The 72,089-nt window shown below is 41.1% G+C and overlaps 1 protein-coding gene across 1 annotated transcript; it reads left to right on the forward strand.

Annotated features, from left to right (window-relative positions):
• Window positions 1-11,049: 11,049 nt before the first annotated feature.
• KCNK1 (potassium two pore domain channel subfamily K member 1) lies at window positions 11,050-54,273 on the forward strand. Its single transcript, XM_054996251.1, has 3 exons — window positions 11,050-11,492; window positions 47,233-47,628; window positions 49,116-54,273. The coding sequence occupies exons 1-3, from the start codon at window positions 11,138-11,140 to the stop codon at window positions 49,373-49,375; spliced, it is 1,011 nt and encodes a 336-aa protein (XP_054852226.1). The 5' UTR covers window positions 11,050-11,137; the 3' UTR covers window positions 49,376-54,273.
• The last annotated feature ends 17,816 nt before the right edge of the window (window positions 54,274-72,089 follow it).

A 72,089-nucleotide genomic window follows, 5' to 3' on the forward strand; every position in this document is an offset into this window, starting at 1 on the left:
CATGTGTGTGTGAATCATAGGAGTGGCCAGTGCGGCTTGGAGTTTATACTCCCCCAGGGAAAAGTCCTGAATTCAGTGTGTGTGTTTGTGTGTGTGTGTGTGCGCGCGCGCGTGTGTGCATGCATGCATGTGCACGTGTGCCATCGAGCCACAACTGATGTATGGTGACCCCAGCAAAGGGCTTTCAAGGCAAGTGAGAGCAGAGATGGTTTGCCAGTACATTCCTCTGCAGAGACTTTCTTGGTGGTTGCCCATCCAACTACAGGCCCTGCTTAGCTTCTGAAATCTGACGAGATCGGGCTATACCATACTGTCTTCCCTCTCCCTGCATTCATCGCCTGTATAAAATTACAACAAAATAGGTTTTGTATCTGAATATATCCTCACTGATGTATATGAAGAGCCTAAGATTATCCCTCACAAGTAGGTTTTAATTCAAGAGGTCAGTTCCCAGAAATCCAGAGACTAACATTTTAAAAAGTGTTATTAACTATTCTAGAAAGCACAGATATACTTACTCTAGGGATGGGTTCAAGTGTCTCTCTTCTTGGAAAGCATACTGAAGCTTCTCCAATGGAGTTGTTGGAGACTGGACATTCAACACAGAGCTGTACCCCAGGATGCCCCATTTATGGGCTTTCCCTCTAGTTTCGCAGTTCCCTTCCTGGGCCAATCAGAACTTTGGGGGACAGGTTCAAAGTTTCTTCCAAGATGACTTTTGACCAGTCACTTCAAAAGTATACATTAAAGAAGTTTTGTATTCTGCAGCAAACATATTAAGCCTGTACTAAAAAGAAAGGATGTTTTTCTCCAAGTCTCTTGGCAATCATATATCATGCGGCTAAGTTATACTGCCTTCCTGTCCATATAACTTCTTAAACTATAAAACCCTACATGGCTTGAGACTGGCATACCTGAAGGACCACCTACTCCCTTATGAACCTAAAAGTCATCTCTCCTTAAATGCAGCAGTCTGGAAAGTTCATTATGCTCTCTTTTATGAGCTTACTACTGAGGTATCCATTCTTTGTTGTGACATCATTCCTTTATGAAAAAATTATTTCCTGGATTTGGCTGGCTGCTAAGTTATGTATTCCTGCCTATTGGAAATCACAGAATGATCTGTTTTAGAATTGCTTTCCTCATATTGAAAAATAGCTTATTTATCTAAATTAACATTTATAAGTAGGAATGTGAGAGACCCAAGGAGTTTTCCCCATAAATGTATACTGATGATCAACTTTTAGAAAAATAGTTTCTTTTCATATCATTCTGGAATTATAAATATTGTGATGGAATAAGACTGTGTGTCTTTTTGCTTCTCTGTATGATCTTGATAATTTTGTAATTTGTATACTTATCGAATAAAGATATTTAGACTTTCCTTCCTTCACACAGATCCCAAATTATAATTGTGCTACATGGAACAGTCTGATGAGTGTTTGTGGGGGAAAGCACTTTTCTCACAGTAGGACTCAGACCCTTCTCCTTGGGAATGTGTTCTACTGACTGGGACATGGCTATTGAGACTGGAATGGCAGCTCTTCCTTGTCTGGCTAGCTCTGGCATGTTCCCTCATAAAAGACTGAGTACTTATCTGCATTTGGCCTATACATTTGGAGGCATTTGGGAGCATTAGTCTCTGACCCACTGAACTATTGCATTAGCAGTACTAGTGGAATGCAGCCTGCTCATAACAGAGGACCTGAATGATACTGTCATTATTGATAAATAAATAGTTATGTAGGCCCCAGAAACCTAATTAAAGGATTCCATGTTTGGGCCGTTAGCAGAGTCTATTGTTTGGCATAGGAAGTGTGATTATAGGTGGTTGTGAGCTCGTTCTGCTGGCTGGTGTGTGTGCAGGAGAGAAAATAATAAATCATACAATTGCTTTATATTTAGAAAATCAGTAAGAGTTCTTTATTGTAGGGACTCCATACTCACAACATCTATACTTATGCTCAATTTAGCTTTCTTCCAGGTTTTTTTTACATGATTTTAACTTCTACATCCTATTTCTATTACCTTGCTTATTGGAACAGCGATGCCTTTTGCTCAAACCCCACAATCTCAACAACTAGGAGATCTGGAGAAATGGTGGTCTGCTCTAACACCAATGGGAACTTATTCAAAAAACTCTTACCAAAGCAAAAGAGGATTATAAAAAATTTGCTGACAGAAAATGCTGTGCCCCCTGGAAGCTTCAACCAGGAGACTTTGTATACATCTCCACCAAAAACCTCAGGGTGGAGCAATCTAGCAAATGCCTTTCTTGAAAATTTCAGTAGTGATAACTTTCATACTGTAATATTCATTCATCAATTCCATGTTTATTATAGTTCCAGGGTACCAAAATCTGGAGCAGCTCCAGATCAGGTATTACTTATGGCTTTGGAAAGCTAGGTCTAGGCAACCTGCTATGATGGACTCTGGTAGGCCTTGTGCTCATTTCTTTGTTTTATATTGTTTATTCTGAACAAAGTTATACTTGTTTTACTTAAAAAGACCCTCAGCTTGTTCTTGATTGACTGTCTTACACATACACAATAACTTCCTGTTCATACAACCTGACTGCTTTCTTTCATGCTATGAAGTATACATTGAACAACAAGGCCTCTAGGTTTTCTTGCGTGAACCAACTGACCCTGTCAGAGGTGGGTCCTTATACTGGAATCTAATATGGATGTTTTACATATATTTTGGTCGATATCTCAGCCCCCACCAGACTCCAAAGTCAGTTCCAGTGATGACACAAAAACTATATTAACCAAGACAATCAACTGCAACCACGCTGTAGACTTTCTTTTCATTTTACTCCTCCTCCCAGATGCTACTATACTTCTGATGCAACTCTAGCCCCTTTTTGTTGTTATTGTAGCTTTTGGTTCCAAGCTGGTAAAGGAAAGACAGTTGTAGTTGCCTAATAGTTACAAAAAGCAAATCCATTCCAGGTTCACCCAGTTAGTTGCAAGACCTGATCTGTGGTTGCCAGGCAACTACAATTCCACTTTCTCTTTCACCAAAATACACAGGAAAATAGTGTGTGCTACATGCTCATTGGGATGTCAGACACAGGTGGTCAGCCCAGGGAAGTATGAAAAACAGGTATACTATAATCAATTTAGTGAGGCCCCAATCTTTCATTTATTCTTGACGCATACACTAACCTCAATTTCTTTATTTTGAAGAATTGGCTTTTTTAAAAAGAAGTCTAGAGATGCAGTTTTTATAATAGACTTTTTGAGGTTTGAAAGTGTATTTGTCAGTGCAATCCTAAACAGAGTTATGCCAGTCTAAGTCCATTGAAATCAATAGACTTAGATTGGAGTAAATCTATTTAGGATTGCACTATGTATCTGTTTATATGCCTCTGTGAGGGAGGGCTGTAGGAACAAACTAGATTTTACTAAACCCTGTGCAGTCTTAAACAGAGGTTGACATTAATGAACTTTGAAGGCTATGTTTAGGACTACCATTAAAGACTTCACCTTCATAGTAAGTTCTGTGTTTTAAACTTCTCTTTATCATGTTATTAAATACAAGCTTTTTCAACACAACCCAAAGCTTTATTTTCTGTTACCATGTCAGATCAATCTATCTTTAGTACAGTATCTCTGAAAATTAATTTTCTGCCTTAGAATGTACAATTAGCTGATTACGTAAAGAAAGTGTCACAATGAACTAGAAATCAAAATGTGAATAACAAATTTGCTACTTATCCTTAGAAACCTTTGCTGGGTTTTTAAAAAAAATTATGTAAGTTTAGAGATGTATTTCAGAAAGCAAATTGTACACTGCAAAAAAAAATCAGAATATAGTTATTCAAATGAACAGTTTGATCTCCCGAAAGGTATCAATACACCTATTGCCTATCATGAAAGTGTGGCCAACCCAAATCTGAGCTGCAATGATATCCATTTCCTGTGTATAAGGAATTTTTAAAAGCTATGAAAGGAGTGGGAAGCCACGGCATTTAAAAGTTGTATGATTGTTAACAAATAACATATTATTGGTTCTTTATTTAATAGATGAACCCTTAGAAACCATGTCTTTGTTCATTAAGGGAAAATTCCAAAGTGACAATTTTTATCAGTATTTCTTTCAAGCATATTGAGCCCAAGGTTAATGTAGTACTGTGAAACCCGATTTTAATTAATAAATCTATGAACCATAAGAGAAATCTTTTACAGGGAATGTCCAGGAGCCAAAGAGCACTAGGCTCATACAGAGGACTAACAAATGCAAACAAAATGAATTTAATTCTCCGTGTTCAAAAGAAGGAGAATAGTTGCAGCTCAAGCAAAACAAGTCTTGAAGCTCCCTCCTGGAACGAGTTCTGGCTAATAATGGGGCGGAGGGGGGGGATTGTATTTAAGATATACAGTGTTATTTTTTAAATTAATAGTTGTTTGCTCTTCAGGAAAAACTCATGGAAATGTAAATCATGGAAATGTAAAATTAAGGCAAAAAATTAGCCCCCTGCTCAAGTCAAGAACAACAAACCAGAGGAAGAAGGCAGGGCTAGAACTTATACCTCTTATATTTATTTATTTACTTGCTTCATTTATACCCTGCTTTTCTGCCTGATGAGGACCAAAAGTCCCCATTCTCTGCTCCTCCATTTTATGCACCCAACACTATTGTAAGGTAGGCTAGGCTGAGAGAGTGTGACTGACCCAAGGTCATCTAACAAGCTTTCATGGTAGAGTGGGGGTTTGAACTCCCTTGTATCACAGGCCAATCCTCTAAAAACACAGAAAATAGGTACATCTTGGCAACTGGAATCCCACATTGACCTTGCTGAAACAGCTAGCTGGTAATTTAGCCAACTGGCTGCTTATTAGTTTCCCATCCAGCCACACCTCCCCTATGTTCACTAGGTTGATTAGCCCTTCCTCCTGTTTACCCATCTCAATCCTATTCCATGTGATGTGAGCAGAAAGAGACTGGGATCGACCCCAACCTATATATTTATAGCAAGGCTTTCTTAGATACAGAGCCTTATTTATTTTGTGCATTTTAGCCTGTCCCTCCAAGGAGTTCTAGGGCAGTGTACTTGGATCTTCCTCATCCATTTTACCCTCACAACCGTGTGATAGATAAGGCCAGAGGTCCCAAATGTGTCAGTACTTCCCTGGTGCCCACAGAGCTTTTTAGAAGGGCTTGTTATTGGTTACTTTCATTCAAATGGACGAGTTTTCAGTGGCTGCAACTGGTGCACTGGTGGATAAGGAGGACTGAATAAGCCCCCCAGTTTTCCTTAACAACTATGTGGTTCCATTTCCCCTTGTTTCTCCTTGCCCAGGCTTTTCTTATTATTCCCCTTTCTCTTTCTCCCACCTCTCAGCCTTTCTTTTGTTTCTTTTTTATTCCCCTTATCTTCTTTGAGAAATAAGCAGCTTTATAAATTTTACAGGAAAAGTTTTTTAAAAAACAGCCCCTACATTTAAAAGGCTTATTTATATAGGAAGCCAGATAGAAAATGCCACCAGGAATGCTTGCCAATCAAAGCAGAGCGCTTCTGACATTGATAGACCAATGGTCTACTTTCTCACTCTTCATAAAATGGCTTCATGTGTTCATCATGGAATAAAATGACACAGAGAGGAGTAGAGTGATGGAGTAGAGTTTAACCTCACTGACCTTTGTCATGGGTTCGTTGCAAAGCAGTAAGGATGTTTTGTTTTTGTCTTAAAGTAGGGATCTGAGTTGTTACATGAGGGGAGATGAGTGTTCAGGAGTAGAAGCTCACTCACTCCTTCTCCAGGCTTGCTGACCTCCTAGTGGCTGGACCATGCTTCCAATCAAAGAACAGATAATTATGACATATGACTAGCTTGCCTCTGAATAAGGCAACTTTTATGTGTTCAGCATGGTTGCCAATGCCATGTGATTCTTTTGCAAAGTGACAGGAGGTGTTGTGTTTGGCTCCCACCTCCTGCAGCAGCCATTTTGGGGTGGCACTCACCACCCTCTCTCAAAATTCCAAATGTTTATTTAATTTGATTAAGAGACTTATGCATTTGTCCAGGCCATCCTTGCTTTATGGTTTGTAATTTTTAAAATACAAGCACAAAATCCTATGTGAATAGTTTGGGTGGGTAACCATGTTGGTCTGCTGCAGAACAGCAGGATTTGAGTCCAGCAGCACCTTAAAGACCAACAAGATTTTCCGAGTGTAAGCATTCGAGAGTCAGAGCTCCCTGGCTCTCAAAAGCTTACACTCTGAAAATCTTGTTGGTCTCTAAGGTGCAACCAGACTCAAATCCTGCTCAAATCCAACATGGCTTCCATTTGCCTGGGAAATCAAGTTTTGTATTTTGCATGGAATTATTCCTTTCATTTTAATGAAGGATACGTTGACTATCCATAAGCAACTAAATTTAGGAGGCCTTGGAACTGTCCTTTTAACTTTTCAGTAAGGTCAACGTCTACTTTCCCTCTTGAATCATACCTGCATCTATTTTGGAAGTAAATGCAGCTCATGTCAGTACAGTCAACCTGAGGAAAGCTCAAGAATAATACTGGTATTATAAGGCAAGGACGAGAAAGTGACTGGCTTTGTAAACGTCTGGTTAATAGCTTACTTACTTAAGTACATCTTTATTTCTGAAACAAATGTTACAGTTAATTAAGCTGGTTTGTTGCAGCTTCAATTTTGACTCATGCCTGCAGACTTTACAAAGCTACAATGCCTCTTTATTCTCCTAGCAACACTGTAAACTCAACAAGGAAAGGAAATTGCACTGTACTTTGACTCATGAATCATTGCTGTGACCAGTATATGAATATCAGATACAGCAGTGATTCTGCTGCTACTCATTAAGATCAATTTTTGCAATACATGTCAAGAAACCAGGATTTGTTCTTAAGAACCTTGTTTCTGATTAAAAAAAAACCTTGATTTCAAACATGGATCAATGTAATCTTTTCACCTACTATGTCCCTCTCTTGTTTTTACCATGTATATGGCTATCACTGAAAAATAATCAAGTATCAAGAGTCTGGTGGTGCCCTCATTAAATTAACTAAGATCCAAACCCAGATTTTTCATATCATATCACATCCAGTCTGTTCCATGGGATCTGTTAAGCACCACAGTGTGGAAGCACACTTATCCACACAGCAGCTATGTGTACAGGAACTTGTTTTTCAGAACACTCCTGGGTTAGATTGGAGTGCATTTAGGGTTGCCAGCTTCCAGGAATCTCCCAGAATTACAACTGATCTCCAGATGATAGAAATCAGTTCCCCTGGAGCAAATGGCTGCTTGGGAGGGTAGACTCTATGGCATTATACCCTCTGAGGTATAATCAAAGTGGACTGACTATATTTGATAATTACTTGTATGTAATAATAGCATTTGGATTTAATACAGCACAAGAGTGTGCTGCAAAGCAGGCTGGACTCATTCAATTTCCTGTCTTTTTCATGAAGTCTCAGGAACCCACTCCTGTGCATTTGAAGAAGAAAATGCTTGATGTGTGTATCTTAGAAAAACTGCACGTAAAGGTCAAACTTCTAATCCAGAGTCAGTCCTGGCACATTCTACTACGTCAAAATGTTCATCTTCTCTGGCCTAAATCCCATTGGATCTGGGGGCTCTTAGAATTGTGATGTTCTGTAGTTGAACCTCTTGAAAAGCCATATTGCCTGCAGGACTTTTGACCACTTCCTCCCTTTGCTGCTTATGCATGACATTTGAAGAGTTTGAGCTGCCTTGCCCTAGAAAAGTGTACTTATTTTACCACCTCCCCAACTAATGTTACCTAGACAGAGTAATATAGTCAGAACAGCCGTGGCAGCATGTCCCTAGAAACTCTTTGTGTCTTTTAGATAGCATTGATTATTGTCATGTAACACCAAAGAAGGCAAAGCTCTAGATCAGATATTTAACACCTTAATGTCTGTGAGTCATCTCAACTTCTTTTCCTTCAACACGGTGTTCTGTAATGCAGGTGAGTCTTGTCTGGCATACTGTGGTCTGATTTGCATAGGTTAATCTGATTTGCATAGGTTAATCTCTATTCCACTACTACCAATTGATTTTGAGCCTATACATTAAATTTTTGTCACTCATATTAAACAGCTAGCTAAATAAATAATCAAAAATAAAGAGGCTTTCCCCACAAGTAAATGCCAAACAATAAGAAACCCACACCAGGGAAAGATTCAGTGAATAATATTTCTTAAATGCTATACTTAATGCAAAAATAATAATCAACTCTCATACAATATTTCCAAAAGACTTATCGTCCAATACACCCTTCAAGGTGATATTCAATGTCCCGGTGTCCAAAGGAGTAAACTTTGTAAAAAAAGCCGGAGTTCTGCGAGAAGAAGGAATGTCCTTAAGCGATGATTGTGCTACACAGAGAACCATCGCTTAAGGACATTCCTTCTTCTCGCAGAACTCCGGATTTTTTTACAAAGTTTACCCCTCTGGACACTGGGACATTGAATATCACCTTGAAGGGTGTATTGGACGGTAAGTCTTTTGAAAATATTGTATGAGAGTTAATTATTATTTTTGCATTAAGTATAGCATTTAAGAAATATTATTCTGTATGAGTGTTGATCATTATTTTTGCATTAAGTATAGCACTTAAGAAATATTATTAGCTAAATAAATAATGGCTATCTACTATTTGAAATATTGTGAAAATGAAAGGTAATTCCCTGGCTCAAATGAAGTTAACTCGAATGGCATGGCAGACATAATCAACAAATGTGACCACTACAAAACCTTCTCTGATGACAATATGTGTTAGGTGGTCAAGGGGCAGAGTAGCATCCACTCAGGGCAAGTGTGAGGACTGTGTATCTCCCTGCTGACTGTCAATGACAAATGGGGGAGGGGGCATTTCAATTTAGTTGTTTACTTAGTTAGCTTATATGCTGCCTTTCTACCTTTAAAAGGTACCCAAAGCGGTACAAAGAATTAAAATAATAAAAATAATTAAAAGCAAATTCAAAGTAATTTAAAGGTTACATGTAGCTGTATAGGTAAAAACAAAATCCCAAAATAAAAGCCATGTAATAACTTTTATTAGGGCTAACCCAAATGACACAAACTGATGTAAAAGCTTTTGAGTTCTTCAGAACTCTTAATAAGGCCGATGTTTCAGCATGGGGTGGGGCAGGGGATGCCTCAGGCTTTGGCTTATCAGCATCCTGTGTGAAATACTCAAAATAATTTAATTAATTATTAATTTAAAATGGTGCTGGCATGAGGTTGTATCCTTGACCTTCTGAAAGAAGAAGCAACAAATGGACAGATACAAGAAAAAGTAGTCCTTTGGGTACCCGAAGCCATTCAGGACTCTCCAGTTCAAAAGCAGCAACTTGCATGAAGCTCAGAATCGAGCTAGGAGCCAGTACCATTGATTTTATAGGCTTGTTGCTTCAGTGCTGAAGATAGCTGAGACATCCAGCTGTTATGGCAACCACGATAGTTTCTGTACTATGATGCAATCCAGATTGAAAAGGATCTTCTTGTCTAGATCACTTCTCTTCTCAGAGGTTTCTTGGCATGCTCTGGGCTCCTGCCACTGCTCTCTTACCTTTCTTTTGTTATATTTGCTTACAAAATTGAAACAAAAAGAGATATGCCATCTCTGATACTAACTGGTGGACTGACCAGTTTTCTTCTCACTGCCGAAGCATAAGCAAAATCCTTCTCCTGCCCCCCACCACACTTTCCTTGCATAACATTGATTGTACAAATCATTAATTGGATAATGCCATGTTAAATTAGTATCTTCTGTGATGTGGCTTGTCATATCCGTGCACCATCATCTCTCTTTGTGTTTGTGTAGGTTTTGAAAGTGCATTGAATGCATTTCCAAACAGTAGATCACAGGATGCAGCAGATCACAGACTTTAAAGCAGTGACATGACCCATCTCCCTACTAAGTTAAATGTCAATGCAGCTGCATCCAAAATGTGACAAAGAAACAGGCTGAGGAGGGACACAGCTAGGTAGGGCTACAGCCTACTCACCTGCATGAACACCTGTCAGCCAAACTGAGCTAGTTACAATGCAACATATTGTAGCATGCTTTTCCTATGTGAGCCCACTTCATATTCAGCCTGGCAGGACAGGCATAGTCCACTTTGCTTGACTTTTCCATGGAGGTTAACAGGCCACAACACTGCAACAATATTGCTATATAAAAGCATTCCCCACTGACTGTGTGCAATGCTCCTAAGGGCAATATCCAGGTAGCTCTAATTTCAGGGATCAGGCAAAGGCTTGGAACGTGTGATTTCCCCTCCCCCTCCATAAATACTTATGCCATACTTGCTGACAAGGACAGGCAGAGGAATAATAACGCCCACCACAGGTACAGCTTGCAGTAAAAGGATGTCCTTTCAGTTTGATGATTCCCACACTCCTCTGCCTGCTATTGAAAGTATGGGATAGTACTGTCCAGAGATCAGCCCTTAAACAGAACGGCGCTGTGCAAAGCGCAATAGCCAAGTCCAAATTTAAAAGAAAAACAATGGGATGAACTGATCAAAAAAGAACACGTAAGGTGCTATGGCAGAATCTCCCGCGGATTTGAAAGGTCTCCTTTTTGCCCTTCTGGTAATTCCATTGGAACCCAGAGCTCTCCAACTCTTCAGGGGGTCTCTGCGCTCTCCTTTCCCTCTTTGACTTTCATTTTACTAAGCTCCCAGCTGGAACCAGTTCAGCAGCAGCTACTGCTGACGCCCGACTCATTGCCGGTTACCTGAGCTGGGGAACCACGTGAGCGCCACATCATCTGGGTTTTTGAGCTTGAAAGTCAGAGAAAGGAGGAAGCAGGAAAAGAAAGAGCCCCGAAGAGGGGAAAGGGCTCGTTTCGATTCGCCAAAGGCCTGGCCAGGCGAAGGGGCCGCGCATTGTAAGGAGGGGGTCTTCGGCGCAGCTTCGCCGCGGGCTGCTGGAGGCCGCCCGACTGAGCCGCGACTGCCTTCCCGCCTCCTGCTGCGGCTACCGCGCGAGCCCCTCGCCCGCGACCTCCGCAAGCCCGGGAGAGGAGCCCCTCGCCCGCGACCTCCGCAAGCCCGGGAGAGGAGCCGAGCAGCGGCTCCGCGGCGGCGTGGCGGGCTGGCGCTCGGGGCGACAGCGAGGCGCTGGCGGGGGAAGATGCTGCAGTCGCTGGCCGGCAGCTCGTGCGTGCGGCTGGTGGAGAGGCACCGCTCCGCTTGGTGCTTCGGCTTGCTGGTGCTCGGCTACTTGCTCTACCTGGTTTTCGGCGCTGTGGTCTTCTCGTCGGTGGAACTGCCTTACGAGGACCTGCTGCGCCAGGAGCTGCGCAAACTGAAGCGGAGCTTCGTGGAAGAGCACAAGTGCCTTTCGGAAGCACAGCTCGAGAGCTTCTTGGCGCGCGTCCTGGAGGCCAGCAACTACGGCGTGTCGGTGCTGAGCAACGCCTCCGCGAACTGGAACTGGGACTTCACCTCGGCCCTCTTCTTCGCCAGCACGGTCCTATCTACCACGGGTAAGCAGCCGGCGAGCCCAGGCCTCGCTAACCGACCTTTCTCTCGCAGCTTCAGCCTGGGGCCTTGCGGTGCGCGCCTGAGGGCCTTAGCCCTGGAAACTCCTGCCAGATATAGAACGCCAGCCCTTCACCTCGGCCGTAAGTCCCAGGTTACAGGTAGCTGCTTCCAGAACAAAAGTCGGCCGACCTGGGCCTGACTTCCTCTGGAGTTAAGCCTCACCTCTCAGTCGAGAAAATATTCGCCTTTTCTGTAAGCATGACGCCTTTCCCTCGCCCCGTGTAATTCCATTTCTTCTGCCCAAACCCTCGGCCATCTTTTTCGAGAGCAAGGCTGTATGCGTCAAGGGTCACTCGAATCTATTTTCAGTACCTGGGACAAGTTCCGGAATGTATGGAGGCATAGTGAAGAAGATGCCTCAGAGTACATGCAAAGTGTCTTACTCTCACTAAGTACTACTAGGGTTCTAGTAGCAAATAGCAAAAAGTTTATGGCTTTTTTCCTATGGTTACCAAATTTAAACACCGGAACTAGTTCAGGCTTTAAAAAAGAGTTTCATTCAGGACAAAAATGCAGTTGTCCTTCCTTCCTGGCCAACCATATTAACAACTTTTGAAAGAAATATTATCATTAAAATTGGTCTGTGTTTCTGCTTCAGTTGCATAAAGACAGCATATAACATTAAAATGATGTAAAGGTGGCACAAAGCAACAATTAACATTTGTCAAAGAAAAGAGAGAGGATGAAAACAGTCTTCACAATCGTGAACAAAAATTAAAAGACTCAGCAACAAAACCCCATAGCCATAAATTTCTAAAAGAGTAAAAGACAGCAAAGGACAGAGATATTAGGGTATAATTTAAAATCGATTTGACCTAAATTGGTCCATAAAGCATGGGTAAAGCCTGCTATAAATGCACTATACATATTTGGAAATGGCTCTGATCTGTATTTTATCCCACACACAGAGTTAACATAAGGAAAGAGGCGGTCCTTAAGTATTCCATTCATTCCCAGATAATTTAGGTTATAAAAGTAAATACCAACATTTTGAACTGGGTCCAGAAAGTAACTATAAGCTATTTCAGTTCTTTCAATTCTGGAATAGGATGCTTCACATAGACTGTTAACTACATGACAAAGTTCTTCAGATCTAGATGTTCTGAGCCAGAAAAAAGTCATCAGTGTTGCATTGATAGGCCAGCGTTCACCCAACCATGCCTGCAGGAAGTAAGGTAATGTTTGTGTACTGTGGTTCATTAGGAAATTATTTCCTCTGTGTGTTGAGATTCTGTGTAATAACTTATGGCAGCTGTACATTCTTATAGATATCTGAGGGTTAGTTCCTCAGATAAAGACAAGATTATCTTCAGGGATCATCTTGATAAAAAGTTTGGTGGCCAAAGTAGAATGGCTCCCTTACCTGCTTTCTGGATGTGTAAGGAAAGTGATGCCAAACTAGAAGTACAGTTTTAAATTTTGAGATCCTGTCAAAAGATGTACATTCTTCATATGGTGATTCAAGTGTAAATCAAATTTAAGTGGAACTTATTCCTGCCAAGGTTACTCGATTTCTGGATCACATAAGAATTAGTACGTTGTTTTGAGGATTTACAGATGCAATGCGAAAAAGAGCTGGGCCACAGTATCAAGATGATTTGAGGCACCTATCAAATGAAATGATACATTTTAGATTATCTGAAGTTAGGAAAAGCTGGGGAAGTATTCCAAAGTTACACTAAATTAGCTTTTTAAAGTAGGTTTTGATGGCGGTCTTGAATTTTGCAATCTGGTTTCCATGTCTGTCATCAGCTGTTTAGGTGAAGATAAAGAGAAAAAACTAGAAAAAATTTACTAAGCTGTTTCAGGTCAGGAATTGGGAATGAATGCCTCTGTAACTTCAGAATAACAGTTGTACATGCACTATAAAAAGATTTATTGTATTTCTTTCAACAACATTCATGGGCTCTCAGTCTATCTCCAGAGGTACTATTTGAATAACTTTAAAAGTATTGCCAAAAGTGTTGCCTTAAGTGTTACAGAGAGGAGACTTCAAAAGGATAGTGACAGAAAGAGCATAAACTTTGGCCCCATGTTTTTGGTTCTCAGATTTCCAGTTAACTAGTGAAAGTACTTTACATTTATATATATAAATCCAACATGAGTGTTTTTGAAAGAACAATTTAGTTAAATTTAGTAAAAAATTGTTTTCAGTCTTTGACAGAACATCAGAAGCCTCATTTCATTATCATAAAACCACATGTTCTGCATGTCTTCTCGAAAGCAGCAAGTACATCACAGTGCTGATATGATGGCTGAAGGAAGGAAAGTTTCCTTCTGTGTTTCTCTCACTTTCTGAATAAGGTGACCTGCTGAGGACAAGCAAGTATTACATTTCCTGTTGCAGTGGAAAAACCGATTGCTCATCATGTGTGGCTGAAGGGGACAAGCACACCCATAACTAATTCATCACATATTCACAATCTGGATAGCTTAGTTATATCTCAGCAGCTGTTTTGTTCTGTGCTGTGTTTTTTAGTGTAATAAATGTATGTTGCTCTGAATCCTAAGCCAGTTCAGTTCAGTGTGGAGCCCTTCATCCTATGTCAGGTGTCTCTTGATTTAGAATACAATCTTTTTTTTCAAAGTTAGGCTATGTTCCTTCAATCATCTAGCAGTCCTATAGAAGCTCTGGGGCTACAACTGGATATAGTGGTATCAGGACTACTCTTGGGGTAACAATCCTTGAATGATATGAGTCAGGCTGAAAGATCAGAGCCAAAGTACTGAAGTGATGGAGGAAGGGATCTAGGGGATTTTTTTCTCATACGTTTTCCTGTTTACATTTAAAGCTGGGTATGTAGTCATGCTAGTGAGGGGAACTAAACATTGCCGTTCCCTGGACTTAACTCACTGAGCTTGGTTACTTTCAACACTTTCTTCTAACCCAGCCCACTTTTGGTATTGGAGTAAAGCTGGAATAAAAGTGCTGAAAGCAGCAGCCAGACATAGCAGACAAAGTGGAGGAGGAGGCAGGGTTTATCTCCTGTTAGCCCTTTATGCACCTTTGTTTAAAAACAAGCCCTACTATTAGACATGAATGGTGAAAATGTGTTTAGAAATATGTGGATCTTCTGTCATATCTAGTTTGACTCTGATCTGCAGAAATAGTATGTAAGCTTCAGATAATAACAGGTTAGACTTCTGTTTTTTTTCCCCCCAAAGATAATTTATAGTTGTTGGAGCTTTCTAAAATATTACATGCTTCCCTCCCCTGAGGCTCTATTCAGATTGAATAGAGCTACTGATCTTCTACTACAATACCCATTGTTTGTCACTTGGGATGGCAGTGTTATTTTACCTCCCTTATGTGGTGAAGGCTTGTTGAAACATTACAATTTTGTCTACATAATAAGTTGAACTAATGATAGGATTTTTTTTCAAAAGTGCACAGTATTTAACGGGATCCAGGGGTAATTTTTCGCTAATGAAAGACACTTCCATCACTGGAACATCATTTTGATGCCTTCTCCCCTCCTGTTCTGACCTCTCTAAAATATTGCTCTAGGAAACAAGGGACTCTCACAAACACCATGAGTGGTGAATTGGGGTGTTTGCCACGGGAGAGGGAATCAGCAAAAGTCATTCCCTTCCATTGGTGGAAAATTATTCCTGGATACAACCATTTTTATGTGAGATAGGGCTGGACCAAGAACAAATGACACGCCAATCAATGGATGTCTTTGATGTCTCAGTTTCTTCTGGATATTTTTGTTGCATTTTTAGCTCATTTTATATCCTTGATGCATGATTTTGCATGCATGATTTATTTCTCTCATAAAATGCTGTAGGATATATTATTTATTCATGACATACATGAGAAAATAAAAAGGACTTTTGTTTCTCAAAGTTCGTAGAAATTATTACATTTTGAAAATAAAAGTTCAATTTCTTGATATTAACACAATGTACTGACACTGGGAGAACCACACAATAGTTTTACAGTAAGTACATTGCCATCTTTACTCTGAAGATGAATTGCTTGTTCAATTTGCTTCAGCTGCTTACTAGGTAAATGAGTAGCCCCTGCCAGCCCACAATAGGTAGCCTAGCATCCCAGATAGTCACCTACCCTCTAGTTATACCCCAACATGAGAGAATGCTATTAAGGGGTAAGTGGTATATGTTAATTATCCCAATTTGCTACTAGTTTTCACAATGCATTATGTTGACGTTCTATGGGATAGGATACTAAGATCTCAGATTCAGTCTATAGATTATGCATACTGCTTGTTTACCAGTCTCCTAGTTCCCCAGCAGACACTTTCTGTGAGTTGGTGAAGGTGCTCTTGGATATTAGGTGCTGGACCAATCCTTCTGGGTGACTTTAACATTCATGTTGAGTGCTTCTCACCAGGGCCAGCCCAGGATTTTATAGCTTCTTTGGCTGCTATGGCCTGTCTCAAATCATGATGGGCCCAACACATGAAAAAAGTAACATCTTAGATTTAATCTTCTACAGTGAGCCCTTAAGCAGAGGTCTTGTTTCAGGGCTGGAGATTTGGCCTGAACCATGGTCTGACCACTGTCTACTTATAGCAAGGGTGAATATGGCTGAGATGGCCCACAAAAGGGAGGGCAGTTAAAATGGTCCACCCATGGAGGTTCATAGATCCTTCTGGAGGATTTTAAGATTGCAAGTACATACTTTGCTGAGGGTATGGTGGGAGCTTGCAATGTGAATCTCCTCAGAGCTGTTAACCAGATTCACAGAATCACAGAGTTGGAAGGGGCCATACAGACCTTCTAGTCCAGCCCCGTGCGCAGTGCAGGATGAGCCTAAATCTGACAAATACTCATCCAGCCTCTTCTTGAAAACTGCCAGTTAAGGGGAGCTCACCACCTCCCTAGGCACCTGATTCCACCTTTGAACTACTCTGGCCGTGAAAAAGGTTTTCCTAATATCCAGCCAGTACCTTTCTGCATGTAATTTAAGCCTGTTGTTTCAAGTCCTATCCTCTGCTGCGAACTGGAACAGCTCCTTGCCCTCCTCCAAATGACATCCTTTCAAATATTTAAAGAGAGCAATCATGTCCCCCCTCAATCTCCTTTTCTCCAAACTAAACATTCCCAAGGCCCTCAGCCTTTCCTCTTAGGGCTCCGTCTTCAGCCCCTGATCATTCTCGTCACTCTCTTCTGCACCCTCTCAATTTTGTCCACATCATTTTTGAAGTGAGGCCTCCAGAACTGCACACAGTACTCCAGGTGTAGCCTGACCAAAGCAGTATTGAGAGGGACTATGACCTCCTCCGATTTCGATGCAGTGGCTCCTTGTTGACTTTACCTGCCCTTTGGAAGGAAACCTGCACCGAGATTTACTGTGGAACTGGGTGATCTAAAGAGGGCCAGAAAATTTGTAGAAAGAGCTAGCAGGAAAACCCTTACTGAATCCAAGAGAACAATCTATAGGGCCCATTGGAAGACTTATGAGGTGGCAGTGGTAGCAACAAGAAATATTATTTCTCTGCAACGATTGCATTAGCTGCTGAGCCTTTAATGTTTTTTGCTGATAAAATAACTTGCATATGCTCTGATCTGGGTGCCAATTGAGCTATAGGCCATGCAGAAGGATTGCCTAACACTATGTTTGGACTGCTTATGGATCATTTTGACCCAGTTACCATGATAGATCCAGGGATCTGTGAATGCTACCATATCCTGGCTGCTAAAATCATGTAAGGACCACATAAATGACCCTTTGATGTGCAATCAGTCACTAACTCATGGCACCTTCCCTCAGCCACTCAAAATAGGCAGTTATCCATCCACTACTTAAAAAAAATCCCAGAAAAATGAGATGGCCAGTTATTGTCCGGTCTCTAATCTGCCTGACCTGAGAAAAGAAACTGGGAGTGCAGTAATGGACCAGCTCTGGGTGATCTTGGATAATTTGTGCTCTTGACCCTTTCAGTCTGGTTTCAGGCCAGGCTATGGGACAGAGATGGCCCTGGTGGCCTTACTTGATGACTTCTGTCTGAAAGTAGACAAAGGCCATGCTTCTTTCTCGCTCCTACTGGATCTGTCAATAGCATATAGTACAGTAGTTCATGCTATCCTGTTGATACTTTTGGAGATAGAAGTAGGTTTCAGGGAATGTACCTTGGACTGGTTTACTTTACTTTAATGATACTGCTCATACAGCCTATTCGGCTCTGAGCAGTGCCACACTAGAATTAGAGTTAAAATAGGAAAAAGCCTTTTAATATATAGTTTGTATAGTATTAAAATTTTAATAAGTTTTTTCTTAACTGATTGGGAGAGGAACTTGGCTACTGCTAAAATGGTATTAAAATCCACCCCTGCTAAAAGGTGCCTCAAATTGTCCTCTATACTTCCTGGGTCCTGGATATAGGTTTTAATCCATCTGTCTCTTACCACGTTTAGAATATTACATTCAAATAGACAGTGTTGAAGAGTGTCTATTTGGCCAGAGCCACATTGGCAGAGTCGCTCAGAATAGAGGACCCTATTTAAATGTCCCAGCAACTCTCCTGATGGAATGGCATTCAATCTGGCTAACATAAATAATCGTCAATAACGTGGAACTGTCAAGAAATCAAAATAAGCTGGAAGAGATTGTGGCAATGTTAAACCCAAGTATATCGGTTAGCATACTCTATGTGCTCTTATCATAGTACTTCTGTAATCCATTTTACTCAGATAACCTAAGATCAAAGAAAGAGCTGCTGAAGGCCCTTGTTCTTTCAGATTATGAGGGTTAATACCCAAGGCCTGGACATGGTTTTTGATCAATTTACTCCAAGGGCTTTGATAAGAATCAGTTTGTAACAGATGCAAATAGCCATTTGATTCCATGGAGAACAGGGTTTTAATCCAAAACCTAAAAGTTGCCACCCATACCCGTGCTTCAAAGGACCTAAATCCTAATTCTGCCCTCAATGATACTCCAGCTACACAGTTAGGAGCACCAGTGATTTTCCGAAGAAAATGATGGAGGAGGGAGTCAATCGATTCTCCACAGACTTCAACCCACACAGGTGTTTGGACTGGTTTAAATTATTCCTCATGGATCAGACTCAGTGGCTTGCTGTTGGAGACCATCTGTCTTCAGTTTGAGAGCTGTCTTGTGGCACAATCTTATCCCCCATGTTATTCAATCTCTAAGTAAAACCTTTAGGAGATATCCTTTATAGCTTTGGAACCCAGTGTCATCAATTCACTTAGAGGGGAGGGTGGGCTAAAAATTGAACTAATAGATTAAAAAAATAAATTAGCTCTGTAGGACTCTGTCTAGATGTCCTGGTAATGCAGTTGAGGTCTTGAGCAACTGCGTGTCTACTGTGATCAAATAGCTGAAAGTGAACAAATTGAAACTGAACCCAGACGAGATGGAAATGATGCTGCTTGGGAAGATGAGCCCAGTTAAAAGCCTATGGGTTATACTGAATCTAGCACTTCTGATGGAGAACCAAATTAATGCAGATGCAAAAAACACTCTTGAAACTTAATCTAGCCTGGAAGATGGCCTCCTGGATCCACTCCACAATAATATCGAGACTAGACTAATGTAATGCACTCTACGTAAGTCTCCCTTCAAAGTCAGCTTGGAGACTCCAGCTTGTACAGAATGCTGCAGTTTGGTTATTACCTGTAGCTAGGCAGAGCATGGATATTACTTTGATTATGCTGTCATTCCACTTGCTGTCCATCAGCTACCGGGCTCAATTCAAGGTGGTAGTGAAGGTGGCAAAGAAGGAGTTCTTTGCTGCTTCCATTGCATCCACAAGCTAAACCCAGCACAATTATTTAGAGGGGTTTGGTCTATAGTCTCCCTTTTGCAGCAAGATCACCAAATCGCAAATTTGGCTATTAGTTGTGAGGCTTTTGGGAGCTATTTCGTGGATAAAATCCTGTCTCTCCATCGTGATCTGCCAGCCACAGTTGATACAGTACATGAACTGGAGGCCCCTTGGCCGTCTTCTGAGATGGTGTTGGGTCATTTCAGTCCACTCTCCCAGGATGAGGTTGACAGGACCCTGCATATGGTGAGGCCCACCACATGGCCTTTGGACCCCCTGCCCATCTTGGCTGATGATGACCAGCACTGATGGGCTGCAGACCCAGTTGGAGGCCATTGTCAATCTGTCCTTGAGCTCTGGAGCTTTTCATGAAGTGTTAAAGGAAGCTGTGGTAAGACCTCTCCAGAAGAAACCATCTTTAGATCCCACTGACCAGGCCAGTTACCTCCCAGTTTCAAACCTCTCGTTTCTGGGTAAGGTGATTGAACGGGTGGTGGCAGGCCACTTGCAGGTTTTCCTGAAGGATATCTATCCTGGATCCATTCCAGTACTGAATTTTCAAGTTAGGGAGCCTGGCGCCACAAGGCTTGAATGTTGCCAATGATTTCTCATGTTTTTTGGGTTAAGCTATGGACACAAATACAATATGCAGGGGTGCTTTAAGGACGTTGTTGTTAATATGTATGGTTCCCTTTAAGGAGATATTTCCCCAATGTGAAGGCGTGGCATGGATAATATATAATGGCTTTGCACTAAGCTAGTGATTAAAATGATGCTGTATGAAGTGGATGTATTACTGGGAACTCATGAGAAAAAAACTTTAAAGAAATAACTGTAAGTGTTTTTATAATATTGTATTGTAATTATGGACTGTAATTTTATAGTAGTATTGTTAATTGCTGTATTTCTCTCCAGTGTCAGTACTCTTTGAGAAAGATGTTTTGAAATGGGCCTTACCAGGATCTAGACAACACGTTAGAGGAATGATTAAAGAAGAAATAATATTAAGGAACTACCTGTGTAGTGGTTACAGTCAGCTGGAGTGAAAAATCTCTGGCAACGTTTCTTCCCTGCGAGTTGGACACATGGTGCTCAGGACCTCACAAACTGTTGGAAGGACTAGTGTTCGTATGTTGCTTTACTTGCATTTGCACTTTACATTGTTGTGCAATATTCATATTGTTAGCACTTAGAGAACTTAAGCACTTTAACAATTGTTGAGGCAAAGCCTAGTGGTTAGCACCGGTGTGAATGGTTTTCTAACTGTGAGCAGGGTTGCTGTCAAGTATTTATATGGTTCAATCATCAATTTCTATATACTGTTACGTGCCTATACATTATTGTTAATAAAATTTTGAATAGGTTAGTAAGTTTACACGGGTAACATTTTGTTTGTAGTCTTGTATTACCGCGTTTCTCTCTGTTGCTGGTATATGGGATGGAGATGACACTGGTGGTCCTCACAGACGATCTTCGTAGGCACTTGGATTGGGGTGGATCAGCTCTGCTGGTATTATTAGATCTTACAGCAGCATTCGACATGGTCAGTTACCAACTGTTGGCCCACTGCCTTGCTGATGTGGGGATACAAGAGAGTGCCTTGCAATGGCTTGTCTCCTTTCTCCATGGCTGGGGACAGAGGGTGGCACTGGGGAGAAGTTGTCCACCCACCACCTGTTGATGCGCAGTGTCCAACAGGGAGCGATACTCTCCTCAGTGTTATTTAACATCTACATGCGCCCCCTCATCCAGCTGGTGCAAAGTTTCAAACTGGATGTCACCAATATGCCGATGACATGCATTTGTATCTTTTGATGGACGGCCAACCTGATTCTGCCCCAGATGCCTTGGCTAGAGCTTTTGAGACTGACTGGATGGTTGAAACAGAGTTAACTGAAATTGAACCCCACGAAGACTGGCTCCCAGTGGAATTCCGGATCAGGTTCAAGGTTTTGGTGTTAACCTATAAAGCCCTTAGCAGAATGGGACTAGCATATCTGCGGGAGACTGCTTCTTACCATATGTTCCCCAGAGGGTGTTCCGTTCAGCTGAAAAACTGCTGGTGATCCCTGGCCCTAAGGATGCTCACCTGGCCTTGACCAGATCCTTTTTGGTCCTGGCACCAACCTGGTGGAACTCTCGGTATGTTGGGCCCAACAAGATTTGCTATCCTTCCGCCAAGCCTGTAAGACAGAGATATTCCACCAGGCATATGGTTGAAGTTGGGGCAGTGGCGGGCTCCCCTGTTGGTTTCCTGTTGAGGGGGGATTGAAACCCTCCTCACCCCTTCTTCTGACTGATATACTTAATATTGTCTACCAGTTCCCTTCTCATGGGATATTTTGGCCAGGTTAAGCAATATGGGCTGCCATCTATGTTTACTGAATTGTATGTTTTTCTTTTACTGTGATTTTACTGTGATTATATTATATGTGATGTTATCTGCTCTGACCTCCCTTGTGGGGAGAGCAGACTATAAATTTAATAATGAATAAATAAAATATAAAGTAAATAAATAAATATTGGCCATCAAATACATAGCCTTTCATGGCCAGGGTCCATTATGTCTGTGGGATAGCCTCTACCCCTGCTCCACCACAATAGCTTTGCTCATCTGAGCAGAGCCTTTTGCAGGTGCCACCCTTCAAATGGACAAAATCAGTAACTGCGCATGCGCATTCCCTGTTGTGGTCCCCACCTTGATGAAGTCAGGAAGGTTTGCTACCCTCCTGGCTTTCTGTAAACTATGCAAAACAGAATTATTCAGGAGGCTTTTTTACATGGGTAATAGGACTATACTGTAATAATATTTTTTTCAGAACAATTCTTTAGTAAAGGGACAGGAAGTGTGGTCAGTTGCTATAAGTATGATCCTATGTAATTCCTGCACCATTTAACATATTTATACTTATGCTTGTTTCAGCTGCATTTTCAGATTTCTGCAATCAAAACCTCTGTTGTATTGGTTATTGGATGTCCCATCCCTATTGATTTAAATTGTCTTGAACTGTGTAATCCACCTTCAGTCTCAGTGAGAAAGGTAGATTATAAATGACATAAATAAAATACATTATATTCCAAACAATCTTAGGAAAAAAGAACACAAGTAACAGGAAGAGGTTTCATTTCAGGGCTGTCTGTTATAATGATGAAGCAACTCCTTGCTCTGACATTGGGAGACAACCCTGTACAAGAGTAGCATCCCACAGCAGCTTGAATGCTGGGAGAAGGTTCCTAAGCATTCCTAAGGAATGCTTACACAAGAGATCTGGAATCTTGTATCCATTGCAAGGGCTGTTTAAGAAAAAGATTCAGGGTACAGAAGTCCAGTGCAGAGTCAGCTGCAGTGTATAGGAACAGGCACTATGCTATCATTGACTAGAAACAGGACTCCTCATCCCTTTGTAGCAAGGCCTTATGCATTACATTACCATCACTCGAGAGTTTTTGGTTAATGGTATGGAAAGTGATGAGGGATCACAGCCTTAGAGTTATGGGAGTAAAACTGTTTCTTTAAGTACCAGTGCCAGTTTTCATCAGCAACTAGATATAGGAATATGAATTCAGAGTTTTCTAAATGGTTAAAGTTTGATAGCTTTGCCCATTGACATAACTTGAGATTCTGCATTAGCTGCAGCAGTTTAGCTATTTTGGGTTGGTAGTTTCAAAGCTTTATATCAGTTTCAGTCTGACTAGCATGCAACCAAAGTTTAAAATATTAGAGGAAAATTGTGAATTGAAGAAAATAACTTTCACAAGAAATAGTATGTGGAATTATTTCTTTCACCATTTTTTAAAACAAATTTTATTTGTAAAGAATAGAGATGCTGTCAGTATTGCTTCAAATGAAGGAAAAACTAGCAGGACTTGAGTAGAAACAAGAGTGCTCCCTGAACATGTAGGAAATCAGTCACTGAAAATTTTTAACAAGGTTTCTTTTCATCATGAGCCTGAGATGCTTTTAAGGACTGGTTCACTTATCCAAAGTGAGGATTTTGACTCTGAAGTGATATTTGGCAGGACTTAGGGGTGGTTAGGAGGATCAAGCTTCTCAGAAAGCACTTATTTCCATTATATCCAAACTGGTACAAAAGAGTCAGTTTAAAACATTAGTCATAATCTAGATGCATTTAAATCAGTATTTTCTGCTTTTGATTGACTTCAGAAAGAAAGAGCTCAAATGGGCAGATTGTTTTTGGTTGAGTTCTTATTGGAATGAATATTTGTTTTTAATGTTTTATTGATTAAACGTTTTAAATTCTTTGCTGTAATCTGCCTTAGAGTCCATGTTGGTTGAAAAACAGAATATTATATACATTAAAATAAAACAAAACTAAGATTTCAATCCTATGTAACCTAGGAATAAATCATACTAAACACATGAGAGTGACTGTGTAAATATGCATAGAATTCAACTGTATATTTGTATTTTTTATAAGCAGGAGGCCTGCAAGGGCTTGTGGGAAATGTCTCACTTTCCCTTCCCTGGCAGCCCCCATAGCTGGCCCCCTTGTTTTCAGCTTCCTTCTCCCCTTTCCATTCACCAGTCAACTTACCTTTATTTACCCATCTGTCTTCAGCTTTCCTTCTTTCCCCTCCTTGCAGCATCTACTGGGAAGGGTTTTTTTTTTAACCTGGGCCTTTTCCAGTTTTTTAGAAAGCTTTGTCTTGTTTGTTCATGGCTCCAATCTCAGAATTTAAGTATCCACAGATTTGGCCATGGTGAGAGTTAGATATATTGATTTATTTACTTCATTATGCATATAATCCATATGCACAGTACCCAGCTGTAAACTTGGTCAAGTTTCCCTTGCTTTTCATAGAGGCAATTTCTTACAAATGTTTATTGCAATATGATTTGGATTGTGCAGTATGATTGTGGGAACACTATAATGACTGTTAGGAAAACTGATGGTGTAGACACTTCTTAAGTCATAATGGTGTATTTATGTCACAAAATGGATCTATACAAAACAGAGCACCCAGTCAATTTTGCAGCTGCTATTCCAATTTATATATAACAGAATAACTTACTATCTATCCCTTCTTTTCAGTCAGTTGATTATGAATTCTTTCTGGTGATCCAGATCAGTACATGTTAGACCAGTGGTCTTCAGCCCATGGGTCATATGGATTGCAGAGCTCCATCTGTTAGATCGTGAACTCCTGTAGCGTTGCCATCTTTTGGTACATGCATACTGTACATGCATAACAAACTAGGATGCTGTGTCTGCTGCATCTCTACAAATTCTTGTTGATAAGAGCACCAGGACTGAGAAAGTCAGTTAATGTATGCTTGGTCCCACTCACAATGAGTCCCAGGTCTGGAAATGTTCAGTGCCACTAACCATGATGTGGTTTTTCTGGAAAAATCAGAAGTAGATTTTTTTAAACAACAGAATGCGGCAATTGGTTACTGTGAGAGGGTTCAAGTACTCAAACCATAGAGTCCTTGGAACAGGGGAAGCCAGAGCAGGGCTTAACCTGTCCTTGAACCAGTAGGCTGCTACCAGTCTCTCCAGCTAAGTCCTCACATTCAGACTGGGAAACAGATTCTCAAGCTAAATCAGACTGTACCTGGCTACAGAAAAAGCTGAATCCCAGCCAAATAGTTAAATAGTAGCAGAAGGCAAATTGTCCAAGGTGCTGTCCTCAGATTGAAGCCATGAACATAGACAAAGTATAATAGCTTTTATTAAGCAGTGACCAGGATGACAAGCTAGAATGTGTGCACAAAGAATAAAGTAAACAAGAAAGCTTAAAAACTCCTGACACAAAGAATCTGTAGCAAGGTAAAATGCCCATATAATCCAAGGCCCCAGGACCCAGCATCATGTGTCTAGATTAGCAATGGGCACAAAGTGGGAAAATTCTGAACCGTGCGGTTTGTGGTTCATTGAACCAGTTTGTTCTGTTTGTGAAAACATCACTTCCAGGTCAGCAGAAGGTCCGCAGAGAGCCTGTTCTCCCCCCCCCTCCCTTGCCTAGGAAACTGATCGGTGCCAGACTGTCTGCAGTGACAAACCAAAAGAACTGGGCTAAAATTCGTCATGGTTCATGAAAAATGAACTCTCACGAACCGGCTCCGTTCGTGACAAACTTCGGTTTGTATTTTGGTTCATGCCAACCTCTAGTCTAGATCCTTGCCTCCCAATTGTAGAACACAGTAGCCAGGCCAGCTCACTGCAAGACACAGATGGATTATGCAGGCCCCATGTCCAGGTGAACCACAGGAGCAAAGACCATTAGCTTGGGGTCAGTCCTTATTCCCATTTGTCCAGCAACCAGACCAAATCAATTAGCCAGTCATATTCAAGCAATAACATAAAGATGTAGGATTCTGCAGCTACCCAGGCCTCCACCTCGTGGTTCTCCCTTCCTATGAATTCAGGCTGAACTCCAATAAGGTGAAGGAAAGGAATGTGACTTTGCCCTTGAATGTCCAACCCCCCTTCAGTTAAGTGCTTGGCTCACTGCTAAGTGTCAGAGGAGCCTGTACCTAGGTCAAGATAACAGCACCAGAATGTCTCTGTAGAATTGTAGGCAATATTCTTACAATGCACAACTACTCAGAAAGAATTGGGAAAACTTTGGTAAAGCAGGCTCTAACTTTGTAATACAAAATTAGGCCCAAAGCAGGCCAAACCCTTCACAGTTACAATCAAGAAAATTGTGTGAGAGGGAACATCTGTATCATAACTCCTGTCCAAACTGAAGCCTTGTATGGACAGTATTCCCTTTAAAAACAGGAAAGATCCAAACATGAGTCTCTTACAGTGCAAACCTAAGAGGAGTTACACCCTTCTAAATCCATTTAAGTCAATGGGCTTAGAAAGCTATAACCCTGTTTAGGATTGCACCAACATACTCATTTTAAAAAAGGGCCACGAGTCTCCTGAATTTAATCACAGAGGTGGCATGTAGGGAGAGGGGATTAACTCTACTGTTTTTGTGGTAGAAGTTGGCTCCCCCTGAACTACTGTTACTCCTGTAAGGAGGGGAAAAGAGTTTCAATTTACTTTCATCTAATTCATTTGATGCTTGCCTTCTGCTTCTGTACTTCTCCCCACAAAGCACGAACGACTCTAACATACATTTGTAGCATGGGTATGGGGAGGGGGTGAGGGTAGATTTCTGAATGCTAAAGGAAGAATAGATGTTCTCTAGTAGCTACACTAAGTCCTGATTCATTGTCGCATATCTAGCACAGTTGGAATCTATACACAGCAGTGGCTCAGTGAAAGTGAGTTGTGAACTTTCCTTCCAGCATTTTAAAGTTTTTTGTCATTGTTAACTAGCAGGAGCTTTGGGTTGATTTCAATGCCATGAAGAGGAAATAAGCAAAATATTCTTGGCAGTTAGAGACGGAAGCACACAAGACTATTTGCATGTCTTTCCTACTCCACCCCTGCACAATTTATGCAGGTTTTCATCTGCTTATCAAACAAAAAGAAATAACTTGCCCCGACTACAATATATTCCTAACTAGTTAGGCACTTGATTAATTAACTGCAGCAGCAGAGGGCAATGTATTACTGTCAAGCTGTTGACCAAATCATGCTGTTGGTTGGTTGGTGACAGATGCCATATACCCAGGTTAGAAGCCTTTTCTGGTTTAATTGAGTCTGACATTTGTTCATCTCAAGATGAGTCACCATCTTGCACAGGTGCTTCACTCAGCAGTAGCAGTCTTCACAGCTGGCAATCTCCACAGTGAGCTAGGAATAAACAGTATTTTTCAAGTGCTTGGATTAATTAAGATAAGCTTTTAAAATTGATGCCCTTTTGAAAGTTATGCTAAAGAAGGTAGGAAAAAATCCCTATATTCCTGCTTCAGAGAAATGCTCAGTTCTATATTCTTTTGTGAACAAAGTAAACATTGCTAATTAATAGTTTTATATTAACATATCCATGTTTTGTAGCTAGTAGGAATGCAAATTAAAAGCAAGGCCTTCTTGTTACAGATTATGAGTCATTACCATCTTCTAGAACAATTTCATACTTTTTTGTTACAGCTGATTTTTAATTGAAAAAAACAGTACATTAAATTATTTTTGTATGTATTTGCTTCTTAATGTTACACATTTGAAACCTCAGGCCAGAGCAGACTGCAAGCTGAAGAAAGCTGTTTGTCATATAATTTTAAAGTTGTTTGGAAGAAATAAAAATATTGTACAATACGAATGATTGGCATTTATTTAGTACTTTCAAGTTCTTGTACAGGGGTCTGCAACATGACTCAGTGTAGAACTGATTATGTCTGTTTTAAAAAGAAAATGAAAAATTAAATTATATTGGAAGGGTACGTGGATTCTTCCTACCAGTATGTAAAGATAATGTCAAGAAAAGGTTTTTTAAGGGACTTACTAATGCAGTATGTGTTGGTCAGAAGTTGGCTGCAACTTGAATAAATTGTATGGTTTTAGTTAAGTAAATAGACTGTCTCACACTGGTTCTTTGTTGATCTCTTGCTCTGAACTTTGACATGGAGTGGATCTTTAGTTTGAAAAAGGTTGCAGACCCCTGACTCAGAGCTTTTCACATTTATTTTGTTCTAAACCTTGCGATATACCCTTGAGGCAGTTCAGTGTTGTTATATTTGAACAATGGCCTCTGTACATGAACCTTTGTGACAACTGCATTTCTCGGACCTGTTCTTCCTTTCCATCCCTTTGTACAAAGAGCCACACACTGGCTATGGGCCATGTGTATTCTTTTTACAATGGTAGAGTGTCTTCCCAAGAATGTCAGGAAGGCCCCTTTGCTCCTTGTCATTAAATAGCATTTCAAAGTCGACCTCTTCAAATAGGATTGGTAACTATTTAATATTTGGTATTTAAGGCACTCAACATTCTTCTTTATTTTATTTGTTGTTACTTGTCTTGGGTCTGGATATTAAAGCGAAAGGCAGCAAGTTGCTTTGATTAATATATAATATCTCCATGCTGCTAATGTGTAAGTGAGTCTGAGAGAGGGGCTGGCTCCACAGTATGGTTTGAAGGCATTGGTGATACAGTAAGCTTGCTGAAGCTAAGCAGGTTTGTTTCTGGTCAGTGCCTGGACAAGATCATGCTAGTTATCTTTACTTTCAGGATGAAGGAAAAGGGGGTTATAAATAAATGTGCTTGGTTTCACACTAGCATTTCCATGGGTACAAGCTGTTACATCCTCAGAACAAGATTTTCCAGCCTCCCTCTCCCACTACAGCCCAAAATGCCCCCCAAATTCTGTTCCTGGAGATTCCTTTTCCCCCAGGAACAGGATTTGGGGGGCATTAGTGGCTGCCAGGGGAGGGGGAAATCTCATTCTGTGGGCACAAAAAATTGCGTGTGGAAATACTAATGTGAATCCAAGTCCATAACTCTGTGCTGCACCAGCTCTGCTTCTCTCCAAATCCACATAAAAGCACTTTTGTATTTCTTGTAAGTGTGGCTGAAGTTAACTATTATTTATTGATTTAACTGGGCCAGGTCGCTGCTGCCATCTTAGTAGCTTGTTAGTAGGAGGCTGGTTTAGGTTTTTTTTAAAAAAAATTGTTGCCTAGCAGGCAGATAAATCAATAAATGAGTAAATTGAGTGTTTTCCTGCCTGAATCCTTCAAGGATCTTCTCGAAGTTTTAACTTTGTTTCTGCCTTCCTGGCTGATTAGTTTTTAGGGAGCAGAAATCATGTCCCTTGCCTAGATTTGAAATATTGCATAGTCAAATTGGAAAATTACTATATTTGAAAGGCTACATTAATAATTTATCTTGCAGTGTTTTTGCTATTTGCAGTTCTGTTACCCAGAAAGAGCTGTAATAAAGGTTAATAGTTTTTGACTGTATACTTACATTATTGAGTGCTTATGTATTGATGCTTTTAAGGAGTAAACCAAAGAAATAATTTGATTTTCCTTGCAGTAAAATGCTATACTGCAGGAATTAAATCTAGTTTGTATGTGAAGTCTTTCATACGAAACTTGCTTCACTGTGTTTCAGGAGTCCAGTTTGAGGGGGAAATCTGGAGTTTGTTTTGTTAGGCACCATATACTATAGTCCCCAAAAATGCAGAAAGTAAGCAATTGATGTTTCTCCTGGCCTAGAGATAAAGTAATGGGAAAATCTTTTGCTAAGTTTAATTTTTGCTGTTAGGCTAACAACAGCTCAGGGATAGAGCCATTAAAAACCCTACATATGTTTAGGATTAGTAAAGGCTGTATGGCATCTTCAAAACAATGCTCCAGAAGGACTGCATGAACTCTGAAGTAGGCGTTTTGCCTCTTCAAACTGCCAACCTAATGTGTACAAGTGTTGCATTCTCTCTCACATTCTTAAGAAGTCATGATGGATGCAAGAATCAATCAGCAGGAGGTCTTTGCACATTTACGAACAATAGTAAATGTGAATGCAAATGTGAATGATAGACATTTTTCTTGCAAATAGTATAATATACTAGACATAGGCTTGTCTGAGTAAGCGGAAAACACCGAACGCTGTTCGTCAATTTAGAATTCATGATCTGATCTTTTATCAAACATTCTTAAAGGAATAGCTGGAGTCACAATAACTCTATAACCTCCTTCTTCCCAGTTTCTTATCCGTGACTAGAGTGCTTTCTTCCATACTGAGTCACTAATTAGACACCCACATTGCATTAGTGTAATGGTTCATCCTGAGTTGACACTGCATGCTGAGCTCATATATAATGCAAGCTGATCAGGAAAAGCAAGAGCTAGTATCATTTTCTCCCTTTAGACATTTCTGTTTGGGGCAAAAGAGAACATACGGTACTGCAGCTGATATTACTTACACATGCATATTACAAGTGTACCCAACACTGCATTTTTGTCAAGATAACCTTTTTTTTTAAAATGCAGTTTTTCTTCATCTATGCTTTTGCAACTATAATTTCTCCTTTTGTTGAGTATCTAAACTGAGGCAGATGATTAACTCCTAAACAATTTGGTCTTTGTCTTTTTTTTTTTTTTGAAAAGTTTTTTATTGGGTTAGAACATTATTATTTTTACATTACAATCAATTTTCCCCTAATTTTTCGTTTCTAACCCCCTCCCTTTCCCCCCCTTTTGTTGACTTCCAACAGCTTTCCCACCCTCTGTCCCTTTTCCCTTACTTCTAATAAATTCCTCTATCTAAAACAGATATACATTCTCCATTATATTAAGCAGTACATCTTTAACTCCTTTACTTATTATACACCCAAACTATACGTCTTTAGATAAACAATTTATCCCATTTTCCAGTTTTGAATATTTCTATATAAACCTATATATCATAAACCATCTATGTATTACTCATTTCATCTTTTTATGGTAATTCTATATAACTCCTCAGATACTCAATCAATTTAACTCTTCTGTACATTCAGTTTGGTGCATATAAATCTTGTCAAAGAAAGAAAATATTGTTAATTACTCAATCCTCATGTTTAAACCTTATCTTTAATTATTCTCTATCAGTTAACCTATACATATCTATATATATCTCAATCAATTAATCTAACTGCTTATAAATTCACATTTCTCTTCCTCCCCCGGTAAAGTCACCCCTCTCTTTTATACTTTTATTATACTTCAGTAGTTCTCAAACTGCCACAGTTTTCCTCCCACCTCCCATTTCTTCTCCAGATATTGTTTCAGCTTCTCCCAGTCTGTGTTAAACTGCCCTGAGAATTTGGTCTTTGTCTATTGTCATTCTTGGACTTTTCTTGCAAATGCTAAATGATCCAGGGCTCCCTTATATAGTCAATATTTAAATCACATCTGCTAGGAGAACACTGGGAAATAGTCTGGGTTGTTGTTGCAAAACAACAAATTCTTTTCGTAGAGACTCACCAAAGTATTGTCGTGTGTATTCAATAGGTATTGTAAAACTCAATAGCTCAATATGCAGATACGATTGTAGCCCTTAATACTGTGACTATCCTGTTCCTGTTTTGTTGCTGCCAATATAGCAGTTTTCCAAAGATGAGTTTGACTTTATCCCTACCCCTTCTAGAACTTAATCCCCCCCCCTCAACAGTGCTTCTATCCACTGAACTATTGGGGAAGGTGACAGGGATTCTTTCTGTGAATTCTAGCGCTTCTGTTGCTTGTTGCTTGTCCTAGCACCTCTTTTCCCCTGCCTTTCAAAGGGTGGATTTTCATCTCCTCCTAGTGGCATCATTCCCAAAGTGGGGCTGGAACCCTAGTTGGGGAGGGCTTGTATTAAGCATTGTGATTTCTGTTCATAGTGGTTTCAGCTAGTAAGGATTTCAGCTCATAATAACATCTTTATTGAAGACCAAAGCAGACAGACAGCACAGGCTCAACAAGAGCAAATATATATACACATAAACCCCACGCCCCTTTCAAACAGTAACTAATAAGAACATGCACAACTAGAATCCTTAATTTGCATCAATTATATACAATGTAGCTGATTTGCAGCCCTTTGGTTGGTCTTTATTTCTGTGGACCGATTGGCTGCTGCCTATGAAAAGTTACCAATGAACAATAACGCATTAGGAGCCTAACTTAGCCTGAAGCTCAACCCAGTACACAGCACCCCTCCGGCCTAAGCTTGGGACGCCCATGCCAAATGAGGTCACCCAAATAGGCTGGGAGGTTGGCAAACCCTCTGCAACCTGCGCGGTCCCTCTACACCAACGGGCTCTGTAGTTGAAGACCTAATGTCCGTTACTGGCCCTGCTTCAGTGGTGGAGGAGTCTCTTACGGGAGCTTCCATGCCACTCAAAGCTGTTGATAGGCCGCTGTTGTTCTCAGTTGGTGGGCCTCCGCAGTCCTCAGCCACCATGGCTGGTTCAGTCCCTGAGTTGTTGGAGTGAGGGGGAAAGTTCCTGTTCTGCTCCTGCGGCAGCCAGCGCTGCTGAAGCTGGTCCATGTGCCAGAGGAAGACTGTGCTGGCAGAGTCAGCCACCTCATACAAGACCAGTCCAGCGGCCCTAATCACAGGTTCCGGAAACCATACAGGCCTGTCCCCATAGTTTTTTGCATAAACAAGGTCGCCCACCTGGAACCCCCTGGGTGGCCCTGCCACTCCGAGTTCCCGCCAGCTGTCCAGAGCAAAGTCTGGGTGGAGCCAATCAAGCAAGGTGGTTAGCTGCCACCTCATTAATAGTTCTGCTGGGCTCTAGCCCATCGTGGTGTGCAGAGCAATGTGCTGCCAAAGTAGGAGCTCTGTCAGCCACAGGCTCAGGTCCCCATGACCCAGCCTGTGCAGTGAGTCCTTCGCTGTCCTCACCATGCACTCCACTTGCCAGTTTGTTGATGGATGGAAGGGCACCAATGTCACATGCTGGATGACGTTGTTGTCCAGGAACCGCTGGAACTCTTGTGATGTGAACTGGATGCCGTTGTCTAACACGATGGTGCCTGGTATTCCATGAGTTACAAACAGGCTCAGTAGTGAGTGGATGATGACTGTAAATGTCATGGCTGACACGGGAATGACTTTTAGCCATTTGGAGAATGAGTCCACAACAATTAAGAAAATGCTCCCTTGAAAAGGCCCAGAAAAGTCTATATGAAGCCGCGACCACGGTGTCCACGTTGTCTCCCAGGATTGTACAGGGGCCTATGGCATGTCAGGGTGGGATTCCTGGCAAGGCTAGCAGGTCCGAACCCATCTCTCCACTGCTAAGTCCATTCCTGGCCACCATCCATAGCTGCGGGCCAGGGCCTTCATTTTCACTATCTCTGGATGCTCTACATGAAGCACCTTGAGCACTTGCTGACTCAGCTTAGGTGGAACCACGACTGCTTCCCCTGAGGAGACATCCCTTGTGCACCAACAGTTCATACTGGTGGGAGCTATAAGGCTGGAATTGAGATTCCATCCTGCCGGCAGGCCACCCCCTCCACACCCAGTTGAGGACCCTGGAAATAGTGGAGTCCTTGGCGGAGTGCACTGTGATGTCCGATGTGAGGAGGGGAGACTGAGGCAAGTCCTCTAGTTGCATGACCCTGTATGCAGGGGAGGGGTCGGCGGCAGGTCCTGGCAGCAGCAGACGGCTGAGGGCGTTGGCATGCCCTATGGCTTTACCCAGCCTGTAGAAAAGCTGGTAGTCATAGGCCAACATAAACATGAACCAGTGCAACATCTGGGGAGACATGACTTGCGGGGTCTGCCAGTCTGAAGCAAAGAGGCCAAGAAGAGGCTTGTGGTCAGTCACAATTTCAAAGTGACGCCCATAAACGAAGTCATGGAATTTTTTAACTCTCATGATCAGGGCAAGGGCCTCTTTATCTATTTGCGTGTAGTTACTGTTTGCCTGTGACAATGTCCTTGAAAAGTACGCAATAGGGGCCTCCTGCCTGTCTGGCATCCGGTGGCTCAAGACCGCACCAATTCCATAAGGTGAGGCATCGCAGGCAAGGATTAGCAGCATGCATTCATCAAAGTGCGTCAATACTGTGTTCGATGACAGGAGTTCCTTAACAGCGGTGAACGCAAGGGTATGCTTCTGGCCCCAGGTTCAAGGAGCGTTCTTTTCCAGAAATTGATGTAAGGGCTCCACTAACAATGCCTTGTGTGGCAGGAAGGCATGATAAAAGTTCAGGAGCCCTAAGAACGCTTGTGGCTCCTCCTTTGAGCAGGGTGGCGGTGCACTGGTAATAGCTCACATCTTGCTGTCCGTTGGGTGGATGCTGTCAGTATCAATTAGGAACCCGAGGAACTCCACTTGAGGAACACCAAACTAGCACTTCTCTTTATTTATTTTCAGCCCGGCATCCTGAAGATGGCAGAGAACTTCTCAAAGTCAGCTGGTGAGTTTGGTGGAGGGTGCCCCCGTGATTAAGATGTCATTAAAGTAGGGAATGACTCCTGGGATTCCTCTTAGCAGACCCGCCATAAGTCTCTGGAAAATGTCGGGGGCCACGCTGTCCCCGAACTGTAGTTGCTTAACCTTGAACATGCTGCGGTGAGTCACGATGGTCTTCACCTCCATGAGAGATGCCAGGAGGTAGCTGACTACTGGCACCAGACATGTGTGCTGTTGGAGTGCCTTGTTTATTATGCACTTGTAGTCTGCACAAATACGAACTGTCCCATTGGCCTTGATGGGCGTGACGATCATCATCTCCCAATGGGTGTGTGATACAGGCTCAAGGACTCCCTGAGCAGTCAGGCACTCTAACTCCTCGTCAGTGCGCAGTTTGAGTGTGCAGGAAATTTGATGCACCTTCAGATGGATTGGCAGCACTGCTGGATCGAGATCGAAGGAGACAGGTGGCCCTGTGTAGCACCCTAACGAGCCATCGAACACGGCGGGAAACTCTGCACAAACAGCTTTGATGTTGGTTTGGTTGATTTGTTGGACTCCGATGACGTGGATGCCCAATGCCTCAAACCAATTGAGTCCCAGTAAACTAGTGAGGTGCCCCTTGACTACGATCAGATGGAGGCCATGAAAGTCTTTATAGTTGACCGTGACTTGGCCTACTCCTGCCACTGGAACCCAATGACCCTGGAAGTCAGGATTAGATCACAAGGCTCGAGTTGTTGTCGGTTCTTCCCCCTGGAACACACTCGGTTGAAGGTGTCCATGGAGACGATGGAGAGCACTGACCCAGAGTCAACTTCAATCTCAAAGGGTGTCCCCTCAATGCGCACTGCGATGCAGATTTTTTGTTTAGTGTTAGAGATGGAACACTCGGTCATGGAGTGGCATTCTTCAGGCCAGGGGGAACTCTTCTCTGCTGGCCGCCATTGGCGCAGTCGGGTGTGGAATCTGCAGTGGGAATTCTACCTTCTTGGTTGCTCTGCAGGCCCAAGTGATGTGCCTCCTCTTCCTGCAAGCCCAGCATTCAGCGTCGTGGAATTGGCAGGACCTATGTTTGTGGTTTCCCCCACAACTCGCACAGGGGGACCCCTGATAGGTTTGCTGTTTGGAATGCTTGTGCACGTCACTTGAGTTCAGTGAACCTCATCATCATCTTTTGAGTCACTATCGAGGATCTCATGATGGACTTGTTCTGCCTTCTTGGATACGGTTGTACACCGCGATTGTCACACCTCTTCGGTGGATTGGTCTGCTGCTTCCACTGCTAGTGCCTCCTCGAGAGCTTCCTTGAACGTGATTTCCTTCTTGGCGAACAGTCGACGTTGCAGCTTCTTGTCCCACAGACTGCACACTAGTCAATTACGGATTGCCACCTCAAGGTTGTTGTGCCACTTGTCAGAGAGCTGTGACGAAATTGGTCACCGACTCGCCTTGGACTTGGTCTCGCTTGTAGAAAGCATGCCGGCTGGCTATCTCAGACAGCTGTGGGGGGAAGTGGTCTCGGAGCCTGTCTTTGATAACATTGAACACCGTAGTTTGAAACTGAGCTGGTGCCACGAGTGCTCGGGCAATATCAAAAGTGGACCACCCACAGACACTGACGAATATTGCTCTCTTGAGTTTCGTATCCTCGGCCTTGTTCGCTTGGAGGTGGAACTCGAACCTCACAATGTAGGACTCCAGTCCTCGGAGGTTGAGTCAAATGGCTTGAACTGGCCTTTGGCGGCCATGTCGTATAGTGCTCTGGAGCGAGGAGGGAACGAGTGCCGGCCCGGCTGAGACTACAATTCCTTGCTGGCAAGTGATTCAGCTTAATGTTACGGGGCTGCCTACCCATCTGAAGTGATTCCACTCCAGCACTAATTACTGTGCGGCTGCCTACCCGCCTTGGATCCCACCTTTGTCACCAGAATTAAGTATTGTGATTTCTGCTCATAGTGATTTCAGCTAGCAAGGATTTCAGCTCATAATAACATCTTTATTGAAGACCAGAAGCAGACAGACAGCACAGGCTCAACAGGAGCAAATATATACACATAAACCCCACGCCTCTTTCAAACAGTAACCAACAAGAACACACACAACTAGATTCCTTAATTTGCATCAACTATATATAATGTAACTGATTTGCAGCCCTTTAGTTAGTCTTTATTTCTGTGGACCGATTAGCTGCTGCCTATGAAAAGTAACGAATGGACATTAGGAGCCTAACTTAGCTTGAAGCTCAACCCAGTACACAACAGCTTGTAACATGTTTGTGGGTTTTCTCTGGTGGCTAAATCTCTCAAATAATACATGGAGGGGGTGTTAGCAGTCAGCCTGGCTTTTGCCAGTTGTACAGTAGTTTTCATTTAGCTGTGTGTGATATTAAAAGTGTACAAGACTCTGGAGTTTAAAATGGCTACTGCAGGGCCACCAGAGGACCTCTAACAGTTGCTACATCCCGCCCAGGAGAACCAGGCATGCACGGAATGCTGCCCTGGAATGCGGAGTGACCATGGCTTGATTGGATTTACTGCCATCTCCGGCCCCACTGGTGCCCAGAGCAACAAAGGACTCGCAGCATCAACCCCACTTAGCACATTCCTCTCCCCCCTTCCGTGATGAGATCTCCTGTCCGTGATTGAGGAGCTAATCAAATGACATTCATAAGATGTACAGTTGTTCCTGGCACAATGTATCCCCTCCCTAAAAACCCTTAACTTAGCTCCGGTGGACTTCATCAGAGAAACTGTCCTTTTTGTGCAGTGCTAGAACTAGTTTTGCATCTGCATCACACCCAGGCAGCGATCAATCAAAGTACTCAAGCCTTTTGTCTAACCGAGGAACTGACCATTGGAATCTTTGTCCTAACTGCTAGGAGGACTCTCCTCCACCTCAGGGCACATTTGACCTATAAAGGTAGGGTCTTGGCCCCATTCAAATCATGCTAGCTCCCAGGATGTTGCTCCCTTAGGGTTGCTTCCCTAAGCCTCTCTCCCTTCGAACGCGTTTCCGGATCCACAAGTGCTGTTCCCTTGAGGTTTGCTCTAAGCCTCTTGCCTTGCCGAGGACACTGGGTGTTTGAAGCTTCTCTTTCTCTCTCCCTCCTCACAGCGGACTGGACCCCCCTTCTCCAGGATAGGTAGATATATTTACTCCCTCTCGCTATCCCCAATTTCTGGATACATTTCCTAGGACTCTCTCTCTCTCTCTCTGTGTAATTATTTCCCCCAATAATTGGTGTATCTGTGCATGAAGTTCTTGTGTTCAATAAAAGTTATTGTTTTATATTAAGCGCCAGACTCACTTGTTCTATCGTAGGAAGGGACCTGGTATACAAAGGTGATAGATTCCAGTTACCGCCTCTCATATAGCCGTCTTCCTTGCTAGCTAATTCCCCCATAAATCATATTTATGCAAGGAGACCATTTCCATTAACGGGGTAGCAAAACTATGCTAGGACTTTGTGTTCACTTGTTACTTGCAGAAACGGATTTGAACACCGATCTGCTAGAGTTCCCAGAGTATTGTAGTTACTGGTCATACTGGTAACTTTACATATTCCTTTATATAGTTGAGAACATTGTTGCTTTCGTTTTTTCTCTTGTATTGTTCTGTGGTGTGGGTGGGTGAGGTGGGGCAAGATTATGTCACAGAAGCAAGCCAGAAATGTCCTGCATTCATTGGCATCTTCCATATATGGCAGAAGTCTAGGCATCATCCGCATACTGATGGATGATTGGTGTTGATGTCACTATTGACTCCAGTACTATTGCCTTGCTCTCAGTTCTTTAAAAGAAATCTTTTCTGTATTGGGGGAGCTATCTACACTAGTACCGTGCTAGCATCAACAGCCTACCAACTTGGCCAGTGTTAGGATTGTGCTCATATCTATGCCAAATAGCACAACTTTTTGTGTTAAAGTTATGAATGGTATATTTCATTTTCTTGAAGCAGTAAAATAAGGATTGACAAAAAAAGTAAGTATTGCATGTATTTGAGGGTTTCTCCTCAATGTTATTTTTTCTCTTAGAAAAAATGGGGGGGGTCCCCCCCATGGCTTCAACATTTCCAGAAATTTTTTGTCTCTAATTCAAGTCATGGGAGTAGCTCACTAAAAATTTAACTCAGCACCACATTGTTTGTTATACTAGTGTTCCATGATTGGATCTCCCTCCAATTTTTGTTTTAGTTTAATGTAGCTGTGTGGTAGAATTTAGAGGATGTACATCTCTAAGTACCAGTTACTGTACTTATATAATGGAAGAGGGCTGTTGTCTTCATGCCCTGTTTGTCGGCTTCCTGAAAGCATCTGGCTGGCTCCTGTTGGGAATGCATGTTTAACTGTTTGGACTCTTGGGTCCAATCCAGCAGGGCCATTCTCAGATTACTGATGTTCTTCTCATATTCTGTGACTTAGGAATGACCACTTTATATCAGTGTTTTCTGTTACAATAACTGAGGTCTTGCTTTATAAGAAAGTCTTGTGCTCTATAAGAGTAGGCAAAAACAGCTGTCATGTTCAACCCCTGAACAGCATTATGTGAGGGGGGTGGAGGTGCAGTTTCTTGATAGTTGAATTCTCCTATGGAAAATTCTGTCTGCTGGGATCCAGACATGGAGAAGGTACTAGAGACAACGCCAGAATTACAATTCCTGTCCAGTCTGCTTGTCTTACTAGTGTGTTACATTTTTGTTTAAAAATAAGTACCGATGAAAAAGAAATTGCTATTATCTCTTGCCAAAATTCAAGAAGGCTGGAAAGGAAATGTGTTGGTCCTGTAGGGCAGAATAAATGATTAAAACTCAAGAAGATTTAGACAATTTAGCATATTTTATTTTGCCCCACAAAAACCAGAACTAAACCAACTTATTATGGGGTTCCCTATGAAGTCATGCCATAAATTCGGCAGACACTTGGCTGACTGGCAAAATAAGAAACATTTCAAAGGACAGTTGAAATTAGTGAGTGGAAGAGTTGATTTTAATGCCTTTTCAGATTAGCCCAACAAAACAAAAAAACCACAAGTAAGGGCTGAGAAGAACTTGTGTATAGATCAGAGCCGAGTGGGATCTGAATTTTTAAAACCATATAAAAAGGTAAGTCTTAAATGATCAGACCAGACTCATTTAGTCCAACATCCTGCTTCTCACAGTGTGCAACCAGATGCCTCCAGAAAGCTACAAACAACAGCTGTAGACAGGACTCTCCCTCTGCTGTTTCTTGCCAGCACCTAGTCAGAAGCTCACTGTCTCGGAATATGGTCTTTCATTTAGCTATCGTAACTAATAGACAGTGTCATGCCTATCATCTATAATGGTGGTTGTCCTGTTCTAAAGATAGCTAAACTAGTTATCATTATTACACCTTGCAAACTCCATTAAGTATGCATTACATGAAAAAGTACTTTCAAGCCATGTTTCAGTTTCAGAAGTGGCTTGTGCCTCCCTGCCCCACCCCCCACCGGTGACTCCAAGGAAGTAGAGTGCATGGTTCTTCCTAATCTTGCCTAGCAAAATAAGTGTTCGAAGGCAAGAGAGGGAGACAGATCTTATCTGGTGGGCTGTTTTTGTTAAAAAATATATTTTTAATTTTTTTTAGATAGAAAATAGGGAATAAGAAGTAGAGGGGGGGGGGGTAGAAGGAAAAGAGAGTATGTAAGAAAAAGAGAGAAAAAAAGTTACATATCTATTACATTGCACCATTCACTCTAATACATGTCTGCTAATCAGCTCTCTATTTGCAAATTTTTCCATTTGCCTTCTATAGTGTCCATAAAGGACCACATCTTAGTTGAAAATTAAATTTCTCCAAACTTATCTTGTATCCATTTGTAAAAAGGCTCCCAAATGTTGTTATAGGTTGTAATTTCCGATTCTTTCAATAAACTCGACAATTAGTCTATTTCAGCCGTCTCAAGTATTTTTTCGACCAGGTTTTCTTGTGTTGGGATAGTTGTCATCTTCCAAAGTCTCGCATATGCAATCCTAGCTGTTGTAATTATATTCAACATCAAATGCTTTTGCTCTTTATTGACCGGGACTGATATGTGGTTTAATTTTAAAAGTTCTGGTTTCAAGGGTAGTGGAGTCATGAGTATCTATTGTAACATTGTATGCACCATCTTACAGAACTCCACTGCTTTTTTCCATGTCCACCACATATGGTAATAAGATCCCGGTATCTTCACACACTTCCAGCAATTATTTGACATATTTAGGCGAGATTTAGCTAGCCTAACTGGGGTTAGGTGCCACCTATAAAACATTTTATATACATTCTCCTTCAATGAGGCCGATTTTGTCATCTTTAAATTACTTTTCCACATTTGTGACCATAGCTCTAAATCTATTGTGTGTCCCACATTCTTGGCCCATTTTATCATAGTATCTTTGACCTCCTCCCCCTGTAATTTTGCCTTTATAAGTAGAGCATATATTTTCTTTATCATTTTAACATTGGTATCACATAGTATCACATCAAAGTTTTCTTCCTTTTCATAAAAGCCCACTATTTTATCTTTTTTGTATCTAGAGTCCAATTGTGCCTGGCCCCACCATCCCAACTCAATATCTAACTCTGCCATTTCTTTTGGATTTTTTAATAGCCCAGCTGGTTTCAGTAAGATCTTATAGGTGGGAGTTTTTCCCTCTTTTTTCAACGAAGGATGTGTAAAGGCTTCAACTGGGGAAACCCACAAAGGGATTTTCTCATAAAAAGTAGATCTCATTCTTTCCCAGACCAGTACTAGTGCTTTCCTTATCCAGTGATTTTTGAAATATTTATGGTTTTCCCATTTTTTATACCAGAGAAACGTGTGCCAGCCCATCAGTAGGTCATGTCCTTCCAAGTTTAAAAGCCTTTCATTTTCTAAAGTAATCCACTCTTTCAACCAGATCAGCACATAAGCCTTTTAGTATAGGGTCCAATCTGGTAGGGCAAAGCCTGCTTTCCCCTTAATATCTTGTAGGGTTTTCAGTTTAATTCGTGGTTTTTTGTTCTGCCAAATAAAAGATTGTACAGCCTGGCTAAGGTCTTTAAAGAATACTTGAGGTAATCCTAATGGAATATTTTGAAACACAAACAGAACTCTTGGGAGAACATTCATTTTTATCGCGGCTGTTCTTCCTGTCAATGATATCTGAAGATCTTTCCATCTTTCCAGGTCTTTTTTGATTGTTTTTATCAGTATCCCATAATTGTCTTCAGATAAGGAACTACATCTGTTGGTCATCCAAATTCCTCAATTATTAGTTGCGATTTCTGAGTTAATTCTTCCATCTGTCGTTTTTGGATGTTTTTAGTAATCAACTTTGTCTTTTGAGTATTTATTTTTAATCCTGCCATAGCTTCATATTCTTTGATTTCCTGTAAGAGCTTCTGTATTGACGTTAAAGGATCTTCTAAAATAAAAACGAAGTCATCTGCGAACGCTTGTACTTTGTATTTTCGCTTCCTAATTTTGGCTCCTCTGATCTCATCTGAGTTCCGGATCTTGTCCATAAGTGGTGCCAGCGTCAGTATAAATAAGAGAGGAGATAATGGACAGCCTTGTCTTGTTCCTTTTTCAATTTCTATTGGTTCTGTTAGTTGACCATTAATTGAAATTCTAGTCCTTTGTTTGTCATAAATTCCTTGAATTATTCTAAGAAAATTTTTCCCACACTGCATCTCATCTAGTTGTTTAACCATAAATTGCCAATTGAGATTGTCAAACGCCTTCTCTGTATCAAGAAACATCATTTCTGGATGGGCTTCATAGTACTCCAAAATATTTAATATTTTTCTTATATTGTGGCTAGTCTGTTGTCCTGTTAGAAAGCCAGCCTGGTCCTGGTGGATCATCTGGTCCATTAGTTTCCTCATTCTCCTTGATAATATAGTTGCAAAGATTTTATAATCTACATTCAGCAGGGAGATTGGTCTACAGTTTTTGATTTCCTTCAAATCTGATCCATCCTTTGGTATTAAGGATATTGTAGCTTCTTTCCATGTTTCTGGTATGGATTCTGTAACCCATATTTCTTCCATCAGCTTCTTAAAGGGAGGAATTAAGGTTTCTTCAAAGCATTGATAGTATTCAGCTGGTATGCCATCTGGGCCTAGAGATTTCCCCTTGTTTTGCTTTTTAAAGGCCTGTGTTATTTCATTCATAGTGATTGGGTCATTTAAAATTTTCCTCTGTTCCTCGCTGAATTTCTTTAATCTCATTTTTTTCAAATAGTCATCTTGTTCTGGTTGGACAGTCATTTTCCTATAGAGCTTCTTGTAGTAGGATTCAACCACCTTCTTTATTTCTTCCTGGAGAACTTTCTCCTCTCCTTTTTCATCATTCAGTGACATTATTTGTCTTTTAGTATTTTCTTTCCTTAGCTTGTAAGCTAGCCATCTTGTAGGCTTGTTTGCATTTTCAAAATAATTTAATTTGGCATATTTAATTTTCTTCTCCATCTCCTCCGTTATCATTAAATTAAGTTTATGTTGAAGTATCTTTATCTTCATTTTTGGTGTACTATTTTCAGGAGCATTTTTAAAGTTATCTTCCTGATTTTTAGGTTTATTTCCAAATGTTGATATTCTTTGTTTCTCTCTTTTACTTGCTGCGTATCTGATTGCCAGTCCTCTGAAGAAAGCCTTACTTGCATCCCACACTATATCTATAGTAGTTTCATTATTTAAGTTTTGTTTGAAATACCATTCCATTTCTTTGGCAATTATTTCTCTGGATTTTTTGTCTTTTAATAAACTTGTATTTAGTCTCCACCTAAGTTGTCTTTTTACCCCTTTTATCTTTATTAACAGAGGGTTATGGTCTCCAGTCACTTGTGGCAAAATGTCTATTTCTTCCATATCCGGCACTAATGATGTTGAGGCCCAACACATATCTATTCGTGACCAAGATTTATGTCTGTCAGAGTAGAAAGTATAATTAGTTGAGTTCAGATTTTGTGTTCTCCATAAGTCTACAAGGGCCATTTCTTCAGCCATTTCAAAGAATTTTTTAGGAAGCACTTCCCCCCCCCCTTTTCCCCATTCTTCACATGTTTCCTAGCCAGCTTTTTATCCACTACTGCATTGTAGTCTCCCACAATCCATATATCATTGTATTTCAATTTGGATATTTGCTTTGAAAGTCTTTGTAAGAATTTTTCTTGTTGCTCACTTGGGGCATAAATATTCACTACCAAGATTTTCCTTTGACCTTTCTGGAGTTCGGTCATTAGAATTCTTCCCTGGTCACAGGCATAGATCAATTTTGGGTTCAGTCTTCCCTGTATGTAAGTTACTAGACCTCTCTTTTTAACTTTGTCTGCTGCAATAAATGTGTGTCCCCAGGTTCTTACAGTTCAGGAGCCTTTCCTCTTTATCTCTAATATTGGGTTTCTTGGAGGCATATAATCTCCGCTTTAAATTTTTTCAGATATGTAAAAGTTCTTCTTTTTTGAGGGGAGTTCAATCCATTGATATTCAATGGAGTATTTCTAGAGAGTTACTGGCCATTACTTCTTGCTACCTTGTTTATTTTCTTCTCTGGTTTGCTTCCTGGTCTGTACTCCTCCTCTTGTTCCATCTTCTGTTCCATCTTCTGTTTCTGGTTCTGACTCAGATTGTGGGCTTACGTTTTCTTCCTCTCTCTTGCCTTCCTTGGATTTCTGGTCCACCATCAAATTCTTTTGAACAAACGCTTGTGCTTTAGGAATCGAGTTAATATTGAACCTTTGTCCATTGAAATTAAAAAGTAGTCCCTCTGGTATCAGCCATCTATATTGTATGCCATTTGTGCGTAGTAAATCCATCAGAAATCCATATTCCCGTTGCTTCATCTGCACTTCCCATGGAATATTTCATAGGACTATCACTTCATCTTGGGACTTCAAGGTAGTCTCTCATGTTGCTTTAAGAATGTCATCTCTGATTCTACGTCTGATAAATCTTACATGTATTTCCAGCGGTTTTTTGTTCTTTTTTGCATAGGATGAGTTTATTCTATAGACTGAATCTATCTGTGTTTCCATTTCTTCTGGTTGAATATTTAATGCTATTGCCAGTAGCCCTGATGCCACCTTCAAGGTATTTTCTCCTTCTTCCTCCTTCACATTCTGCAAATGCAGCATTAATGCTGCTTTCTCCATCTGTAAATTTATCAATTTAGTTTCCATCATCAACTGGCTTTTGGATAGTTTTTGAATCTTATCTTCATTCTCTTGAGTCTTCTCCTCTACTTTTTGCACCTTAGATGTTAATTCGGCTGCATCCTTTTTGGTTTCTCTCATCTCACTCTGGAACTCTTCAAACCTATCATTCATAGTTTTCATTTGGTCAAGCAGCTGGGCCATGCTAGCCTGTATTGTCTGAATTGATGTCTGTATGGATATAGGTGCCTGTGCCATAGCTGATGTCACATATTTGAGGCTTCCAGGGGATGGTTTTTTGGCCTTTTTCTTTTTCTTTACCTGGCAACATCTTATTTATTTTATCATATTTATATTCCACCCTCCCCACAAGCAGGCGCAGAGCGGATAACAGCATTAAAAACATTTAAAACATTTCATTAAACATTATCATAAAACATTAAAAGCATTGTATAAAGATATTAAAAATAGCAGCACTCTTTTTTTTTTAGTGGTGATTACAGAAAGTGCAGCAGTGCAATTGAACATGGCAGCAGCTTCAGAACAGTGGTGGGCAGCTCTCATAGGGAGGGGAGTAGATGTTATATCCTCCAGCCATGGAGGCCCAGCCTCAGCCATAAGCCTGACGGAACAACTCTGTCTTACAGGCCCGGCGGAAAGATAGTAGATCCTGCCGGGCCCTGGTCTTCGTAGACAGAGTGTTCCACCAGGTAGGAGCCAAGACTGAGAAAGCTCTTGCTCTAGTCGAGGCCAGGTGAGCCTCCTTGGAGCCAGGGACTGATAGTAATTTCTTTTCTCCTGATCAGAGGGTCCTCTGGGGAATATACGGGGAGAGACGGTCCCTCAGATATGCTGGCCCCAGTCTGCACAGGGCCTTATAGGTCAATACCAAAACCTTGAACCTGATTCGATACTCCACTGGCAGCCAATGCAGCTCGCGCAATATTGGTGTAATATGCACCTATTTGGTGCTTTCATAATGATGCGCGCCACTGCATTTTGCACCAGCTGTAATCTTCGGGTCAGGCACAAGGGTAGGCCCGCATAGAGCGTGTTACAGTAATCCAACCTAGAGATGACCGTTGCCTGGATCACTGTAGTTAAATCACAGGTAGAAAGGTAAGGGACAAGTTGTCTGGTCTGCCGCAGGTGGGAAAAAGAAGACCTGACAACCACTGTGACCTGTGCCTCCATTTTCAGGGAGGCATCTAGGATCACCCCCAGGCTCTTAACCCTTGGAACAGGCACAAGCTGTGCCCCATCGAGGGTCGGGAGCCAGAGTCCCGAATCCAGTCCCCCATGGCTCAAGTATAGGACCTCCGTCTTTGTTGGGTTCCGTTTCAGTCGACTTTAAAGAGATATCTCTTTATAGAGATATCTCCACTCTATTATTTATTATCTATCCTCAGCTCAGTAACTTAAGATAGTCAGGCCCCGTCCCTCTCCCTCGTTCTACCCACTTAAGACAGAAAAGAAATATTTTGTTTCATAAACCACAATGTTCTAAAACAAAGAGTATTTTTTTTAATAAACCACAATGTTCCAAAACAGTTGCTTTCTCAGCCAGACAATATTTGAGTATCTTTCTAGGAGAAAAAACACAACATTCTCTCTTGCTGAACCAGCTTATGCCCCGGAAGTTAGTCTTGGGAGATCTTCTTCTTCCTGAAGCTACAGAATATGGGAGAGGAACTACGCAGATTCAATTACTTTGTACTCCATTTTTGAAAGCCTCCCTCCCAAATACAAAAAATAAAATAAAGAATGCAGATCCATCCAAATAGAAATCCAGCCAAGCTTCAGCAATAAGAGATCATCAAGAATCCACCATTGAGAAAAGGAAAAAATAAAAAGGAACAAAAACTAGAAAAACATATATTTATATCCTGAAATGGGGAAAAGATAAAATACAGGAACAAAAATCACAGAAGGCAAAAAGGGAACACACACACACACAAAACAGGCAGGCTAAAAACCAGCCTGTAATCCAGAGAGTCTTGATCAGTAACTCAGAGGTCTTTTCTCTTTTTCTGTCAATCCCACAGCCTTTCTAAAAGTTGTCAATGTAGATCATATGTTGATGTTACTAAATATCAGTTGATGGCCATATAGAAGTCTATTGAGCCTCTTCTCTTATTTTAAGGATAGTCTTAATTTGTCAGTTAATATAAAATAAGTCAAAGTTTGTCCTTATGGTACCTTGGATCTTAAGCAGTTAGTTTCTTCTCCTCTCCCCGCCCCCCCCCCCCCGTACTTCAAACAAGATAAAAAGAGAAGCACAAAAAGAGAAAGGGGCGGGGGGGATACTTGAAACTTCTCTAGGTTGGTAGCCGCTCTAGTTAGGTTGAAAAGAAAAAAGATTAGATCTCACCCATACGTTTGGAAGATATTCAAATGTTTTCTGTTGCAGATTCATGGTGCTTGTCACTTTCAGTCATGCTAAGTTATGCAAAGTTCGGGATTCCCAGCATGTGAGCCAGAAGACTTCCTCTTCACCCTCCGCCAAACGAGCAGATGGGGGGTTGCAAGCTGAGCTGCCGCTCCGCCTGATACCCCTTATCGCGCTCCAGCTTAGCCCCCCTCTCCAGTAGGGGACTTTTGAAGCTTGAGAGCCAAGCTTCAAAGAGGATGAGAGGATCGGGTTTCTGAGCTGAGCTCAGGAAGCCTGACAGCGCTGCGCCATTTCCCGGACGTCTCTGGTGGGCTGCTTTTATTCCATTGAACGTATGCATGATCTAGAAGTTGATTTAAAATGTGGGCGATGTATGGTAAATCCAGACCTTATGTGGAATCATATAATCAGTCATTATTGACTTAACTCTGTCCTGTGGCAGAAAATGAAGAGTTGAGAGGCTATTGTTTGCTTTAAAACGAAATAGAAGTCCAGTGGCAGCTTAAAGACTAACAACATTTACTCCAGCATGAACCTTTGTGAGACAGAGCTAGTGTGTCTAGTTTTAATTTTAATTTTATTTCCCTGGTGTGTCTATTTTTCTAAACCCCATATCTTCTTTTCTTGTTATAGGTTATGGTCACACTGTGCCTTTGTCAGATGGAGGAAAGGCTTTCTGCATCGTTTACTCAGTCATTGGAATCCCCTTTACGCTTCTTTTCCTGACAGCGGTGGTGCAGCGCATTATAGTGTATGTCACCCGGCGGCCTGTGCTATACTTCCATATTCGCTGGGGTTTCTCAAAGCAGATGGTTGCCATAATCCATGCAGTACTTCTGGGCTTTATTACTGTTTCGTGCTTTTTCTTTATCCCAGCAGCAATATTTTCTGTCCTTGAGGATGATTGGAACTTCCTTGAATCTTTTTATTTTTGCTTCATTTCTCTGAGCACCATTGGCCTTGGTGACTATGTTCCTGGAGAAGGTTACAACCAGAAATTCAGAGAGCTATACAAAATAGGAATTACTTGTGAGTACAGTCTTTCAGTACGAATAACAGATACTGGTGCTGAGAATTTTTTCAGAACTTTGTTGTCTGTTCCTATGTGTCCATAACACTCGACTCATATAGCAACAAATAAATATCAAAAATAATCTTTAACAGTTATCAAACTGCTTTTAAATGCATATAAACATTTAAAACCTAGTACATGTTTCAATATAATGGCTAGGATTTTGTCATAAATTTCTGCTAATGGTAATGGGGTGGGGATGCCAATATCTCCCTCTTGCTGCTGGTCTCCCAGTTTATGCTTCATGTTGTTCCTGAGGGTCCCATATAACCCAGGAGCAGCATTTCAGGGGTCATTTTGAGCTGCAGAAGGAAGTGGGAGGAAAGAAATTCCTGTTCTGCTGATGGAAATGCCTTCCATTAGCAGAGATTTATTACTTAAGGTCAATACCAGTGTTCCAAAATCATATTTACTTTGGTAATCGTGTCTAAATTTTGATAGATCAGGATGGGTAGCTATGTTTATCTGCAGCAGTGGAAAAGAGCAAGAGTCCAATAGCACCTATAAGACTAACAAAATTAGTGGTAGGGTATCAGCTTTCATGAGTCACAACTCATTCAGATTGATCTGAATCCCAAGTAAAGACTACTGTAAAGACTAAAGACTCATAATTTCTGAATCACATCCTTAGTGGACATTTCAAGGACCACGTGCCCTCCTCTACATCTGATCTAATCAGTGTATAAATCTATTACAGCTTAGTTTAGGATTACTGGTGGTGGCTTAGTTTACGTGCAAATTTAACAGGATCAGGCAAATTCTTAGAAAATAAACTTGTTAACAGCTATTAGCCATGATTATTAAATACTAATTGCATTGTGTCTCAGAATGTATGATACTGGGGGGCAACCACAGGAGAGAGCTGTTGCTTTCATGATCTCCTTGTTAGTTTCCCAGCCGCATGAGAATGGCCATTGTGAGAAGCAGGACCCTGGACTACCTGGCTTTCCTTAAGGTTTAATCATTAGCCAGAGGCACCACATATATACAGTTGCACACAAGCATTCTGTGGCTGAAATTTACGTACACAGTAGATCTTCCACTAACAAGGGGTATCTCTAAAACATATTTGAAGGCCCACCACTCTTTGTGCGTGAGTATGCCTAGAAATAGCTTTTAGCACCAACCATTTAGCTTCTTGTACATTGGTATCCTGACCTGGATAGCGCAGGTGAGCCCAATCTGATCAGATCTCAGAAGCTAAGCAAGGTCAGCCTTGGTTAGTAATTGGATGGGAAACCTCCAATGAAGACCAGGGCTGCAGAGGCAGGCAATAGCAAACACCTCTGTCAGTCTTTTGCCATGAAAACTCCGCTAGGAGTTGCCATAAGTCAGCTATGACTTGAGAGCACTCTCTACCACCACATTGGTATAAATTTAAGGTGTTCTTGTAGCTTACATTTTATCAAATAAAGTTTCAAATACTGTTGTCATTCCTTTTTAGGTTACCTGCTTCTGGGGCTCATTGCAATGCTGGTTGTTCTAGAGACATTCTGTGAACTTCACGAACTCAAAAAATTTAGGAAAATGTTCTATGTGAAGAAGGACAAAGAAGAGGATCAAGTACATATTGTAGAACATGACCAGTTATCTTTCTCTTCAATTTCAGATCAGGCAGCATCTATGAAGGAAGATCAGAAAGTAAATGAACCTTTTGTGAGTCCTCAGTCCTCACTTAACTGTGATGGCTCTATAAACAATTAACCAAGGGCTTCCAATATCAACTGTGCACTTACATTCTTGCAGTTAAAACTAGTACCATTAGTGAAACTATAGAGGCAGGAAGGCTATGCTATATTATTATGTATTTATTGTTTGGAATAATTTAATAAGTTTGGGCCAAATTAGGCTTTCTTTTGGTGGATCTACATTCTGAGGGCCAAACTAGAAGTGACGAATGACACAGGTTGGACGCTTGTCAGCTTCCCACAAGTTCTGGTGGGAAATGTAGGCAGCTTGGTGGAATGTTGGACAAATGACAGTTGAAAAGTCCATTGGACAGCAGTCGGAGAGCCAAGCTACAATACCAGGATGCCTACATTTCCCATCAAAACTTGAGGGAAGCTGACAAGTGTCCAACCTGTGTCAGGCATCACTTGTATCTTGGCCCTGAGAACGTTGGTGGAACCATAGTATGCATCTGGGAACCCCTGAATTCATTGTTGTATAAAGAAACAGAAATAGGTGAAGCTAGGTTTGAAGAACAGTTCAGTTTTCATTTCCACGGCCTGTTGAGGTCATTCCCCCCATCCCAAACCCTTTGGCAAAGCTGTAGAATTTTGATACAAAGTTTTGAATAGGAACTGATGTGTTTGGAATAACATGTCTGAAAACAAATTATCTTAATTTCCCAGTAGGGTGAGTGGGAATGGTATATAACACTGCCTGGAAAACAGATCTCTCAATGAAGTCTTTTAATGAACAGTCACCGCAGGGCATGTCATGCTTATTCTTTCACCCCAAAAAAGTTGAAAGCTGCAGGCAAAGTGCACAGCAGCAGTTCTAGGTAGCCTCCCTCATTGTCATTCTTGAGATCAGCTGAACACTATCAAAACCTAACTCAATAAGGATGAAGCAGGCATACAGTCTGAAGTGTGGAGGGAAGTGGACTGAGGATGCATTCATTGTATGCCTACCACAGTTACAGTACAATCCTAAGGAGAGTTACTCCAGTCTAAGCTCATTGATTTCAGTGGGCTTAGATTGAAGTAACTCTTCTTAAGATTGCACTGTTAAGATATATTCCAGTCTGTAGACAACACTGAGCAAGAATTCTGTATCCTGCTTCCCGTAGGAAATCAAACTGGGTGCTTTACTTCTGGCCTTAAAAACCTAGCAAAAGTGTGTATTGCAGTTTATTTCAGTTAATACAGGATCAGGGACCCATGAGCACCAGCATACACAGCACTGTAGGTAACATAGGGGAAAGCCATCTGGCTTCTCATACAGTCACATCCTTTACCCGTAAGTTTATGCTATAGGATGTGATTCCTTAAACCATTTATTCCTCAGTGGTTTTAGAATTATAGTCATATTTATCTGTTCAAAGAAGGTAAATAGTTGCTGTAAACAAGCCGAATACTGTTTAGATTTTTCATGAAAAAGACAAGCATACTTGAAACTCTTATTACCTAAAAGCACTGTATACAAATTTAGTTAGTACCTAGTGTTATTAACAGTTTTTATACCTTTACTGGGAAAATGAACTTTCTTGTTAAATCTGCTTTCAAATCTATGTGAGCTGAAATTTATATTAAGAGGACAGAGATACTTTGTAAGCTTGAGTTGAAGCATACTGTAATTGCATGCTGTCATCTAAGTGGCTATTTTTGTACAGACTAAGTTGGTTCTGTTTATAATGAATGTTTAACCATGGTGTACATAAATATATAAAATATATTTATATATTGTACATGTGTTAAAGATCACCAAAGTTAAACGGATAGTTTTGAAAATATGAAGAACCCCCCTCCCCTGCCCCCATTCTCTTTACAGAGATCAAATAACTCAAACTGTGATGCTGAAAACAGTGACAAATTTTGACTGACTGGATGTGGAAAGATATGTCTGTAGAGCTGCAGTTCTCAAATTCTTATTTCTAATAGGTCTAGCCAGTGATTTAAATGCTATGTTCTTTACTGTATCATGAAAAAGAATTCTGTTTTTCACAAGTTCTGTTTCCAGGTACCAACTGTTAACAATTATGATGTGCATACTTTAGTGTACAGTTATGTTGTGAGGAATATGATAGAAGAATGTTAGAATGTTTCTAAAGAGTGTGGTCAGTTGCAAAGTCAGTGGACATTAAAGCACAGAACTGAAGAGACAAGCTGAACACCACACTGTTATATATTACCAAACAGCATTTTAGATTTTTGTTAAATAAAGTGTGGTTCCAGTTCCCTTTTTTGTGCATTGTATGATATTCTGCTAATCCAGAGATACTTGAAGGCAGCAAATGATTAGACTCCCCACTCTTCTCCTGCCAAGTAGATCGACGGAGCTGACAATTATCAGCTTGGTCAGCAGCAGATGACCATCCATTTCTGTTCACAGGACGTCCCTGCAGAATCATGGCATGTGTATTCTGATGGAGTATTAGGAAAAAATAATTGATTTCATTAGGTGTAAGTGCAATAACTCTGTTTGATTATGTCCAAAATATTTATTCAAGATACATATAGTTAGCATATTATTTACATGTCCACAGTTTGTCAGGATACAATCAGAAAGTGCTTAATCTTCACTGTATTCTAATACTTGAATAATCACTGCCCAGGTAAAAAAAAGCCTTGAAGAAGCATATAGGCTGCAATCCAAAGGATACTTTCCAGGAAATAAGCATTAGGGGTGTTGTGACAAACTGCACATTTGTTGGAAAATAAATAGTTTTTTTAAAAAAGCCTGGAAGTGCTGTATACAGCTGCAGGACTATTAATCCCTCACAGAATCAGAGAACTTTTGAGTGTCAGGCTACTCCAAGGGATCTCATTAGGTAGCCTGAGGTAGAAAGAGGAGGAGTTTTTTCAGTCCCGTGAGAGAAATTGAATGTGAAAAGTTGGGAGATGGAGCCCTAACAGCGGGAGAGGAAATTTTCCCTACCCGGTCAAACAGAGAGGTAGCTCTGGAGAGTAAAGAGATCCCTGGTTGAGTTTGGTTGGAAATTGCCTGTGGAAACCTTAGGATTCAGTTAACAACTGAAGGAAGTACTGGTGTTTGGAGAGAAAGGGATTGGGGTACTGGAAAGTGGGTACCAGCCTTCCTAACTCCACAAGAGAAAAAGAATGCTGAGAAAGTATACTAGAGTGTTTGGGGGGAAACAAGGGAACCAAAGCCTCAAAACATAAGCAGTTAAGTTTCTGTGAAAAGCATAAGAAATTGAAGTCTGTGCATGTAATATATTCAGAAATATTCGACCCCTGATTTCACCTGACCTTTCCCCTCTGAAGTAACTAAACTGCTCAGGTATTTTTGGAATTTTAAAAATGCCTCTGGTGCCATTTCTGTCGTTTAAAGTTGAGGGAATGTCATAGGTATGCACTGAGAAAATTTCCATTTCTGGAAATTTCCAAATTTCGATTCCAGAGGTTCCAGAATCATTCCATTCCATTACCGTTTGTTCTGGCTGGGGCAGTGCCAGCTTAGAACTGATCGGTTTCAGTTTTTTTAAAAATTATTTTTCATTAAAAAAAACAAGGATACAGAAAGGGAAAAGGGAACAAGAACTGGAAATTATTTTTTTTTAAAAACCTGAGATGCATATTACAAGGACTAACAAGATACAACAAGCAAATAACTCCTAAAGTATAATTTTCAAGCATAATTTACTCAAAAATAATTAATTTTGAAATATTTCCTTTCTTGTTAAACTTTACCCCTAAATCAAGAGATGCTATATCTTACATATAATATATATGAGAGCATTTATAGCATTAATAAGAACATATATAAGAGCATTTATAGTATTGATTATGTTAATTACATTGATCAATTGAATAACTATATATAACTATAGCTATAGTTTGAGCTATTACTTTATATATATTGAAGACTTAGAAGAAACATTTCCAAGACTTCATGCAATTCACAACCAGCAGAAATAGTCTGTATCACTTATTTCCCATCTTTGTCTATAATAGGTATAATAAACTTCTCATTTGCTGTCAAATTATTTAATTGGTCTATTTATGTAATTCATTAATGTAGCCATTACATGTTTAGGGTGTTTTTTTTTCATTTTTAGACGTTTTAGTTCATTGCGCACATGCAAGGCAGGCATTAGCCACTTATGTGCAAATGCACATTGTTATTTTGAAGGGGGATGGGGCAATGGCACAGAACACAGTCCTTCCTCTAAACCATAAAACCCACTGAGTTTGAGAGTACACAACAACGGGGTTCCCTGAGGAAAGCTTGGGGAAGGCACACATTAAGGTGAGTGTTGGGCAGCTGTACACACACACACACACACACACACACACACACACACACTGCTTCAAGGAGAGAGTGGGAAAACAAGACTCTATTCGCACTTAACCAAAAACCCATTGATTCAATGAGTATCTCATCAGGCATATGAAAATTCACACAACAGTGGACCCCAAAGAAGACTACCAAATGCAAAAAAGTTATCTCAAAATTGACAAATCTTTTTTACAAGAAACTCATATAATGGCAAATGATAAAAAGTTGTGTAGAGACTGGGTTGGAAAGGTATATGTTACAGATGACTACTCAATCTAAGGGTGTGGCTATATTAATACATAAATGTATATTGATGTGTATTCATGCATGTTTCAGGTTCAAGGAGTATAACAGATCCAAAGGATTGCTTTATTATTTTGATAGTGAAAAGCTTTGATTCTGTTATGGTTATGACTAATGTATACAGTCCAAATGTGAATTCTCCAGGTATATTTCATCATTGTTTCAGTAATTTGGTAGATGTTCGATATGATTGTTAGTGAGGAGAGATTTTAATGAAATACTAAATACAGCTTTAGATCAAAGTACACCCCCACATAAGGAACGTGAGATCTACACTAAAAGCCTATATGGTTGAACTAGGTTTGGTTGATCTTTGGCGTATATTACACCCAAGGACAGAGACTATACTTGTATTTCTTCTGTACGTCATAACTGTTATTGATTAGATTATTTTCTTGTTTCAGCTGTGTTGATGCTGCAGATTAAAGCATGTGATAAAGATGTAATGGTTATTTCTGATTATGTCCTTATTTTATTAGTTCTCCAGTTTCCTGGGTTAGACCACCAAACTTAGGTCTTAATGTCTCTTTGCTCAATGACGAAACTTTTAAAACACACATGATAGCTGAGCTTGCAGAGTGTTTTAATATTAACCAAGGAACTGCAAATACTCATGCTATTGAATAGGAAACTTGTAAAGCTTTTATCAGAGGAAGGATTATTGCATATGCATCTCACAAGAAGAAGCTTAGAGAAAGGGAAGAAAACAATATGAAAAATAAGTTGAAATATTTGATAACTCAGTTTTCTACATCTCCTAACCCAGATCTCTATCAAGAGTTGCAAAAGGTTAAATATGAGTTGAATAATATACTCTCAATGAAAGCAGAACATGCTTTGATGTGCTTGTACCAGTCATGTTGGGAACAAGGAGAGTGAGGTGGCAGATTACTGACCCATTGTTTAAGGCACTGAAAGATCAAGAATTATATTCCTATGATTCGGTTTCATTTTCTCCGCCATGTTGGACGCTCCTCTTCGCTGGCTCGAGAGGAAGCGGCCGAGCACCCTGTCCGGGCGGCTGATCTGCAAAGATTAGCCCCCAAAACTCCCAGTGAGGGAGGCTGGGTCCGGGACGCTGCGGGAAGAGCCCCCCGGAATCAATGCGGGGGGTTAATTGCCCATTTGTCCCTACGGAGGCCGGCGGACGTGCGCGGCGCCTCGAGTGCTGCCGGGCCATGAGAAACGGCAAAGAGCAGAACTAGGCGAGAGCCTACAAGTAAGCGAATTCCTTCTGTTATTACAAGCGTACGTGAAGGAGAGGTGAGATCTGAAGCTAAGAAGGCTCACTCTTCCCCTTTGCTGAGTCTCAAAATTTGGTTGGCGGCCCCCCACAAATGGCAACAAAAAAACAAAGTCCTGCCCTTGGCAAGTCAGTTTCGGCTGCCTTAAAGGGAGAATCGCTGGAGGAAATTGTACGGAGGGCGGTTGGTGAAGCTATAAAACCCTTTGTTGACAAGCTGAATGAAACAGATCAAAGGGTGGGCTTAATTGAGAGCGAAGTGAAAACCATCAAGGAAGCAGCGGGGGGGGGGGCAGAGAAGTCTGCTCGGGAAAGTGCATCACTCGTGAAGGCTACGAATAAAGAGCTTAAACTGGTGGAGAATCAGTTGATCGGGCTACAAGTGGAACGAACACAAACAATTTTGCGCCTCCAGAATGTGAAAGAGGAGGAAAACGAGGACTTACGGGGTCTTGTCTCGGAACTATTGGCGACACCCACGAGGGCAACTAAAGAAGAAGTTAAAAGCGCCATTTTGGAAGCCCGTCGGGCTACTTCAAAGTATGCAATGAAGTGTCAGTTGCCGCGTGAGATCATCATCGATTTTTCATCTAAGAGGATCCGGGACACTATCCTATACAATTCATACAATGCGGATTTGGACTTCTTGGGCAACAAAATTAAGATATTGAAAGACGTCCCATTTCTAGTCCGGAAAAGACGTTTAAAGTATAAAAAGTTCGCAGCTCTTCTGAGAGAACGTGGAATAAAGTACAAATGGTTATTTCCGGAAGGAATCTGGTTCACCCATAAAGATCAAGCCTTTAAGATATTATCAGAAGATCAACTAAGGGATTTTGAGGACAGGAACCCAGAATTCCAGTGCACCAAGCAAGACGAAAAGGAGAAGTCTGAGGGGGAGGGGGAGGAAACGAGCACTGCGGCTGCAGTTGCGCAGAGAGAACTCCGTCCGGGACCCAGGAGGGGAAGAAAAATTTAACTTGAAATTAAATTGTAATTTGCATTTAGTAAGGTCAACCACTCCATCAATATAATATAAAGCTTTAACTTTTGAATAATGGCAGTATGAAGGGAAAACATAAATGTAGTGTTTAGTGTTTAGTGTTTGTAGGGTACCTTCCCCTTTTTTCCACCCCTCCCTCCCTCTCTCTTTTTTCTCTCCTCTTTCCTATCCCTTGTGCTATTGTAGTCTTTTGTAGTTACTGTTTAAAAAATAAAAAAAATAAAAAATAAGAATTATATTCCTATGATTGAGGATGTAATGCATACTACCTCAACTGAAATAAATTTGCAGTTGCTAAAGTTTTACTCTAAATTGTATAGTAAGGGGAAAGAACCATTAGAAGAAGACTTGGAAACATTTTTCTCTCACTTTGATCTTCCATATTTAGATATGGCTCAGCAACAACTACTTGCTGAACCTTTGCTCATGGATGAAATTAAGGCTGTGATAATGAATATGAGTACTGGTAAATCTCCAGGACAAGAAAGGTTTCTATATTGAATGGTGTAAGACCTTTTCAGATTTTTTAATTCCAAAATTATATCAATTGTACAATGAATCTGGTATATTGCCAGTATCACTGAGGATGCTTATATTACTGTCATTCCAAAGCCAGGCAAAGACCACACTTAATGTGCAAATTTTGACCTATTTCTTTGGTGAATGTGGCTGCTAAGATATTAACTGCCATTCTTGCTAACAGACTTCAGAAGCAAAATAGTAAAGAGTCCAGTAGCACCTTTAAGACTAACCAACTGTATGGTAGCATAAACTTTCGAGAATCACAGTTCTTTTCGTCAGATGCATGGAGGGTATGAAGAAACTGGCCAGATATATATAAGTGGTGAGGGGAGGGGGGAGTAGATGCAAATCAGTTGCAAAAGTCATGAAAGAGGTAGAGTGCACAATCCAGGCTGGGTGTGACCCCTCCCCTCCATAGCTGAATCTGAATAGAATGCCTGAAAAGCAGTTACTTCAGATAATGAGATAACCATTCATAGTCTATTCAATCCAAGTCTGACTGAGTCAAATTTACATATGAATTCCAATTCAGCAGCTTCCTACTGGATTTTGTTTTTAAAATGTTTCTGTTGAATTATGGTGACCTTTAAGTCCTTGATGGAATGTCCTGGTAGATTGAAGTGTTCTCCCACTGGTTTCTGGATGTTGCCATTTTTAATGTCAGATTTGTGTCCATTTGGATTTGTGTCCAGCCTGGATTTTGCTACTACAGACTAACATGGCTAACTCCTCTGGATCTAGACTTCAGAAGGTTATTTGAACCTTGGTGCATGTAGATCAGGTAGGATTTATACAAAGTAGGCAAGATCTTAGATTGGTAGCTGATCTGGTTGCATTAAATAGACCCGATCAACTTGCTATTCTGTCACTTGACGCTGAAAAAGCATTTGACACAGTATATTGGAAATTTATTTTCTCTACATTGATTAAATTTGGCTTCCCTTATGAATTTTTAAAATGGATTAGAATTCTGTATTAATCCCCTAGATCTAGGGTACTGACAAATGGTTTTTTTTTCTGTACCATTTCCTCTTGAAAGAGGTACTAGGAAAAGTTGTCCTCTTTCTCTTCTCATTTTTGATCTGGCATGTGCGATTAGACAAAGTAATAATATGCATGGCTTTATACATAATTCTTTAGAATTTTAAATTGTATTGAGATGATCTTTTATTATTTATTTCAGAACCTCAGACTTTCATTCCTGAATTAATAAATTTGAGTAATAATTTTGGTGATCTGTCTGGTTATTCGATTGGACAAAATCAGAATTCATGCTGGTGGGAGACTATATCACAGAGTATAATTACTGAGGTACATTTTCAATGGTGCCCAGATGTTATTATCTTGGAATATTGATTCCAAGGAATATTGAGGATGTGATTTCATTGAATTATAATAAATTGATCCCCAATATATCCTTGGATTTAGATAGATGGGCAGCCCTAAACCTGTCACTATGTGGCCAAGTAAATACACTCAAAATGAATATTATGCCTCGAATTATATATGTTATGTGTGCAATTCCTTTGTATGTACCTTGTAGCTATATTCATAAAATTAATACTTTGTTTTGGAAATTTATGTGGAGTTCAATACTTCCTAAGATTTCTTTAAAGAGCATGCAACTTTCAATTAATAAAGGAGGATTTCATCTTCCGGACCTTAGTACTTATCATCAGGCATATTTGTTAGCATGTACAAATTATTGGGATCCCTCTTGTTGAATCGAATCGAATACCTTTATTGGCATAACAGGACATACATATGCACAGTCAGCAAGGAGAGAGAAAAAATCCCTTTCCCCATCACTTAAACCATTCTTCTCCTCTTCAATGCACAACAAAGAAATTTAGCCACAGACTCGATGAGCCCAGGGTTATGTGTGGATAGTAAAAGACGTGTCTTACTGTCGTCCGATTGACCTTCATGATTTTGAAGCAAAGGTTCTAGATAAATGGCGCAGATATCACAATACAATAAGCAGTACAGGAGAACATGTTCAGTACTTTCTATATCCCTCAAGCCACAGGCACAATACCTTGTGGTGTAAGGAATTTTCTTAAACCTCCCATGGAGTACCACAGAAGGAAGAACATTAAAGCGCACTAACATAAATGCTCCCTGAAGGTGAGGGGAAGTCAAACCAGAAAAATACTCTGCCAAAGAACCATTAGAGGAAATCCCCCATCTCATAGGGGAACATCTACCAGAGGCGAGGCTCCTAAGTTCTTGCATCTCAATATCTACAAGTCTTTGTTTAATCAAAGCAAATGCAGACCTCTCGGAAAGAAAAACTAATTCATCAAGGCAAAGCCCGATTACAAAGATTTTTTTTCCTATATCAGCTAACCATGCGGAAGACTGGGATTCAGTTAGCATGTATGCAATAAGACTATTGGGGCTGCTCCTGAAGTGCAAACGCAGCCAGAATTTAATTGTTAGAATCCAAGCTTTTGTCTCTAGGCATCTTTGGTTGGTCTCCAAACAAATAGCTGCATAGGGCACATATGATGGCAGCCCTAAAATTTTCCTTAGAAAATTAGATTGTATTCGTTCAACTTCTTTATTAAAGGCTGTGATCCATATTGGAATGCCATAGAGCAGTTTAGCACTGATTTTATGATTAAACACTTTAAGGGATGCTGGGATATATTGAGTTCCCTTAGTGTAGAAAAAGCGAGTAATTGCTAATACGTTGTTGTTCACAAATTTTATCACTTCATTTTGGATCCCTCTTGTCATGAACCAGCCTTGGCATGTCACCTTACCACCTGCCACTGAGTCCTCCTAGGAGTATGAGGAGCTGGAAGAGCTGGCAGAGCTGGCCTCTGCACCAGAGGAGCCTGCACCGGAGCTGGCTGCAGCACTAGAAGAACCCTCAGCAAAGCAGAAAGGAACACAGCCAGGGACCTCTGAGGAAGTGTTGGGGGTGAGGGCTCACGCAGAGCAGAGGAGAGACTAGCTCCCGAGAAACAAAGGAATTGGGCAAGGGGAGCTGTTTGGGAAAGATGCAGGAGTGCTCACTTGCTTTGTGCCTGGAAGCTCTTGATCCCACCCTGTACCTTGCTCTCCCTTGGACTGAACTCTTGTCTTATGATCTTGGCTTGACTCCTGGCTTTGTTATTGGACTGCTCTGCCTGTCTTTTGACTTGGACTGTTGGGCTTGCCTTACTCATGTATGAACTCGGACTGCCAGACTGCTCATAAGCTGCTTTACCTACCAGGCAAACCCCAACTTGTCCCGGCACCTAGCCTCTGAACACGACACCTCCTCTCACTTGGAATATCCATCTCAAGCTCTTCAGGAGGCCTCTTTTTTGGAACGACTTTTTAAGTGGAATGTATTAGCATCTACTTATGTTAAAATGGGTTTTGTTCCTCCAACAATTTCTGCAGCTAGAGAAACTGGGGCCATCCTTGGTGTAGTGGTTAAGAGAGACTGGACTCTGATCTGGAAAACTGAGTTTGATTCCCCAGTTCTCCACATGAAGCCAGCCTGGTGAACTTGAGTCAGTCACAGCACTTCCAGGGCTCTCAGTCCCACCCACCTCACAGGGTGATTGTTGTGGGGATAATAATAACATACTTTGTAAACTGTTCTGAGTGAGTGTTGTTGCCCTGAAGAATGGCATATAAATTGAATGCTACTAAATGTTATTATTAAGTATAGCACATAATATCAAGACAATATCATTTTGACTCATTTTCACGTTAAACCAATATGGTCAAATACAGATTTAAAAATCATGAAGAAGTTTTTCTTATGGAAGGTTTGGGCAGATAAGGGAGTTTTTACTTTAAATCAATTGATAGGTAATGATGAGGAGTTCTTGTCACTTTCCCAACTGTGGTCTACATATGATTCGTCAACTTCCGCTGAATTGCAATATTTACAGTTGTTACATTTGTTGGTGTCCAAATATGCTCTGGTAGCTTTGAGTGATTCAGAATCTCCCCCATGTTTAGAGATTTTTACTGAATCAATACAGAAAGCAAAATCTACAATATTTGTACATAAATATATGTATATATATTTGAGGTCAGTTAATAACTTTGATAAACAGCCTTAGAGATGAATGAAATAATGATCTGGAGCATCCAATTTTGGTAAAGCAATGGGATAAGGCCTTAAGCCATATACCTGTTGCTACTATGGGTCTTAAATTACAACTTATTCAGCAAAAAATTATGTTTAGGATATATTGGACATCACAGAGTCTTTTTACTAAAAGTTTAAGCACAGTGTCTAACTCTTGGTGGTGTAATTTACAAAATGCATCTCTTAAGCATATGCTTTGGTCATGTTTAGTCATTCAGCTTTTTGGGGAGGAAGTTATATTAATTTTGTGTTAGAAAAATCATTTATTTTTGAGGATGTTAATGCACTTTGAGGATGTTAATGCACTGTTAAACTACTTGCCTGTCTCTTGGAATCTAACTGATGGTCAATGGAAATGGACCCTCCATGCCCTTATCATTGTTAAAAGACATATACGTCAACATTGGAAAGGCAAAAGCCCACCTCCTGTAAACCACTGGATTGAAGACCTTATAAACTTATCAACATTTGAATGTATCACATATAGAAGGCAACTGCACATGGATTTATTTTTAGATATTTGGAAATATTTTATAGATATCTATGTATAGATTTGCCAATAGTGTTTTTGTAGCCAGCACGGTTCTCTTCCCAGGGCCGGTGCCAGAGTTTCTGGCACCTGAGGCCGGGGGCAGCTTCAGGGCTGTTGACATGCACAAAGTGCACACAAGCACCATGACTGCATGAAGACGTCACTGCGTGTGATGTCATCATGCAGCATGCCACTGCGAGCCAGCCCCATTGGCGTGGCAGGTAGCTGGGATGGCGCGTGGGTGGCCTCCCAGCCCTCTTGCTCAGTTGCCCCATGCTGCCCCAGCTGCCTGCCATGCCTGGCCCGCAGCTGTGTGCATGTGGCAGCAGCAGCAGCACGGGGCAACTGAGCAGAGGGGCTGTGAGGCTGCAGCAGCAGCGGGCCAGGTGTGGCAGGTGGCCAGGGAGGCATGCAGACAGCTTCCCAGCCCTCCCATTCAGCTGCCAGCACTGCTGCTGCAAGCTCCGTGTCACACGCCCCCACCCCTGGTGCACCTCTGCTCTCAAGGCGGCTGCCAGACCCTCCTCCATGGATGCGCTGGCCCTGTCTCTCCCCCCTCTCCTATTTGCTTTTTTAATTTCATTTTTAAAAATATTTTTGCACTAATAATTTTTTTAAAAACATGGCACCTAAGCGAAGGGCAGGCCACTGAATGGGCATCAACTAGCTCCTCATACGTGGGAGGGACCGCCTTAGTGCAGCTGTCCTTAAATAATTGCTTTTTCTTTCTAATTTTCACCCTAATCTCCATAACATGAACCTTTGTGGCAGTTAGGGGCTCAGAGGCTGTAGGAGAGCCTTCCCTCCTCAAACCCACATGTGCACATCTGCATGGATGAGGTTGCCGGGCCTGTCTTTCCTTGCATTGTATGTAAAAGCACACAGAAAGGGACAGCAATGCTAGTAAAGACGCATAAATGTTTCACTGCCTTCACCATCACAGAGAAAACCCAGTTATGTGCTTTAATCTCTCTGTGTTCAGATTCCTCCATTTGTGTTCTAGATGACTACCAATTTAGATAGGCATTGTTTAGGTCAAGGCTTTCTTGTCCAATCTTAAAATGTTCAGTCTTTTCTTTAAAAAAATGTTTGAGTAATAAAAATAGTGGTAATAAAATTCATTTGAACTGTTAGACTAGGTAATGCTGGAAATCTCATTTTCAAAAGTCAGTACAGTTTATGGTAATCTTCCCATTCCTACCAATGCAAAATCCTCCTTTGAAGCCAAAAGTGCAATAACACATAGCATCAGCATCTTGCTGTTATTCAAGGTTACAGAACAGGGAAGAGATTACTCCACAGAGCAGTTTTCTGTATAAATAGGAAGTTGTATTGTCTGTTGCTGAAACTAATCAGAAGTCAAGTTGACAGGTGTAAATTGAAATGGAGCTCAAAAGCAGCAGACAGGGGAAAAATTGAGCTCTTTCAGTGTAGGCATTTGACAGAGAATTGCAAGAGGAAGCAAGTGATATTTTATTCTATACCTTCACCATTTCTCTGATGTTTGAAAAGGACACCCAAAAGGCTATCTGGGCCGATGAGTCAGGACATTAAGGTGGGTCATGAAGCTCCATCTGCTGGGTCATGACCCCCTATAATGCTATTGTTTGCTGCCTTTTGGAAGGACCTGCATGCATCTGCAGATGTAAAGAGCAAGGGCACCATGCCTCCTGCCCTTCTGTGCACTCACATTAATGTACTATAGCAGTACAGTGAGGCATGGTCAGTCAAGTGGTGGAGAGGATTTCTTCATGGTTCTGACCTTGGGCTTGTTCACCTTTTGGTGCTTAGCTTATGTTTTCTGTCTCTGGATCTCTTGGTCTGCTTTCCATAGTCCCAGCCTTGCCAGCAGTGTAATCCCACTCTTCCAGGCTCAGGAAGTCCCATGCTCAGTGGGTTCCAGGTCTGGAAATATTGAAAACCATTGGTCTAGCCAGACTTAACAAAAGTGTGCCATGCTTGAATCATTCTCTGATGAAGACAGAGAGAAGGCAGAAAGGCTCAATGCATACTTTGCCTCTGTTCTCTCTCTGAAATAGAGAACAGGCCCATCTAGAGATGGTAGTAGGCAAAGCATGGCTTCAGGGCTGCTGGTTGACATGGGCAGAGAAGTTGTGACAAGGCACCTTGCTGCACTGGATGTGTACCAATCCCCTGGGCCGGATGGGGTGCACCAAAGTGTGCTTTAAAAGCTTTCAAAAGAGCTTGCAGTCCCTTTGTCAATCATCTTCCAAGCCTCTTGGAGGACCGGTGATGTGCTGTAAGACTGGAGGAGGGCAAATATCTCAATTTTCCAGAAAAGGAAAAAGGACAATTTTGAGAACTACAGGCCAGTCAGCCTGACCTCTGTCCCAAGGAAGATCCTGAAACAGATATTAAAGGTGTCAGTCTGCAAGCATCTGATGAACAACATGGTGATATGGGGAAGTCAGCATGATTTGTCCCCAACAGGTCCTGCCAGACCAACCTCGTCTCTTGCTATGATTCAGTGATAGGCTTATGAGATTGCGGGGATGCTGTTGATGTCGTTTATCTTGATTTCAGTAAAGCTTTTGACAAGGTTCCTCATGATGTTCTGAGTAAACTGGTGGTCTGTGGACTGGACTCTAGGATGGCCAAATGGATAGGGAACTGGCTGGATAACCACATCCAAAGAGTAGTTGTCAATGGCATCATGGCTGATTGGAGTGGAGTACCACAGGGCTCAGTTCTGGGCCCAGTGCTTTTCAGTATTTTTATAAATGATCTGGATGAAGATGTGAAGGGATTACTCATTAAATTTGCAGATGACCTAAACTAGGAGTAGCAAATGCCCTTGAAGATAGGGATAGAATTCAACAAGAGCTGAACAGACTGGAAAAGTCTGGAAAAGATTTGAATAAGGTGCATTTTAACATAGGTAAGTGCCATGTTCTCCACCTGAGTAACAAAAATACAAAGCAGGCATTCTGGATGAGGAATACATTTCTAGGTAGCAATGTGTGTGAACAAGATCTTTGGATATGGGTGGATAGCAAGCTAAATATGAGCAGTCAGTGTGATGCAGCAGAAAGAAAGCAAACACAATCTTGGGGTGTATTAACAAAGGCATAATATCCAAATCACAGGATGTCATTATCTCACTATACTGCATTGCTCAGGCCCCTGGTCAGGATGTGGACAAATTGGAACAGGTGCACAGGAGAGCAACCAGGATGATCAGGGGCCTGGAGACCAAGCCCTACGAGAAAAGACTGAGCAACCTGGGAATGTTCAGTTTGGAGAAGAGGAGGTTGAGAGGAGATGTGATTAATCTCTTTAAGTATTTAAAAGGTTATCACTTAGAGGAGGGAAAGGAGCTGTTCCTGTTGGCAGCAGAGGATAGGACACAAAGCAATGGGTTTAAACGTTGTGATAATAATGAGAGGGGGAAAGCTGTCTGGCAACTAGTAACATTACAATAGTAGCTGGAAGAAAATGGGGGAGGCTGGAGAGTATGTGGGCTCTGTTCAGTGCACGGGAAAGTGAGAGGAGGAAAGAAGTTTGTGCAAGTGTAGGGTGTGTCTTGGTGCTGGTTCTTTAGCATCCCAACTTCTTCCCAGGCCCCTGCAGTGACTCGCTGCCCCCAACTGCTGTGGGAGATGTATTGCACTGAGCCACCCATTTTGCCAATATTTGCCATCTCCCAACATCTCAACCGGATGCCTCGCTCAGTTCCTTCTTAATCTCTTGGGCTAGCCCTGGATGGATCACCATACAAAGTAAATTCAGACTTGTGGGTCACCATACCAAAAAGGTTGGGAACCACTGATTTATGGCAAAGTGGACATTTAAACACAGATCCTAGTCTGATACTTTAACCACAACATCACACAGATACGTGAGAAGCTCAAGTGGGTACATTGTTAATGATAAATATATTAGCCTGCAATAGAAAAACCAAGGACATTAGTAGATTACCTATTTTTCAGGACGTTCCAAACCATGCACGAGTCATTCACCTGTGGTGGGTGCATTTAATTATCTGGAACAGTTTATAGTTTATACAAAAACATTTATTAGTTTATAAAATGAACAGGTTTGCTTTCAGAAGTCAAACATTATTAGCAGATCTACAAATGAAAATGAAAACATGCTGTTTTAATAGCTTTCCAATCTCTTTGGCAGGCCAAAATGAATCATTTGTTTTTAATTGGAGTGAACTTTTTAGTTTTTATGTGTATTAGAGTTTTATATTATTCTTTTTCTTTATAAAACTATATATAACTTTTCATTTTTAATGCCTTCATTTTGTCATTATTATCATTCTGTTAACATTGATGTATTCATTATTCTTGTAATCAGTTTTTCTGAAACTATTCTTTAGGGGTGTGCACCCCCAAAAAATCAGGTTTCCTGCTTCTGGTTTACCCAGAGCAGGAAAACATTCGGGCAAACCTGAAACAGCAAGCCACTTCGGGTTCGGGTATTTAAGCTGATTTGGGTTTATTAGGGAGGATTCAGCCATTGTTTCCAATGGGAAATGCTACTCCCGGCTATCCGGAGGCATGGGGGGCATTTTCTTCCCTAATTACACCAAATTTTCAGGGGACTCTCTCCCAACCCTCCTCTCATGGCCACCAAAGTTTCAGGGAGATTGGACTTGGGGGGCATGTTATGCCCCCCCCCAAGAACGTCCCCCAGCCACTGCCTATCTCCATTGTTTCCTATAGGAAAAATCGGGGAGGAGGTTCCCAGGAGGCTGGGGGTGGCATCTTGTTAGCAAAATGCACCAAACCTTCAGGGGACCCTCTCCCAACCCTTCTCCCATGGTCTCCCAAGTTTCAGGGAGATTGGACTTCGGGAGGCCATGTTATGCCCCCCCCCAAAGAAAGTCCCACCGGCCACATTATTACCTACGAGGACTAGCTTCATACCAGAGAATCACAATGAGAAAAAATTGATTTAAAATACACAAAACCATATGAAGCAAGTGAGCAACTAGAAGTGAACTAATGATTAACCTCTCTCAATACAGCCAAACTGATAAAAGGTGATCAACTTCACTCTAGAGAATCATCCATTGAATTTGGCCCAAACCAAATGGGCAGTTCTAGGAGGCTGGGGGTGGCACTTTGGAAGCAAAATGCACCTAACCTTCAGGGGACCCTCTCCCAACCCTCCTCCCATGGTGTCCCAAGTTTCAGGGAGATTGGGCTTCAGGGGCCATGTTATGCCTCCCCCCAAAGTAGGTCCCCCAGTCACATTATTCCCTATGAGGACTAACTTCATACCAGAGAATCACAATGAGAAAAAAATTGATTTAAAATACATTAAACCATATGAAGCAAGTGAGTGAACAACTAGTAGTGAACTAATGATCAACCTCCCTCAATACAGCCAAACTGATGAAAGGGGATCAACTTCATTCTAGAGAATCATCCATTGAATTCAGCCCAAACCAAATGGACAGTTCTAGGAGGCTGGGGGTGGAATTTTGGAAGCAAAATGCACCAAACCTTCAGGGGAACCTCTCCTAACCTTTCTCCCATGGCCTCCCAGGTTTCAGGGAGATTGGAAGAAGGTTGACCACCCCAGCCACTCCACTTGTTTGCTTCTATTGTGGGAAAATCCAGACTCCCACAGTAGAAACATATGGAATGTGGCATCCATGGCCACAGGCAGAAATCCCCTTTCAATCAACCTCCCAACAGCCCAACAAAACCAAAGACAAACTCCCCAAAATTCCCCAGCAACCCCCGCCACCAGAGCTAGCTGGCCAGCCACTCCTCATGTTTCTCTATGATGAGAACTTTTAAAATGTCTTTCTCAGGGGCACTTATGCCCAGAGCAGAGGTGCTACAGCAGAGGCACACTCCTGAATGCATGCTCATCCCTGGGAAAGCACAACAGAAGCAAAGAAACATGACTCAAAATTCCACAGCACCCCCAGAGCAGGCTGGCTAGCCACTCTCCATGGTCCTCTATGGGGCTAACCATCACAACAGAGAATCACACACACACATACTAATTAATTTAAAAAAAATATTTCTTGTTAACAGCATTGAAAACATCACATCAATGTTAAATCACAATGTACAATCCTAGATTAAATCCACCCCCACCATCACAGCAGTGAATCAAAAAGCCCCCAATCAAACCAGCCAGTCACTGCAGCAGCATTGAAAAAACATTCAAAAAATAATGTCCTCCCAGAGAATCACCCAATCGGGAAGGGAAGAGCTGTTTGCTGCTGCAGCGACTGGCTCTTTATCTCAGCCAATCAGTCCCTTTCCTGACTCACCACCACTCACCAGTCACCACCCTCTCCCCCTCTCCCCCTCTCTCTCCTAAACACAGGACAGGGAAGAGCTCTTTGAAATCTTTTCCCTCTTGCTGTGGCAAGAGGAAAAAGGCTTCACAAAACAACCCGAAGCAACTCAAATCGCTTTGGGCTGCTCTGCTTCATGTTTCAATCAACCCAACTGAAACCAAATCGGGGTTGATTCGGGTTTGCCTTGGGTTTCTGAAACCTGAAGCACACATCCATATTAATTATATCTTGAATGTTTAAGTACTTATTAAAAGTGCATTGAATCAAAAAGTTGATAGTATTTTATTTTTAAAAATGTATATGTTTACCTTCTCCTGAGTATTTAGAACCAAGGAGATTTTATTAATGTGTGAACACCCACATTAATGTACATTCTGTAAAAGAGTCTTTTACAGAAAACTGTGCTCTGTGCCTGTACCCACAGTATAAGCCCACATAATATTTTAAGATATGCAAGCTGATTTTTAATAAGAATGAACCCTAAATCAACATGACTTTGAACAGTTTGAGTCACTCCTTGCAAATTCATCTTGACTGTTGTAGGTAGTACATGTGTGCAAAACTTATGAATGAGGATGGTGCCCACAGCAGCTTCCTGGTAATGGTTTCCATAAGTTGAAGGCACTTATTCAGCCATCATAATCATAGGACTTGTTTTTAGGTAAGTATGGATATTTCTATGGGCATAAAATGTTACAATTACATTGTCCATATAAATACAGCCCCAGAAATGCTTCAGACCATATTGTTAGGCAGTTAGGTCCCTCAAGCCCTCCACAGTTAACACGCAGGTGTTCCAGTTGGAAGTAGCTTTATTGAGATCCATACAGTACAGGTATTCACCCGAAGGTGGCAATTGGCAGAAGTGACAATTCAAACAAAGGCATTACTAATTAAAGGGAAACTTCCCACCCTCCTGGGTCTGTTGACATTCTGACGCAAACCCCTCAAAAGGTTGCATGGGAACAGATTTGTTTAGACTACATGAAGTACAAAGGAAAATATCCCAGTCTCTGGGAAAGTTACAGTGTTCGCTGCTAGCAGCTCTCCTCAAGGACACTTGCGGGAAAAGTGAAAGTACATATTTTCAACAGATAATGGAGGGGCCCACTGGCTCTCCTGCAATTAATATCAGAAGTTAAAACACTCTCAGATGATCCACACAGATCTACACAGAATACAGCATATAATTCTGGCAAACAGCATTTACCAGTATAAAATGCAGAATACAATCATGGCAGGTATGCTGGCATACATGACACACATTAGCACATAGATGTGCACCTATATTTGTGGGTTTTGGAAGGCCATACAGCCCTTATGGTGCCATGTAATGAAGAAATAGCCTTTACCCTCTCCCTGCAGCATTTGCAAGTGCTTTGGGTGTCATACAGTGGTTTGAGATGGCACTAACATAATGCACAAAATGAAACTAGCTCTTGCAGGCCCATTAGTACAACTGCCAAGGTAGCAATTCTTATCTCTGCAGATTGAAAATGTTGCAACTGATGGTGCCAGATAATGTATAGCATCATATTTCAGCTTATCATTAGAGCCATTGCATGAGAGACAAAAAGGATACCTTGTACCATGTAACTGTTGGTGAGGTGACAGATTCAATAATGAAGGAAGTTAAATATGGATGAAAATATGGGGAAAGTTGACAGCCAGTCTGGCTGAGTGGCACTGTGGAAAGGCTTCCTATGATGAGATTGTAAGTCAGGCTGATAATGAATGTCTCAGTGAAGGCTCACTGACATTTTTTCTACATGTTGCAAATGATATTAGCCGCCGACTATAGGATAGCTCCACTAAACTGAGGAGGGGGCAGGGAGAAAGTGTGTGGTGCAAGAAGTAAATTCTTTAGGAAACAGGTCTCTTTTGCACTGAAAATATGTCTGTAGGCAGGATCATTAACATTTTTCAAACTGTTGGAGCTAAGAAAGAATGCAGACAAACCTACCAAGATGAAGAATCAATTTCAGAACACTAACTTCCAACAGTTGTGATAAAGCATCGTTTATCTTCTCTGCACTCCAAATACCCAGTGAGTACCTGAGGCAGGAACAAGATGTTTGCTCCACATCAGAAAGTAAACATGCTTTTTGGATGGTGTATTGGTTGCAAGTGAAATGCGATCTACGACAGGCCTTAAAAAGGCAAGAGGAAAAAAATAAGCTCCTGACAGTCTAGGAGAATAAACAAAATGAAAATGGAGAAAGATTTTGTGTCCCCAAATATGCTGTATGAGTTAGTAATAGTAAGCCCAAGTCCCTTCTCTTTGTCAGGGGCACCTCTCCATGTCTTGGCTGACATGGAGAGAGATGAGATGAATGAAACATTTGTATTGGTGGATTCAGTGGCTACTCTGCTGGAAGCCTACTGGCTGACTTTGCCTCAAGTGGAGGATGACCTGTCCACTGGCTAATGCTGTTGTGGTCAGATGCAGCCAGAAATATAAGGGGAAAGTTACTTATTATTGATTCACAAAATTTATATCCTGCCTTTCAGCTGAGACAGGACCAACATAGGCAGCTAACAATGAAAAATAGATTATAAAAACCATAATAAAATCATCTAAATCCACAAACAGCAAGAAGAAGAGGCCATTACAAAAATCCCAAGCTACCAGTGGAAGATAGTAATGGGAGAGAACAAACAAATATCTCTGGTGAGGGAGTTCCATGATTTTGGTGCCATGACTGTATTTTGGTCCAAAACTGTATAGTTGCAGGTGTTGACTAAAAAGTTTGTAGAAGGTGCTCTGGCAGACCAGAATACTGCCTGGCTCAGTCTCTAAGTAAAACCCTTGGACATCTCAAATAGGGAATCAAAAACCCAGAACACAATAGTCTTGAAGAGGGACAAAGAACAAAGGAGCTACAGAATAATATGGCCTCTAGCAGTATAGAAACTGTCTAGTGTATACAAGAATTATAATGTTAGGACTCAGGTGTGAGGGTGTCTGACAATGGGGAGAATGTCCCATCAAGGACAGAAATGAAGATAGAGTTCAAAAGTGTGGCACACTGGTTCAGGGCAAACAGATATGCATGCACGAACAATTTGTAATTCTTATTCTTTGCTATGATTAAAAGAAGCAAGAATAGATTAATGCCACATTTATATAATTTTAGAATACGTATGAGTATAGGTAACTTTATATGGTGTTTAAAGTTATAATGTAATTAATTAGCCAAAACTGTGAACACTATCAAGTAGGACAGTTAATTATTGCTGGAGATTATTCTGAAAGCTTACAAACATGGGAGCTTGGATTGATTATCAGCTTCTCCTTTCAGGAAGCTCCTTGCCTTGTGATCCTGCTTGCTCTTGGGTAAGACATTTAATGGACACATGTAATTGCTCTCCAATATTTATCTATGTAGAATTAATGGATCATAACATTATCATATTCCTTTGAATTAAAGTGTTAGGTTTAAGTGAAAGATGAAATGACCAGCTTCTTCCTCCTCTTTAGAGTATAGAGTTGGCTAGCTATATGACTGGAATGGCAGGCCATCCTTCCCTGACTGATCCTGTTTCTCAGGTAAAAGGGTAATTGTTTGAAAGCTGCTCCTGGCTATGTTTGAGCTGCCAGAAGATTTGGTCTCTGTTTGAGAGGAGCCCAGGAACTGGGTTGCTGTCTTTCTAACCACTGGGCCATGCAAGACAGCTGATACTGGAGGCATTCTGAGTACTCCCAGGCAGCACATTTGGGCATTGTGGATAGGAAGGAATGTGTGGACCAGACCACATTGTTATGGCATTCCTGACATCACTCTTACCTCCATGGAGCAACAGTAACTGTGTGGGCATATTTGTGTTGCCACTATATTCTACACCAGAGTGCTATCAGCATAGTAGAACCATAGGTTCATCTTTCCTTACATAAAACTTCTCCTATGTCCTACAATCCATATCCCTCAAAGGCAGTATATGGTGTGAAAAATAGAGCCACCCTAAGTAGATCTACTTTGAAGAAAGTCACATGTTTATCAATGGGGCTTACTCTTCAGAAATGCCCTTCAAATTGTAGGCTTTATGACTGTACCTTTCAAAAAATTTTCTGAAGAAGAAAAGAGATATAACAGGGTGAAGTGGGATGTGAATGGGTGCTATTCGTTGATTGTTGTCATTTTTAGAGTAATCAAAGGACAAGTTTGAAAATATTCTTCTCATTTGTTGCACTTACAGTTTTACAAACTTCCTAATTGAAATTCCTCCCTCATTTAGATTTTATTCATATTAAAGACCACATACAGAACATTCACACTTTTTAGTCCCAGGGTAGTCATCAGTGTAAACATAAATTTTGCCTAATTTGTATTCACCCCTTAATACCAGATGCACAGACCCATAAAACTCCTACCAACAAGATTGCATGACAGTATCCATGACAAGTTACCTAATCAAAATATCAAGACAAATAAATAAAAGGCTTAGGCTAGGTCTTTAAA

Source organism: Eublepharis macularius, chromosome 1, assembly GCF_028583425.1.
Source record: "Eublepharis macularius isolate TG4126 chromosome 1, MPM_Emac_v1.0, whole genome shotgun sequence".
Lineage (NCBI taxonomy): Eukaryota > Metazoa > Chordata > Lepidosauria > Squamata > Eublepharidae > Eublepharis > Eublepharis macularius.

Excerpts from the sequence above, each read along its gene's own strand:
- KCNK1 (XM_054996251.1), top strand. The coding sequence starts at position 11,138 with ATGCTGCAGTCGCTGGCCGGCAGCTCGTGCGTGCGGCTGGTGGAGAGG. Across the intron at positions 11,493-47,232 it reads CACGGTCCTATCTACCACGG|GTTATGGTCACACTGTGCCT; the intron begins GTAAGCAGCCGG and ends TTCTTGTTATAG. Across the intron at positions 47,629-49,115 it reads ATACAAAATAGGAATTACTT|GTTACCTGCTTCTGGGGCTC; the intron begins GTGAGTACAGTC and ends ATTCCTTTTTAG.